Source organism: Crocodylus siamensis, chromosome 4 (genome assembly GCF_052110815.1).
Source record: "Crocodylus siamensis isolate JL-2025a chromosome 4, ASM5211081v1, whole genome shotgun sequence".
NCBI classification, from domain to species: domain Eukaryota; kingdom Metazoa; phylum Chordata; order Crocodylia; family Crocodylidae; genus Crocodylus; species Crocodylus siamensis.
Window position 1 is genome coordinate 143,248,558 of NC_143398.1, and position 71,018 is coordinate 143,319,575.

General features: G+C 48.5%; 2 protein-coding genes, 1 long non-coding RNA gene and 1 pseudogene across 3 annotated transcripts; 1 reads left to right on the plus strand and 3 right to left on the minus strand.

Annotated features, from left to right (window-relative positions):
• Positions 1 to 4,913: 4,913 nt before the first annotated feature.
• LOC149866663 (uncharacterized) lies at positions 4,914 to 6,221 on the minus strand (annotated as a pseudogene).
• Positions 6,222 to 11,410: 5,189 nt separating this feature from the next.
• On the plus strand, positions 11,411 to 25,436 carry LOC149866664 (natural killer cells antigen CD94-like). The gene is made up of 4 exons (XM_090044003.1): positions 11,411 to 11,900; positions 15,724 to 15,914; positions 18,269 to 18,369; positions 18,696 to 25,436. Exons 1-4 carry the CDS (start codon positions 11,426 to 11,428, stop codon positions 18,811 to 18,813), a joined length of 885 nt encoding a protein of 294 aa, XP_089900129.1. The 5' UTR covers positions 11,411 to 11,425; the 3' UTR covers positions 18,814 to 25,436.
• Positions 25,437 to 44,723: 19,287 nt separating this feature from the next.
• On the minus strand, positions 44,724 to 50,635 carry LOC149866665 (uncharacterized). The gene is made up of 2 exons (XM_090041157.1): positions 50,529 to 50,635; positions 44,724 to 48,484 (listed from the first exon to the last, which is right to left on the minus strand). The coding sequence occupies exon 2, from the start codon at positions 48,462 to 48,464 to the stop codon at positions 47,136 to 47,138; it is 1,329 nt and encodes a 442-aa protein (XP_089897283.1). The 5' UTR covers positions 48,465 to 48,484; positions 50,529 to 50,635; the 3' UTR covers positions 44,724 to 47,135.
• A 13,624-nt stretch (positions 50,636 to 64,259) lies between these two features.
• On the minus strand, positions 64,260 to 68,156 carry LOC149866666 (uncharacterized). The gene is made up of 3 exons (XR_016441683.1): positions 68,021 to 68,156; positions 67,690 to 67,848; positions 64,260 to 64,500 (listed from the first exon to the last, which is right to left on the minus strand). It is a non-coding gene; the product is annotated as an uncharacterized LOC149866666 (long non-coding RNA).
• Between the last annotated feature and the right edge of the window lie 2,862 nt (positions 68,157 to 71,018).

Below are 71,018 nucleotides of genomic sequence, written 5' to 3' on the forward strand. Positions count from 1 at the left end.
TAGGAACTCTCTTCTGAGCAAAACCGACACCCGGGTGTCTCTGACCTTAGAAGGAGCTCGTTATGTCTTTTTCCCACCAGGATCCTTAGCAGCCACTCTATCTTTAAGTGTCCTCTATTTTGAAGTCGCTCCCACAGTGTTTTTCAGGCAGGGTCAGTCTCCAGCTGCAATCTCCTTAGCTGATCATGCTGCAAACTCCCTTTACTTTTGTTTCCCCTCTTAATCGCTGCTTGCCACTCTCCCTGGCCTGGTTCCCACAGATGCTGCCAGTACCTTCCGCGGCGGGGGGATGAGTGCTGACCAGGGGTCGGTGACCGGCCTCAGATGCTGGTGGCAGTGTTGGGGGGGTGGGGGGGTTGTTGGCAAGCAGCGTCCTCCCGCAAGCACTGCCGACAGTATCGGCGATGCCTTTTCATAGGGGTGCACCACCATACTCAGGGGGTGCATGTGTACCTGTGTGCATCCCCTACATGTCACCAGTGACCTCAGGGGCTCTGTTTACCTTCTTTTACTCCTTCACACCTGGGTACAAAGTTAACCTTGTTGCCCAGGCACTCTTCCAGCTCCGGGGTTTTATAGAAAGGGGTAAAGGATTAAGTGACCCTGGCCGGCCACTCTGATGGCAAGGTGTGGACAGGTGGCTAGGCCGACATAACAGGTTCTGACCACCCACATCCACCCCAGGGGGTGGCAGCCTGGGGCATGTGGCTGTGCCAAGCAAGCTGAGGCTCCAGGTCCAAGGTCACAACCTGACTCCTAGTGGTTAAGGCATCTGCCCAGATTCTAAGGCCCCTTTCCCAAAGAAGCTCAAAGCTGCGTCTCCCTCTTCCCTGCAAAGTGCTCTCATTATGAGGCCATAGACCAGGCATTGCCTAAAGCACCTTCCAATGCTCCTCTGGAAGCTGATCTGCTAAGCAGCAAGAAGGGGAAGAAATGTGGAGCCAAGAGACAAGCAAGGCAGCCTAGGTGTGGCTCAGTAGGACCAGCTTTGCTCTGGAAAGGCCCTGTGTTCTGGAACCTGCTCCTTCCTCCCCCTCCCCATTCATGGATATGCATTGGATATAGGGGATAGGCAGCCCTGGGGTAGCTTCTGCCCCAGTGAGGCAGGTTTCTGAACTCCAGGCCCCATCTCCTCGAGGCAGGCCTGCTTGCCTTTCTTTGGCGACATATCTTCCACTGCCCAGTGGCTCTGTGTGCATGGTCAGGTGATTCTGTTTCCCTACACAAATGCCTAGCCTGAGGACTGCCCTCTGGTCAGCTGCAGACTGTGTATAAGAGCCCATGACTGTAATTTCAGATGGGCTTGGACACAGGCATGGGTGAACCAGGCAGCCACCTGGGGCCCGGACAGAAAGGGGGCCTGAAAATGGATATGTTTTGTTTATTATTATTATCATTATCTCTGGCGAAGGGGGGGGGTGGAGGGGGGCAATACTAAAAGTTTGCCCGGCGCTGCCATGAATCTAGGTACAGTGCTGATTACAGAGCTACTACATCCATAAGACTTAGGCATGTAAACTGACTAGGATTTGGACTGTATTGTATAACAGAAAACAAATTGCCCTCTTTTTGAATAAGACTTTGAATGTATATTCGTGCTAAATTTTATGAAATAAGAGGCTGTGTCCAGATGAGCGTAGCTGTGTGGTATGTGGTGCCGCAGACACATCTGTGCTGCCACATACTTCACTTTCGCATGTTCTCTGTGCTGCAGGGAAGTAGCACGAGGAGAAAGGCGGTTTGACCCCTGGATATCCATTAAGGGCCTTTTTAATATGTGCTGTGGGGTGCAGACCTGGGCGCTTTAATGAGTAAGCTGCACTAATTAAAAGTTACGTGCCACATGTATCACGTGTATCAGCATGTCATGTGTATCCGCAGCACAGCGAATCCGCATGCTGAAAAAATGGCAGCGAGGCACTTTGAACTAAAGCTCATCGAATGTGTTTTATTTCAAAGAGCCCCGCTGCCAATTTGTCAGCGTGGAGATGCATTGCGCCGCTGATACACGTGACACGGAAGGCTGCTGGAGTGTGTCATTTTCTGTGCTCCAGCTGACTCCATTAATTGATTCTTTTCTGACATGCTGGATTTCCAGTGCATCGGAGCAGGCTCCGGCCACACGTATAGGAGCCCTATCTGACTGGGGATACTTCACTTAAAAAATGGAACTCAGTCAGAACCTCAGACAACAGGAAGTGGCCTTTGCTTGCTTTTCTCTGCTTTCTCCCAGGTCTTTTAAGACAGCAGTGCTGACCGCATGTACCAGAGCTAACACTAACAGAGCCAGCATCCCCTCCTCATATATCTCAGTACAACAAATTTGTCAGTCTGGGGGGGGCCTGAACACTAAGAGGGAATCATGCTCATACAAACTGGTGATGTCTACAGAGACAGAAAACACTGTAGGTATAAATAGGAGAGAATGTACAGGAAGCAAGCCACTGCTTAGAAGAAAATCAATGTAAAGTGGAGAAGACTGCAGTTCTTTGTCCTTTGCATCCCTCGGATTGAATTAGGGGCTGTGGAAGGGAATAAACAGTACAGTACATGCCATTACAGCTATTTGCATTTCTTGGCTTCCTCAGAAGTCATGATCGTACTTCCTTTATGAATGTGCCCTCTCACCCCTCTCTTTCTCAGCAGCACATCTTCACAATCTTCCTCTTTTGAATCACCCTGCAGGCTGAGGCTCTGACCAAGAGACACTTATACAACACTGCCTCCAAACTTCCTGCTGCTATGGACTGCGTAGTTTATCAGCTAATTTCATGATTCTGATTAATCCAGGAAGCTAAGGTGTGAGAATACAGCAAGCACAGGGCTTTTTATTCGGGTACGAACTGCTGATGCAACTAACATAAAAAGCCTCAAGCTCAGCTCTGAATTCTGGTACCCTCAAGCCTGGGACAAGGTTGTGTCTCTAGAAAGATCTGCATGATGGCTGGTGAAAAATTTATCATCTACAAAAAGTCACTCTAAACAAAATAAAAATTCCCTTTTTTTATTAAAGTCTGCCAGGTTTTCATGAAGACAACTCCCTAAAACTCCCAAAAAGATTTTGTTTTGTTTTTGACAGTTGAAAACCAAGCCACTTTGATTTTTCACAAATTTTTTTAAAAAAAGGAAAAAGAAATCTGTTTAGGGTCTTTGATTACAACAACTTCTATAACATATGTTAAGAAAAAATTAAGAAATTTTATTTAAAAAAATTAATGGGAAATTGAAAATATTTCTTGATCAGCTATAGCCCTCAATCTGAATATGGTTAGATAACTCAGAAGAAAAGACACCTGAGTCCAGTCTCTACTCCAGTGTTTACCACTGCTGTCTCTGGTTGTAAAGGTTTAAAGAAATCCACACAAGTTAAACTGCATGCGTGCAGCTAGTTTGGGTAATGTTCTGTTTCTTTTTGGCCATCTAAGTGGCCATTTTTTAGTCCTCTACAATTGCATTTTTGGCAGTGATGCACCCAGAGAAATCCTATTCCTGGATGCTTAGCCCTGCACATGTAGGTGACTCATGTACGCATACAGACTGTACATAGGCAGTAGGCTATGCATTGGCCCCATACATACCTGGGCTCATATGATACCTTTTGTGGACATCCTGAAAATGTGGTAAACCAAAACCCATGACTAGCAAGACAGACTCAGGAACAGAGGAGCATTTTCTCTAATGACTATATTAAACACAAAGGGCAATAGCTCAGTTTCTAAAGGAGTACCACAGTAAGGACTAGATAATGATTGATCTGTGTCACAGAAGTTAGTGTGTTGCACTAGGGAGCCAGGGACACTGAGGTTTAATTCTGCTCTGAGGGACAGGGTGCAAGACATCATGTCTTCTGGCTTGTTGGCAGTTCCTTAGCCACTGAGCTACTAGGGACAAAAAAAAAAAGCACAAGGCTGGGCTTTCCCCCTCCCTCTTAGATTACAGGTTTGTTTTATCTGATGTGAGTGGAGTCAGCTGCAGCTATTCCCAACCTGTGGTATGGGTACCACTACGCAAACAACCTGTCAGCAGTACACATTAACAGATTAATTATAATTGCTTTGTATGACAAAAATGTGCTGGTGGTACTTAAGGTTGTATCATTTTAAATTGGTGATGCACAATCTACCACTGAGTTAGAGGGAGCACAGACACTGCAGTGTACTGGGAGCTCTGTATGGTTCCTGCTGCATCCCTTCTCATTTCTCCAAGTCACTTCTTCTCCAGGATACGAACTGAGGGAACATTGTTCTGTACAGTCCAAATCTAGATAATGCCTTTAAGCAATGGCCTATGTGCAGGGGAGGAGGGCAGAGTCAGGGATACACTGCCTTGGGAGCACCAGGCTGCCTCCATCAGAATTCGTTTCAGAAAGCAATCACCATTAATCAGCTGCAGTCTGAAGCGTGCTCCTTTCCCTTAGCCTTGCAGTTCCAGGGGGTGATGTCATGGGGCTGGGACCGTGGCCTCAAGGTTCACCATGAATACCCACGCTGCCCCCCATTGTGGGAACTAACACACACCTCCAGGGGCTCTGGGGAAGGGTGTTGGCTCTGCTCTGTGAGGGCCCATGTGGCAGACATGCCGAGCCATATATTAGTACAGCCACCCAATCAGACGAAGAGAGAGATTTTTCAACTTAGGTTTGACTGTATAGCAAAAATGATGTTGTGACTTCCCAGGCTCAGCCTTAGGCATATTCTCCCCAGTATATTTGATGGGTAAATTGAGTTAGAGGAGAATTCCTTACTCTCCCTCTCCCCCAAGTACTGTTTGTCCTTAGCAAAGAAAGGACAAGTGTCTAGGGTTAGGAAGAGCTAGACACTCTTCCACCCCCATGCACATAGTGTCCACTTTTCATGGTCCCTATACTCAATGACAGGCCAGATCTTTGTCTCTTTCTATCTCCCCCCTCAGTGCTAAAAACCATTCCAGCACCAGGATCCTTCTCTCACACAATGAGAAACAAACTGGCAGAAACAGGGTCCCTTGTCCCAGTGACCTGGTGTGGTACCTGTCCAAGAGAAGCCGAAATGCCTGTTGGCTACACAACAGACATAATCAGAGGAGAAATAACGCAGGGCTCTGAGGAACATCTCTTCAGCAGAGGGGCTGCTCTCCCCAGAGGTCTTTAAGAGCTCCCTCCTACACCCCTCCAGGGACATGGAGACAAAGTGGAGTTCTATGTGGGACTCACACCCCATCAGCAGGGAGCTCTTTTGCAGCAGGCTGTTGGCCAAGCCGGCAGCTTGGGACATATCCAAGAGTTTCATATTGGGTGAATTTACTTTATATGGTTGATGCAGTTAAAAAGTACAGCAATGGTGGAGAAGAAAACAAGAACTGACACACCCAAGGAACGCCTGGAAGAAATAATCCACATCCAGATTTGGTTCAGAAGGTATGTCAGTCTCAAATAATAATAATTGCTAAGACACCGATCAAAATCAATAGGATGCTGATGATGGGAGAGCAAATGACTGTCCTAGAGGAAACCTCATTAATCATCTGGATGGCTATCTTATATGATTCGGCACTTTCACTCACCACACTTACTGGGTCTGGGACCATTTCAGTGACTATACCACCTGCCCATTTTGGTAGGATCCACTCATTCACTGTACATAGAGTCATAAGGGCCTTCCTGTTGTAAAGGGATGGGGGGTTGTAAGGCACCATGGTGGCATTCTGCATCTGGTGATTGGGAGTGCAGATCACCTTGCTGACTTTGTCAAAGAAGTGCACATCGCTGGCATCGAGGTAGGTCAGGTGGGTGAGGTGGAGTGGGACAGAGCAGGTCTGCAGCATGACGGGGATCACAGGCTTCCTTTCAATGCAGTCTCGGAAGATGGACAGGTTGGCCTCCAGCAGGCACCACCTGCTCTGGACAAAGTCCGGGCTCAGGACTAAGAGGATCTTCTGGCTTCCCTGAATGGACTCAACCATGTTCTCAATTATGGTTTTGCCAAGCATGAAATCCCTCTCATGGAAACAGACCTTTAGCTCAGGAAGGGTGACCTCCAGCTTCTGGATCAATCCCTGGGCCCAGGCTGAGTCTGTGCTGCTATAACTGATGAAAACGTGGTGAGTCTCATGGGCTGTCAGGACTGGCACCTCAAGGGGTGTCTGTGTTTCTTGATACTCTGTGAGCCCTGCCCTAGTGGACTGGGAAGAGCTGGTCTCCTTAGCATTTTGTCTAAAAGAGGTTCAATCTCCTCATCCAGAATCCATCACAGACCTTGGTGAGTTCTCTGCCAATGCAAATCAGAAAGCTCAAAATGAAAATCAGTCTCCCTTTTCTTCCAAACCATCCTGCCCTGAAAAGAATGACACATTTCACTTTCGGTATACCCAACCTCTCTGGATTAGATGTCTCATTCCCCATTCACACCAGCAAATGTAAACTTAACCAAATCACCCCTTCTGCCTGACAGAACTGCTTATGGGATTCAATGTTCACCAGCAACACAAGCAGCAGCGGGGAGGGGCACAATCCAGCCCATGGCTCTTAAAAGACTTTGGCATGATACCAACAGCACAAGAGGAAGCTCTCCTGATGTTAAGAATAGATAGCGCAGCAGGAAACTGGCCTAGTTAACCAGCAAACACTTCAATGAATCGAAACTCAAAAAAGAATCCTACAGAAGTGAAACTTGATCAAATTACTTGGGAAACATAGAAGAGGATCATAGGGACATGCAGGGAGAAGATCAGGAAGGCCAAAGCACAGATTGAGAAGTAACTAGCAAAGGGTGTATTTTTAGTACAGACCCTACCCAGTGAGCACACTGTCTCATTCTCTCCTGGCCACCTGTAACAGGGAGCCCCAGCCCTGTTACTAAGTGACAGCGCGGTCCCTTTAAATCCAGAACCTTCCAGTCACGGGGGACACTGAAGCAGGGGTTCAGGCTCAAGCCCTGCCAGCTGGTCAGGTGACGGGAAGGGGAAGGCCACCATCCTACTCATGGCCAGTGGAGAAGTGCTGCCAGAGGGGCAGCAGCAAGGGGGACTCCCGATGACTGGTGCCAAGGCCACAGCCTCTTTTGGAAGAATGTGCCATGCTGTAAGCCAGAAGTGTGATCATCTAAAGTAAGCAGGCACATTGCCTCTCTTATTTCTTTATTATCATTTTTTTCATTATATGGCCATAGAAGCCTATGTTTTGTGTTGGATGTTAATAACCGGTGGATTGGGCTGAGGCTATTTGGGGAAGGAGGCGGCCTCATTGGGGGGCCTGCTGCAATGTGGGGACCCCAGCACCAGAGAGGGCGCAGGAGCCCGAGTGAGTTTTTGAGAGCTAGAGCCTTGGAGTCAAGCCCTGGTTAGTGGGTTTTTGACTGACAGGCCTAGTTAGAGAGAGAAGGGGTAAGCCCACAGTGGCCGAGACCCGAACATAAAGAGGAATTTATAAATACTATCTGTGAGGCTTGGGCCGCGGTGCAGGGAAGGACCAGAGCCGCAGATAGTACCCCCCGGCATCACGGCATGAAAATGGGCAGCCTCCTAATTAGGAACATTAATTAATAAACAACAAGGTATGCCAAGCAAGAAGGCAGGCAGTTGGCCCAGAACAGGTGGGCAGGAACGTCAGCAGGCAGACCCCGAGCAGGCTCCCTGTTACACCACCTCATCTCTCTCTATTGGTCTTTCACTACCTCTCTGCTTGTCACAGTCAAGTCTTTGGCTTTTGGGGCTGAGGGTTCCTGATCACACCTAAGCACTCAGGCTGTTATAGGAGACAAGAGGCCTAGAGTGTACACTGGTTTCCCTTGCACCACTATTCTGGGAAAACAGTATCCCTATCCCTAATGTCAGGCCTCATTTGGGAGGATAAGGAAAGCATTATGCAGTAGGCCACAGCGTCCCTCCCCTTCTCAACCCAACAGTAAGGGCACCTATACACACGACAGAGCTCTGCTCCAATGCATGCTAATTAGCACAAATCGGAACAAACTCACTTTGCTGTATTCAGCGTCTCCATATATCAAAATGGTGGCGGGGGTGCTTTAACTCACGCTTATCAAACAAGCTTTAGTTAAAGTGCCCCGCCACCATTTTGAAACACAGGATCTAAATACACATTACACTGCAGGCACTTTAATTAGAGTGTGTCTCAGAGCCACTCTAATTAAAGCCCCTCCCCCCCAGGGCATGAGTATAGATGCCCTAAGGTAACCAGGGTCCTAAAGCTCTCCTACCCCTCCTGCTGACATGCTGCAAACCCATAAATGCCTTGTGTTTATAGGCTTCTCCAGGATGTCCTTCCAGAGAAAATGCCAGCACAGGTTACAAATGACATCAGCGCAACCCCCTCTGATGCTCTTTCCCCTGGACTTTCGTCCCAGTTTTGAAGATGTCCTGTTTGCAGCTGCAGACATGGTGCCAGCTGTTGGTAGGATGTTTGTTCATTGTTTGCCAGACAAGCCCTATACCCAGGGCCTGCTGCAGCTTTTCCTGTTTCCCTGTACAGGTCCCAGCTAGGCTGTTGCATCCAATTCTGGGCTCCACAATTCAAGACGGGTGTGGAGAAGCTTGAGAGGGTCCATGAGAGAGCCACGCGCATGATCAGACAACAGAATAGGTCTTATGAAGACAGGCTGCAAGCTATGGGACTCTTCAGCCTGGAGAGCACAGGGTCAGGGGTAATTTGCCCCTTTAAGTACGTCGGGGGTGTGCATCAGGATCTCAGGGAACGCTTGTTCACCAGAGTGTCCCAAGGGATGACAAGGTCTAACAGTAACGAACTCCTCGAAGACCACTTTAGGCTGGACATAAGGAAAAACTTCTTTACTGTCTGAATCCCCAGGGCCTGGAATAGACTCCCTCCAGAGGTGATGCGAGCACCTACTCTGGGCTCTTAAGAAATATTTGGATGCTTACCTTGCTGGGTCCTTTGACCCTAGCGACTTCCTGCCCCTGGGGAAGGGGGCTGGACTTGAGGATCTTCCGAGGTCCCTTCCAGCCCTAATGTCTATGAAACCTATGAAATCTGTGTTAACTGAGATGACATGCACTCCCTCCCCTTTCTTTCAAAGAAAATTGCAAGTCTGAGGAGAAAGGCAAAAGAGGAAGAGTTTGCTTACCACTAAGAGGAACAAATGCAGCAAAGAGTCTCCAGGCAAGCCCCTAAGTTGCAGGGAGATTGGAAGCTTTCACTCCTCTTTTTTGCGGAGAAGGAGTTTCAGTCTTTGGGGACTGGGAAATGGGGAGGTGGGCCGAATATGTCACTTTCTTTAACAAGGCATACTTCCTGCATTCAAGAATCCTCTCATTTTGCTCTCTGTGGCATATAAAAGAAGCTGGCCCCTTGAGGAACAGCATAACAATGGATGAAGGGCACACAGGCTGAACTGCCCAGTACTCTCTTCATACAGGATAGCAGCCCCAAACAGAGCAGCACTGCCAGGAACAATAGGGGGTTTTTTTGAGTCTCTTTCCTGTATAAGGCAGTAAGTATAGTGCTTATTAAGTGGCTTGAAGAGAAACCGCAGGGAAAAGGAAGAGAAGAGGGCATACACAGACAGAGGGTACCCCTTCTCTGCACAGATAAGCAGGGTTTGAATTATGGGGGAATTTGTGGGGGGGAGCTGAGCCCCCCCATGAGATGAGAGCCCCCCTGTAAGATTTGAAAATCATAACCTGGGGGTGGATTTCCAATTTTATTAGGGCATTGTGATGGGTAGCCCAATTTTTTTTGCAGCCCCGCCCTTCCCCCCCAAAAGTCAAAGTGTAATTCAAACCCTAAAGGTAACCCAGGTGATTTGGAACAAGGATTAAACTCGCCTGGATGTGAGCATTCCACCAGCAAAGCCCTACCCACATCACTGTGACTATGGTAGACCCACACCATCTTGTCTGGGAGTTCCCCACACTTGTCTGGGGGTTCACTTGGTGCTTTACTCACTGCATATGTATGGGCAGATTTTGTCACTTAAATTTACCCCAAACCAGGTTTGATTAGGAAGAGGTTGAGATGTGTCATGCATAAATATCTGCTTGAATTGGATTTACTAATGTGGTGCTCTGTCTCTATGCATAGCTGATGTCCATCTACATTCAGTTTTGTCATAATTACGTTTGCATGAACAATGCCATTTGGTAGGAATGTATTTTTATAATGTAACTTTGCGTAGGCAGTGAAACAAATGCTAATTGTCAGAAGTGCCCCTACCAGACGATAGGTATTTACACTCTGACTGACAGAAGAGAAATTAATCTCTGGGAGTTCCCACTTGGGAGGGCTGTGCATATTGACTGGCCAGAAAGGCAGCATAACTCTCACTGTATATTTGGGTAGATATTCCAATCCCAAACAATTGCTGTTTACACTTCACAAGAAATACCTCAGTTGAGAGAAAGATTGGAATATATTTCACAAAAAGGTTTCATACTGAAAGAGACTCTCTCTCGCTCAAATAACTGGGGGCCAAGGAAATATGATGAACAGTTTATTTATCTGGCAGGATGTAAATAATTCTGCAGTTCCCCATTATCTGTCAGTCCAGTTGTTCCATATCTGCAGAGGCTATGTAGTGAATTACCCCAGGCAACTCTGTCCCAATCATCCATTTTGCATGTCCCAGAGAAATATCCCACACATTTCATAAATTACATCTGACCTGGATCCCATGTAATTATATATACATGGTGGTTTTATTTACACCTGTAAATGCAATGGAGAATGCCAACAGACAAGGAAGGTATAAACCAAGCTTTACCTGCTGACCCTGATAAAAGATGGTGCCAGTGAAAACTGGGTAGCTGGCATGCCAAGAGGTTTATAAAATAGGTTATAAAACTTTTTGTATGCAAACTCTGTGCTTGCAAAGAAAAAAATACGGTGGATATTGATTAAAGTATATTCATTCTTCATTTCAGTCAAGACTGTACCTTCTAATGTAAAATATACTTCCAACTTACTTTATCTTACCTGGTTCTCTATTAGAAACAAAGTCTCCTCCAATTTGTTTGGCCATGTACAAACTAGTCAGAGGGGACCAGCAGGCACGGGGGGAGTCCTTGTTCCCCCGAGCACTGCCAGGAGTATTCTTTCCTGCCATGGCAGGGGATTGGACTTGATGATCTGCTCAGTTCCCTTCCGACCCTACTAACTGTGAAACCTTGCCTGTTAAAATCCAGGCACGCTTGGGATATTCTCTGTGCTAGACATAAAAATAACATTTATACCGAGGAGGGGGTGCTAACAGGTAGACAGGAAAGCCAACCATCCAAAGGGATTGCTTTTCTATCAACTGCAATTGTAGTCTTAATTCTTGCTTTAATTTCCCGTTGCCTAAAGGACCAGCCAAACTTCTAGGTCTCGCAGACCGCTCCAGGTCAGAGGAGACAGCTGGCCCGAGTTAGGCTTCTCTGACATAATCCTGAGACACCCACAAGAAGTACAATTAGTCCCGTCTTCCATGCAGGAGGAATGAAAGGACCAGGGCAGTTCCCCTGTTCCAGACACCCAGCTTCTTTCAGCTGCCTCTGCAAACCAGGAGCCTCCGCTAAAGGTAACTGCGCGTGCGCAGCCGACAAACAGTGGGAGGTCCCATCAGCCAACGCGGGAACTAGGAACTCCATCCACGTGGCGGCGGCGGGAAGCAGCGGGGCTGGATGCTGGATGCTGGATCCTGGTGGGGGAGTGGCGCCGCCCGGCGGGGCTCGGCTCGGGGCGGAGCAGTGGCCGGAGCCGGACAGCAGCGCAGGGGCTGGGTGCCTTGAGCCCCCTTCCCATGTGCCCGGCGCTCCCGAGCTGGGCCGGAGGCAGGAGCCGCAGCGGCGCCCGCGCCGGCCCGCTCTGCTCCCGGGGCTGTGCTGCAGCCTGACGCTCTGGAGGGCCCTGAGCGGGGCCCTGGCCCTGGCCGTGGTGGTGCTGCTGGCCGCGTGGCCCCGGCAGCCGGCTGGTGAGTCCCCGCGGGCTCCTGCTCTCTTGTGCTGCCGGTGGGTGGGATGGAGCCATCCCCGGGGCCTGGGACCCTCTTTGCTGCTCTCTGTCGGGCTCCCTGGGGTGTTTGCTGCCCGTGCCCCTTCCTAGGGCCCTGTTGGCTTCCCCTTGGCCCAGCTGCACGGGCTGGAAGGCACTAATGAGGTAAAGCCATCTTTTTCCTTCTCTAAGCAACTCTCTGTTTCTGTTATTACAGCTTCTGAGGATACTGCTGCAGAGGTTTCTGCAGTGGCCCCAGGTTTCAGAAGTTAACTACTCCTGAGGGCTGGTGGCTTCATGGAAAAAACCCTGTTCACTTTCCCTATCAGTATCCACTTTGTGCTGCTGTGACACAGGCCTGTCGGGTGCACTCAGAGACTCGGGCATGAGGATGCTGTGGATGCTGCCTGGGGACACTGCCCAGAGCTATGACTGGATGAGGGATGAAAAGATGGCCCCATGGGTACCAAGGGTGCTCTTGGGCAGAGCCTGCTTCCTGTTTAGATAGATGGCCAGCTTAGGTAGGGCTAAGAAGAGATTCAGCAGGAGGTCCCAGGACTTGGTGGAGCTATGGATAAGGAGTGCATAAACAAAAAGGTGCAGGGAGTAGTGCAGCCAGAGCGTCAGCAAGACCTTCCTGATAAGGCAGTGAAGGGCCTGGTGCACTTGATAGGTGTGCCAGGATCTCCCTCTGCTTACAGAAGGGGTAGGTGTCAGTAGAACAGATGCATGCTTATGGTGATGGCTCCATGGAGGAGCCACACCTGTGTGACACAGGCTTATCTGAATCATAGAATCATAGAAGTCGGGTCGGGAGGGACCTTGTAGATCTTCAAGTCTGCCCCCCGCCTGGGCGGGAGAGAAAAAAAACTGGACTCGGATGACTCCACCCAGGTAGGCATCAAGCCTCTTCTTAAAGATTCCCCGGGTAGGAGCCAGCACCACTTCCCTAGGAAGTTGGTTCCAGCTCCTAGCCGCCCTAACTGTGAAGTAGTTCTTGCGGATCTCTAATCTAAATCTACTCTCCAGCAACTTGTGTCCATTGTTCCTTGTCATGCCAGGGGGCGCCAGGGGAAACAGTGTCTCCCCCAAACCCTTCTGGTCCCCCCTAGTGAATTTATAGACACTCACCAGGTCCCCCCTCAGCCTTCTTTTGTGAAGGCTGAACAGGTTCAGGTCCCGCAGTCTTTCATTGTAGGGTCTGTCCTGTAGTCCGCGGATCATGTGGGTGGCCCTCCTCTGGACCCTCTCAATGTTGTCCACATCCCTCCTGAAATGGGGCGCCCAGAACTGGACACAGTTCTCCAGCTGTGGCCTGACCAGCGTCGCACAGAGGGGGAGGATCACCTCCCTGGCTCTACTTGAGATGCAGCTGTGGATGCACGACAAGGTGCGGTTAGCCCCGCCAACCGTGACCTCGCACTGTTGGCCCATGTTCATCTTGGAGTCAGTAATAACTTCAAGATCCCTTTCTGCCTCCGTGCTCTCAAGAAGGGAGTTTCCCATCTTATAAGTGTGCTGCTGGTTTCTACTGCCTAAGTGCAGCACCCTGCACTTGTCAGTATTGAATCCCATCCTGTTTATGTTAGCCCACTAATGTAACCTATCCAGATCTTGCTGCAATCTTTCCCTCCCTACTAGCGTGCTCACCTCACCCCAAATTTTGGTATCATCAGCGAATTTAAACAGGTTGCATTTCACCCTGTCGTCCAAATCGCCGATAAAGAAATTGAACAGCGCAGGCCCAAGGACCAAGCCCTGGGGGGCTCTGCTGCCCATTTCCCCCCAGGTTGAATATGATCCGTCCACCACCACCCTCTGAGTACGACCCTTGAGCCAATCTGCAATCCATCTGACTTTAGGCATCAATGCCACAGTCGCCTAGTTTTTTTAATGAGGACGGGGTGGGTGACGGTGTCAAAGGCCTTGCTGAAGTCTAGAAAGACTACGTCCATGGCGACACCTGCGTCCATTGCCTTTGTGACCTGATCATAAAAGGCAATCAGGTTGGTCTGACATGACCTGCCCCTAATGAAACTGTGCTGGTTGCCCTTGAGCATTATCCCTGAAGCCGGCCCATCGCAGATATGCTCCTTGGGGATCTTCTCAAAGAGTTTCCCAAGGATAGAGGTAAGACTGACGGGCCTTTAGTTGCCCGGGTCCTCTCTCTTTATCTGCAATGCCATGGGCAAAATGCGGGCTTACGCCCACGAGGAAAAACTAAAAGCCCCCCCCCCAAAAGAGAGAAGCCATTAAAGACACAGTAACTACTTTTGGGGACAAATAGAAAGAAAATAAGGAAGGGGATGAGGGTCACAGGTTAATAAGGGATCCAGAAGGGGATGCCAAACAGGACATACCGCCAGCATACTCACCTGGGTCCCCCCTGGACAGAGTTCCATTCCTGGTCTGGTAGATGGCCACATTCATTAGATCCAGAAAGATGTTGACCAGGAAGTCATAGAACATGGTGTGGCCACGGTCAGGGAGTGCCTAAAAGAAGCTGTGGGCAGAAGTGCATCCAGAAACTCAGCAGGAGGTTCGAGAGGAAGCTTCCACCTGGTACACTCCAGGTAGGCATGTGCCAGGGTCTCCCTCTGTTGGCAGAAGGAGCAGGTGTCAGAGGGTGTCTGTGAATTGCACCAGGTAAACCTCCATGGTGACAGTGGAGGATCTGCCAGTATGGGACAAAGATCTATTTATTGCCTAGCGACCCTGGGCCAGTGCCCACAAGGAAACATTGTAAGCCTCCAGTAGCCTCCCTTTCTAATGGATAGATAGACAACTAAAGACGTAACAGGGACAGGAGTAAGGATCAGATGTTTAAAACTAGTGTGCCAAGGAGTGACACTAAGCAGAGGACACTGGATAGTGCCCACTTGTCCTCAAATGAGTCCAAGGAGCCAGTGGACACTATCCAGTGATACTCTGCCTGGAGGTGGGATTTCATGAGTGAAGGGAAAGTGGCCCCACAGTTCCCAGGGACCTTTATGGCCAGAGCCTCCTTCCTGGTAATGTATACATCCATCTTGACCAGGGCCAGGAGGACGTTGACCAGGAGGTCCTGGAACTTAGTGTGGCCATGGATGGGGAGTGAATAAATAAGCAGGTGAGGGGAATAGTGTAGCCAGAGCTTCCACAAGAGATTTTGGAGGAAGTGGTGCAGGGGCTGCAGCCTAGCACACACCAGGTACACGTGCCCCAGCATCTCCCTCTGCTCACAGAAGTGGCAGGTGTTGAGGGGTGTCTATGAACCGTGCCAGATACATCCCCATGGCGACTGCTGGGCAAGGTAGACCTATGGTTGGACCCACTAAATGGCAGTTCTTTTGTTCTTTTGGTTCATGCTAGGACTTTTAATAGAATAACAGTGTTAGATGCTAAAGTTTCATAGATTTCATAGACATCAGGGCTGGAAGGGACCTCGGGAGATCATTGAGTCCAGCCCCTTGAAGTTCATTCACTTTAGTTGGCCAGAGCAAAATAAGTTATGCCAGTAGGAACACTTTCATACCCATATAACTGCATCCACAGTACAGAGCTTGTCATTTTAACTATGCTGCCAGATTTGAGGTAAAAACCCTCTTGGCGGTAGCCACTGCTAAAATCTTATTACTTGTCTTACCAACTGCATCTGTGAAGGTATTTAAGGAAAGCTGACTATAACTGCCCAAATGGGAGCTGGCCCCACCAGGACTTCAGCTGGCCTCCCTATGGTTGTTGCTCAGAACAGGTTGGAACATTATCTCGAGAGGAAGTAATGGGTCTGATAAAGTAATGGAAGACTGTTTTATGTTTCTCAGGAACATGCTGGGCTCTTGATGGGTCAGAAAAATGTGCGACCTGCCCAGAAGACTGGATCAGATTGGATAGCAACATGATTGGAGGGCGATGTTACTATTTTTCTAGTGAATCTGAGGATTGGGATACCAGCAGGGACATCTGTGGTTCATATAATGCCACTCTGGCTATGATAAAGGAACAGCCAGTCCTGGTAAGAATATGAAACTTCTTATTTCTGAATAATCTTATTTTAATGGTTTTACATGATATTCCTGGAAAGCAGTGAGTCAAAGATATAAAAATTACAGCAATGAGCAGCTTGGTTTTTAACTCTGTACTATAGATAAGAAAATTATTTGGCTTTTTAAATAACTTCTTCATTAAAAAAGCCCCATGAGACACAAAGTATCAGGAATGGATTTTGAAACACAACGCCATACACTAGGTTAGTGGAGCTTGCAGTGATAGAAGGGAGAGGCTGGTACAATGAAACAAGAGCCTGAGATGTACTGACTTCAGGAATTCTCTGAAGTTTCTTCCTGTGAAGCTGTTGCAGTTGCACTGACCTTTGGTGGCACTTTTGTAGAAGTGATTTTAACTCAGGCGTCTGCAAAATGTTCCAGCAGGAGAGGACTGGAATGACTCAGCTCAGACCCGAGGTAGGCAGGCATTAGAACCCAGCTGCCTCCACTGCACCTTCCTGCCGCCTGGCTACAGCTTGGTGCAAGGAAAGTTTTCCCTCTGTCAGGGCCGTGGGCATCTGCCTGTGGTGCGGCACAGGGAGAGCCCCTGCTGCTGTATGTCACCAAACCCCACATTTGTGGGTCAGATCCAAAGGCTCCATACGATCCAATCTGTGGGCCATATGTTGTAAACCCGATTTTAGCTTCTTATGAATTGGATTGGAAATTGGTTCCAGATTGTTAAACGTCTTGTTTTTTGTTCCTCAAACTAGACTGAACTCCGGTTGATTATAAATCAGCATTGCATTTGTCAAGGGACTCGTGGTGGTGTGACTTTCCCCCAGTGGAGAAGTTGCGAGATTGGCATGTCTACCTGTCGCCCTTCAAAGCGGGTTTAAAGAATGGCTGAATGCACCATTGCTCTTCCCACCAGTAGTAGCTAAAACAGCATACATCCAAACATGCCTGATGCTGGACAAGTGTCCATAAGTTCCCCTGACTTTCAGCTCTGAGAAAAGCGCTCATTGATTGTTCAAGTTTTGGATGGGTGACAGAATTTGCGTTGAAGGGATTTTGGTGTGATTTGCTGCACAGCTCAGGCTCCTAAGTGCCTGCCTGAATTTTCACTGCATTTGTGTTGCTACCACTGACTTGGACCTGGAGTTTCCACTGCCATCAGCTGCCATGTATGCATACATGGTTGTCACCTTGCAGACCTTCTAACCTAATGTTGTGAACTTGTGAGGGAGATTGCTTTTTCACTCAATGTCAGCAAATCGTGATGGGCGCCATGACTTCTTTTATCAACGCCAATAACAATGGAGCCATACTTGTGGGAAAAAGCCTCATGTATATCCTCGCTGCCAGTGAATGGAGGATTCATGGCTACATCCAGATTCTAGTCTGACAGCAGCTGCTGCCCTGAAGATGTTTTGGCTGCAGGTCAGCATGTTGTTGTCAGGCTGATGAGGGAGTGACTCCAAACTGCAGAATGACATTTCTGGGCCAGGGGTATAAGCAGCAGCTGGTGCGAATGGATCGTTATGGCCATTTGAGACAACAAGCAGTGGACTTCCACATGTCCAAGGGCACCTTCATGAAGATTTGTGCCTACCTTGTCCTACATATGCAGTAGTGAACCATGGTAATTTGGGTGCCCTTATCCATGGAGAACTGTTAAGAAATAAATTTAGTCTTTAAATGCAGTGCCCTTACATTCTGAAAAGTTTTGGAGCAGTACCTTGAATCTAAAAAACTTTGAGAACCACTGATCTAGTGTGTGACTTGAGAGGGAGTTTCCCTGACTAGCCCATGGCTTATGAGCAGTAACCAGTTACAAATGTTCTGTGTTCATACTACACTACTGTTTTTTGCTAAGTACCACACATGGGTAAAGGTTGTGCTGATGTTCTGTGTGTGGAGGTGTGGGAATTTGTTTCCTCCATAGCTCTAGCTGGTCAGGTCCTATTTTTGATGTTTCTTTGCTGGCATTTGCCATGAGTAGGCATGATGTTGACTTTGAGTTTCAGAAAAAAATGTAACTTTGCTTTACTTTCCCAGCATGGATATTTAATTAGAAGCTTATGGGGTGGTGCAGAGGGTTGAATTGGTTGATTCCATCTCTATAAATGTTGCGTAGACTTGGATTACAATTACATTGTCAGCTGCCTGGAATCCAGTGGTTCTCAACCTGGAATCTAGTTTTGTACAACTCTTGAGCATCTTGTTAGGTTGGCAGTAATAGATAAACTTTTATTCCATTCAATTCATCTGTAAAAGTTATTCCTACTATTCTGGCAGAATAAAGTGCATTAGACAGGAGATTTGGTGGAGGATGTTTCTGGAAGATTAATATTTCTTCAATTTTATTTTTAAATTCCAGGAGCACATCAAACGCTTAAGACAACCAGAGTATTACTACTGGATTGGGCTGAGAAAAGGACCAATGGGACAGCAGTGGGAGGATGGCTCATTGTTCACGGGGTATGTGTGAATTTGTCATTTGTGACTACCGAGTTGGCAGGAGTGTTGGCACATCTGTCTGATTTGAACTGGGAAAGTGATAGAGTTGCTCCAAAGGTAGAGATGAGGGACAAATTGCGCGCAGTTTCCTCTTAATTCATCAAGATGTTTGGCTTCAGGAAAAATCTATTGTTTTCTGATTTCTTCTGTCATACATGTTGTGCAAATTTAAGCCTGGGGTTATGGAGATTACTGGACATCCTACCCTTCTACCACAATGCATTTTGAGAAAGTAACTTGCTAACTCATGTTTTGTTGTGTTTTGTTTTTTCCCCTCCCCCACCCAGAAACTCATTGGAAAATGAAGGCCCAAACCCAGATTGTGTCTACCTAAATGCAGAGAAACTGGTTGCTGTTGAATGTACATCTGTAAGGAATTGGATCTGCGTCAAAGAGCTGTACTGATCCTCTTCCATTTTTTTTGAAGGACTTTGCAAGAAACAATGAATTTCATGAACAAGATTACCTTGCATCCTGCTGCTATAGAAAATGTTGATTTCAGAGACGTGCTGTGAATGGAGTTTTTCTGAGCCACAAAAGCTAACTACTGCATGTGCAGGTTTGTTGCAGGATACCTTTAGTGAACCGAGGCTGATGTACCTTATCTTTTGTGATTTAGCTCTTACAGACCTCCACACATTTTTGTTTCTAGATCAGTGGTTCTCAAACTCATTAAACTCAAAGCACCACCTAGAAAATGCCAGCTCTTGGCTCTTATTTTTTGGTGCATCCCCTTCCCTGCTAAACAAGTTCTTCCAACTCGGGGTGGGCAGCTCCGTCTCCAGCCTATGACCTAGGGCCAAATTTGGATCTGAGCAGCAGCCAGCCTCTAGGCTGGAAGTAGAATTCAAGATGTCTCCCTTAGCCACATGCTTACTCCCTCTTTAAAACTTTAGATGGGTATTCAAAAAGCATTGTTGAGAAACTCAGGGAGCTGAAATGACTTTGTTAGCTTCTTTAATGTACTGTTATTCATAACGGCATTCCTCATCTGCCATTTGGAGTCCCCACATGCACCAGAGAACTTTGTTGCAGAATTTTATTTCCTATCCATTTGGGCCTCTACATTTTAATTGTTTTTCTGGAGCTGCTTATGTTAAATGTTTTATCCTTCCTCTTTCCAGGATTTCATTCTAAACCTCTTCTATAATGTGATGCTGTGTTATAATAGCAGAGCTTCAGAACCCCTCTCGAGCTATAAAGCAGGACTGTCCAACTTCTGACCAACTGTGGGCCTATAAAAGAGCACGACTGGTGGGTGACCCCAGCGTTCAATCCACCACTGCCCCAGGACTTCTGTTTTCATTCGCTTGCCACACCTTGTTTTAAAATAACTTGGAGAGGTCGGCTTATCCCTGAGGGCGTGGTGTGGATGTAGAAGTGTCACCGCCTTTTTCTTAACCACTTGAGAGCATCATTATAGATAAGTCTAGGCCTCCTTCCAGGGCCCTGGCTTTTCTGACTGCAAGATCTCTCCTTGCCCTGACCAATAGTCCTACTTTAGTCCCTTTTGAGTCTCAGATCCAGGGCCCTTAGCTCCACTGGCTGATGGGTTACAGGTCTGCGGCCTCCCTGCCTTTCTGCTCTGGTGGATCCCAGACCCCAAAGCAAGTACTCACAATCCTTTTTAGGATCAGTTATTGCAGAATCCCTTATCTTGGCACTGCTGTACGGCCTCTTCCTCTCCCCTTTAGAGGCATGCTCAGTCCACCATTTATTATAAACAGATTTTAATGGAACTGTCCTTCCACTCAAGGTTGCTTAAAATGTCCAGACCTTATAGCTTTGCATGCCCCTTCTCCCCCCAGGCTGAGATCACCACATCTTGGGTCCATTCCCTACATGCCCTGGAGCCCTGCTGGCCTGGTGCTGAGGTGTTTCCCTTCTGGTCCCATAACAGGGAGTTTCACTTGTTACTGGGGACTCATTGCGGGACCGAGCCGAAGGGCTAAGTCTCTTTAAGACAAGACCATCCAAGCCAGGAGTGAAAAAACAGCAGAGGAGGGTGAAAGAAATGCTGCTGGGATCAAGCTGCATACTCATGCCTCCTAAAACCTGCATGCCTGTAATGAGGACCTCCTGTGCTATCCTGACCAGGCAGGGTGAGGTGACCAGCAAAGGGGAGGACCCAGAGACAGAAGCTGGCTCCAGACAGCAAGCAAAGAGAGAGAAGCCTGGCAGTGGGACCAGGATGGACAAATCATCACTGGGTTGCACAGACTCCCTGGGCCTCCCTCTTTTATGTGGGCTGTGCTACCCTCCCCCCTGGGGTCAGGGGCAGGAAGTAGGAGACAGAGGAAGGGAGGGAGAGCCCAGAGACCCAGGCAGCAGCAGGAGTGGTGGCTGCACTGGAGCCCATGGGCAGCAAGTTAACTATTGCAGGCTGCAAGTTGGACAGCTTTGCTATAAAGAAAAAAAATATATAGTTGTGACTGCTGATATGAGGTTATGGCCCACCTAAAAGGTGCTGGCTTCTTTTGATTTCTGGTCTTTTATCTGGGGTGTTGAATGCCAGTGCCATTGCAAAACATCTTGAAACTGTTTTTATTACCAATGCTTACTCTTTGTTCTCTGCTTACTCAAATTTTTTGTGTTGTTAGACCAGTAGACTCAAAGCACTCTTCAGAAAATGCCAGCTCTTAGCTTTTACTTGTTTTTTTTTATTACAGAAAAACAGCAGAGCAATTATTGTTTCAAAAACCTTAGGAAGACAATGAGCAGTCAGAATGTTTTTCAACACTATGGATTTCTATTTGAAATATCTGGGTTTATCTTGTGAGCCTTATGTAGGTAGGTGTTTGCTCTCCTACCAGCACTCATCGCACAACACCCTAGTTGAGAACCACTTTGTTAGACCATGGGTGACAAAGATGTAGTCCATGAGCTGGATCCAGCATACTGACCTGTATTATCCAGCTCACAGGGTTCCCCACAGGTCTGGAGATTTAGGCACCAGGAGGAGTGGTATAAATTGCCAGAGTTTGTGGAGCTACAGTAGTTAATGCTGCTATTGCTTGTGCTGCTCCCAAATTTATGGACCCATTCCCAGCCCCATGGGCAGATGACCCCACTCGCATGCTGGAATGGCCCATGGGGCTGTATAAATTGAGCACTGCTATATTAGACTGTTTGGCAGAGACACTAGAAGCTGTAACCTCATTGAATGCACAAGTCGGGAAATTGTCCTAAACCTAAAAGCAAGGTACTCTATGTATTGGATTCCCAAACTGCACATTAAGGATGACTGAAAACGCACAAGGTAAAAGGAAGCTGAGTACCCTTCTAAAGAACTTATCCTCTGGTCAGTCCTTTGCACTTTACGTTTAAGCATTTAAATATTTGATGTCTGAATTTTGTGTTGGATAAGTAGATCATGTTCTCTAGGTGCATCTTCAAGAGGCATTTACTGTGTAGCTGCCTAATTAGCTTGGCAGTAAATATCTCTGTGTCTACATGTGCAACCTTGTTAGGTTATGACAGTACTAAACCGTGTGTAAGGTTAGTACTTGTAAATAAAAGTACTATCTTGTGGCAGAGGTTTTTTTAGTGCGCAGCAGTGCAGGTGTAGAGTATGACAGGGCTGGTTGGGGCACAGTGGTGATTCAATGAGGCTGTCTCTGGGCTAATTCTGCACTGAATATTGCGCCCCAGCCAGCCCCTCCGCAGCATTCTGAGTTGTGGGGAACAGACCTAGGTTGGCAGGCTGACCCTTCGGGCCCTCTGCCAGCGTGAGCTGCTCCCACTCAGCTCAATGTGCTGCGTTCCCAGGTGCACGTTCAAACATAGTGTCGGGGAGCAATAAAGTCGGTAAGTGCTGGAGTTTATTGCTGCACATTAATAGCACATGTAGATGTGTCCAATGTCCCCAGTAGTGTGCCTATTTTATTTTTCCAGTACAGAAGAACAGCGATCGCTGGGCAATAGTGATCATCACCTGCTGGATTTTACTGTCCAACGCAGGGTGTTAAGGGCTTACATCAAGGCTAATGCCCTTGACTTCAGAAGGGCCAACTTCAATGAGCTTAGGAGACTAGTGAGGGGGAGGCACCGAGGGCCCAGAAGGTAGAGAAAATGGGACTCCATGGGGGATGGTCGTACCTTAAGCGGGTGATCCTCCAGGCCCAAAGGATAACAGTCCCTGAGAGAAGCAAGGTGGGTAAGGGTGCTCAGAAACCCCCTTGGCTCAGGAAGGGCATTCAGCAATGCCTGAGGACTAAAAGGGGGGCATACAGCCAGTGGAAGGGAGGAGCTATCACCAAGGAGAAGTGCTCCTCAGCCTGTGAGTGTAGGAGGGCTATTAGGAAGGCCAAAGGAGAGATGGAGCTCGGGCTAGTGTCCAGGATTAAGGACAACAAAAAGTCCTTTTTCAAGTACATTGGGAGCAAGAAGAGGGTACCAGGCAATGTAGGGCCCCTGCAAGATGCAAACAGTAATCTTGTGGCTACGCCAGACAAGAAAGCTGATTCATAGATGTTAGGGTCGGAAGGGACCTCTATAGATCATCGAGTCCAACCCCCTGCACAGGCAGGAAAGAGTGCTGGGTTCAGATGACCCCAGTCAGATGCCTATCTAGCCTCCACTTGAAGACCCCCAGGGTAGCGGAAAGCACCACCTCCCTTGGGAGCCCATTCCAGATTTTGGCCACTGTAACTGTGAAGAAGTTCCTCCTAATGTCCAGTCTAAATCTGCTCTCTGCTAGCTTATGGCCATTATTTCTTGTGACCCCCTGGGGTGCCTTGGTAAGTAGAGCCTTACCTATTCCCTTCTGTGCCCCCATGATGAATTTATAGGCAGCCACAAGGTTGCCTCTCAACCTTCTCTTGCAGAGGTTGAAAAGGTCCAGGTGTCCTAGTCTCTCCTCATAGGGCTTGGCCTGCAAGCCCTTAACCATATGAGTGGCCCTTCTCTGGACCCTCTCCAGGTTATCCACATCCCTCTTGAAGCGCGGTGCCCAAAACTGCACGCAGTATTCCAACTGTGGTCTGACCAGTGCCCAATAGAGGGGGAAGTATCACCTCCTTGGTTCTGTTTGGCAGTTGTCAGCTAATATTTTTAACAGTTTCTTTGCCTCTGTTTTCTTGAACAGGGACCGGGACATCCCACCTACCAGAGGTGGGGACAATCTTGGGGATAGATCTGTCAGGCCTTCAGTCAGTGCAGATGTAGTTAGGGATCTTCTGGAAGGGCTAGACATTTTTAAATTTGTGGGTCCGGATGCCCTCCACCCAAGGGTGTTGAAGGAGCTGGCAGGGGTCATCATGGAGCCCTTGGCCCAGCTGTATGAGCATTTGTGGTCATCTGGCCAGGTGCCGGGGGATTGCAAACTGGCTAATGTGGTCCCAATTTTTAAGAAGGGGAGGAAGGAGGACCCAGGTAACTATAGGCCTGTAAGCCTCATCTTGGTACTCGGGAAGATCTTGGGGAGAATCATCAAGGAGCACATCGGAGGTGGGAGGAGACAGCAGGAGAGATCATGTTCAGGGGCAATCAGCATGGGTTCATCAAAGGCAGGTCCTGCCTGACCAACCTGGCTGCCTTTTATGACCAGGTGACAATCCTTGGATGATGGTGTTGCTGTGGATGTAGCCTTTCTAGACTTTAAGAAGGCTTTGACACTTTCTCTCACCCCATCCTCATCAATAAATTAACCGACTGTGGCATTGATGCCTGCACAGTTGGATGGGTAAAAAAATTGTATGATGGGGCGCATCCAGAGTGTAGTGGTGAATGGGTTGTACTCAACCTGGCGAAATGTTAGCAGTGGGGTACCCCGGTCCTCGGGCCCGCACTGTTTAACACCTTCATCAGTGACTTGGATGAGGGGGTGGAAAGCACGCTGTCCAAGTTTGCTAATGACACTAAGGTGTGGGGCGAAGTGGACACTGGAAGGGAGAGAGAGGCTGTAAATAGATTTAGATTACAAAAGTGGGCAGATGAGAACAGAGTGGGGTTTAACGTAGATAAATGCAGGGTGCTGCACCTTGGGAGAAGGAACCCGCAGCATACATATGAGCTGGGGAGTTCCCCTCTTGAAAGCACAGAGGCGGAACAGGATCTTCGAGTCATTATTGATGAACATGAGCCACTAATTTCAGACCGCATGCAGCCAGCAAGGCCAGCCATACCTTGTCATGCATCCAAAGGTGCATCTCAAGCCGGTCCAGAGAGGTGATACTCCCCCCCTATGCAACTTTGGTCAGGCCACAGTTGGAGTACTGCGTCCGGTACTGGGCACTGCACTTCAAGAGGGATGTGACCAGCCTGGAGAGGGTTCAGAGGAGGGCTACCCGCTTGGTGAGAGGGCAGCAGGACAGGCCCTATGAGGAGAAACTGAGGAACCTGAATCTATTCATCCTCAGCAAGAGGAGGCTGAGGGGGGACCTGGTGGCTGCCTACAAACTCATCAGGGGAGATCAACAGCAAATAGGTAGAACCCTTTTCTCCCCAGCACCACCTGGGGTGACAAGGAACAATGGTAATAAGCTGATGGAGAATAGGTTGAGGTTAGAGGTCAGAAGGCAATTTTTTACAGTTAGGTTGGCCAAAATCTGGAACCAACTTCCCAGGGAAGTGGTCCTCGCCCCTACCTTGGGCAAATTCAAGAGGAGGTTGGATGATCACCTATCTGGGGTCTTGTGAATCCAGCATTCATTCCTGCCTGTGGCAGGGGTCAGGCTAGATGATCTGTTCAGGTCCCTCCTAACCCTAGCTACTATGAAACTATAAGAGGTTTTATGATGAGAGAGGGACATATGCAAAAGAAGCAAAAAAGATTAGTGAGATATGAAGTACAGAAGCCCACTATGTTACATCTCTTGAGCCTGAACCCTGTAGTATAGCACTCCATTTAATAAATTGTCTTGTTCAAATGACTTATTTTTCCCATTACAGTGCTAGCTGCTACAGTTGTTGATTTGTATTTGCCTGTATTTTTTTGCTTCACAGAATGAGGATTTGTATTGCATTTCTGTTAGAATTTGATTAAGCGGTAATTCAGCTAGAATTAATTTATTAAATCCAGAGGCCAACCTGTATGACTGCTGTACTTTAAACAAATTTTCTACAATACTGTAACAGAATGCCAACTATATATGGGATAGTAATGCTGGAGCACTAATTAATACACCCACATAGTATTTGGTTGCAACCATTTCCAGTTACAACTGGGCTAGCAAGGGAGATTTCCATGGTGGCTGGCTCCTTCAGATCAGCTTTTGCTAGCTAGTACCCTCTCTTGCTCCATTTTATCCTTCTAGATTTCTCATGTCATATTTTGAGTTCCAGAAACTGATTGGATCTAGACTGAAACTCCCTCACAGAGGTATCTGATTATTCCCAATAGACATAATTTCCTTACTGTTTCCATTTATTCTTTGGGTTTTTTACCACACCTTTCAGAGTCAACCTTTTCCGTCCACTCTATCTTCCACATTAGCATTTTGGTACTCTGTATGTGTCTGCCCCTCAAAACATCGATTCATGGAGTATTGTCTTGCTTTTACCTGATATAACAAAACATCCCATCCAGCTATTGCAGAATTACAGTACACTTCATAATTCCTACAGTCTCCCAGTATTAACTGATTCTAGGAAAGTACTGTATGTAAGAGACCTGAAAAAGAATGTATTGAATTAAAAAGCTTGTTTAAGTTTATCCTAATCATGCAATTGGTCAAATAAAACATATAATGCACAGAAATCCTCACCTTGTGCTGTATTTAGGGTTAATTGCCAGAGAGCTTTAGGCCTTTATTGGCAATTTCGAACCATTGGTAAAAGCCTATCCCCCAACTTAGATATTTTGCAAATCCCATTACAATTATAGTGGCATCCTTAGGAACGAACTTTCAAAAATCTGGCTAAGGGAGCATGTGTTTTAACAACAAACAAAAGTCATGTTTTAACTGAAATATAAAAATTCATGGTTTTTTTATTTTTAATTATGAAAATATGTCCTGAGATAATTATCCAGGTGCATATCTGTGAGGGACCAGCAGGGGAGATTATGCTTAGGGGCAACCAACACGGGTTCATTAGAGGCAGGTCCTGTCAGACCAACCTATAAGTGAATGGGGCTCGCCGAAACATGGTGGGATCCAGTGCATGACTGGGCGGTGAACATCAAGGGCTATAGACTGTATAGGAGGGATAGAGCACCACACTCCCGCCTTTCCTCCTCGTTCTATGTGAAAGAACAATTCACATCCTTAATGAGCAGCACTGGGTCGGAGGAGGGGCATACTGAAGTGCTTTGGGTCAGAATACTAAGGGTTTGGGGGGAAAGGGACTTAACAGTGGGGCTCTACTACAGGCTACCCAACCAGGGAGAAGAGCTAAACTGGGAATTCTCAGGTCAGCTCGTGGAGGCAGATGTGGTCATCATGGGTGACCTAAACTATCCGGACATTTGCTGGGAAGAGCAGTCAGCCAGGTCTGACCGTTCATGTAGGTTCCTAGCCATGTTACAGAACCTCCATCTAACTCGGGAGGTGCACAGTCCCACCAGGGGAAATGCCTTGTTAGACCTGGTCCTGGCCACAAGTGACACTTGGTGAGGGGACTGTGGGTGCTCAATCACCTGGGCGATAGCGATCATTGCCTATTGGAATTCACCATCCAGCACAGGGTGGCAAAGGCCTGCAAAAAGACAGCGGCCCTGGACTTCAGGAGGGCAGATTTCATTGAGCCAAGAAGAATAGCTGGGGAGGCACTGAGGTCCCGGAGAGGAGTTGGGAGTCCAAGAAGAGTAGTTGTTCCTGAAGGAGATGATCCTCCAAGCCCAAAGGGTGGCAATCCCAACATGGATCAAAGGGGGCAAGAGTGCTCAAAAGCCCCCATGGCTCACCAAAAGCATCCAGGAACTTCTCAAAACTAAGGAGGTATACACCCGATGGAAGGGAGGGGCTGTCACCATGGAAGACTATACCTCCGTTGCTTGGGGTTGTAGGGGGCTGTTAGGAAGGCCAAGGCAGAGATGGAACTGGGATTAGCAACCCGAATCAAGGATAACAAGAAATCCTTTTTTAAATACATGAGTAAAAAGAAGTTTCCAGGTAATGTGGGGCCTCTGCAGGACACGCTTGGAAATCTGGTGGTCTCACCAGATGACAAAGCTAACCTATGAACAATTTCTTTGCTTCCATTTTTCTAAGCAGGGACCAGGTCATCCCCCCCACCAGGATCCCTGATGGTCTCAGGGGAGGCACAGCCAGGTCCAGGGTCAGAGAGCACCTAGTCAGGGAACTTCTGGAGGGACTGGATGTGTTCAGATCAGCAGGTCCTGACAATCTCAACCCTAGAATGCTGAGGGAATTAGCTGAGATCATTGCGGGACCCTGACACAGCTTTATGAGCACTCATGATGCTCTGGCGAGGTGCCAGATGACTGGAAAAGAGCCAGTGTGCTCCCCATTTTCAAAAAAAGGGAGGAAGGAGGACCCAGGAAATTATAGGCCTGTTAGTCTTACCTTGGTCCTAAGGAAGTTCTTTGAGAAAATTATCCAGGTACACATCTGCAAGGGTCAAGCAGAGGGATTATGCTTAGGAGCAACCAACATGGGTTCATTAGAGGCAGGTCCTGTCAGACCAACCTAGTGGCCCTGTATGACTAGGTCACAAAATCCTTGGACGCAGGTGTCGCGGTGGATGTAGTCTTTCTGGACTCTAGGGACCTTTGACGTTGTCTGTCACCCCATTCTTGTTAAAAAATTAGGAGATTGTGGTGTCAATGCCTTCTCAGTCAGATGGGTCACCAAATGGCTGGCGGGCGGCACCCAGAGAGTGGTGGTGGATGGGTCATTTTCAGCCTGGAGGGTTGTGGGCAGTGGGGTTCCTCAGGGCTCGGTCCTTGGGCCCGCACTGTTCAACATCTTCATCAATGACTTGGAGGAGGGGGTGAAAAGCACTTTGTTCAAATTTGCAGATGACACTAAGATGTGGGGAGAAGTGGGCACACTAGAAGGGATGGACAGGCTGCAATTGGATCTGGACAGGTAACAGGTATAGGCAGATGAGACTAAGATGGGATTCAGTACTGACAAGTGCAAGGTACTGCACCTGGGGAGGAACAATCAGCACCATACCTACAGGCTGGGGAACTCCCTTCTCATCAGCACAGAAGCAGAAAAGGATCTTGGAGTCACTATAAACTCCAAGATGAACATGAGTTGCCAATGTGGGGATGCTGTCAGGAAGGCTAAACGCACCTTGTCACGCATCCACAGATGCATCATGAGCGGGTCCAAGAAGGTGATCCTCCCCGTCTATGTGACATTGGTCAGGCCACGGTTGAAGTACTGCATCCAGTTGTGGGCGCCACATTTCAGGGGAGATGTGAACAACATGGAGAGGGTCCAGAGGAGGGCCACTCGCATGATCGGGGGCAGCACGGCAGGCCCTATGAGGAGAGGCTACAAGACATGAACCTGTTCAGCCTCCACAAGAGAAGGCTGAGAGGGGATCTAGTGGCTGTGTATAAACTGGCCAAGGGAGACCAGCAGGCAATGAGAGAGTCCTTTTTCCCCAGAGCACTACTGGGAATAACAAAGAATACAGGCCATTAGTTGACAGTGTAGATTCAGGCTAGATATCAGGGAGGCACTACTTCACAGTCAGGGTGGCTAGGATCTGGAACCAACTTCCAAGGGAAGTGGTGCTTGCTCCTACCCTGGGGGTCTTCAGAAGGAGGCTAGATGGACACATTGCTGGGGTCATTTGATTCCAGCATTCTTTCCTGCCCATGGCAGGGGGTTGGACTTGATGATCTGCTCAGGTCCCTTCCGACCCTACGAACTATGAAACTATGAAACCTGGTGGCCTTCTACGACCAGGTCGCAAAAGCCTTAGACACAGGTGACGTGGTGAGCATAATCTTTCTGGAATTTAGGAAGTCCTTTGACACTGTATCTCACCCATTCTCATTAAAAAATTAGGTGACTGTGGTGTCGATGCCTACACGGTCAGATGGGTCACTAATTGCCTGGAGAGCTGCACCCAGAGAGAGTGCTAGCGGACAGGTCATTTTCGACCTGGAGGGATGTAGGCAGTGGAGTTCCCCAAGACTCGGTCCTTGGGCCCGCACTGTTCGACCTTTTCATCAGGGACTTGGAGGAGGGGGTGAAAAGCACCTTGTTCAAATTCGCAGACGACACTAAGATGTGGGGAGAAGTGGGCACACTAGAGGAGAGCAACAGGCAGCAATTGGATCTGGACAGGTTACAGAGCTGAGTGGATGAGAACAGGATGAGTTTCAATACTGACAAATGCAAGGTATTGCACCTGGAGAGGAAGAACCAGCAGCATACCTACAGGCTGGGGAACTCCCTTCTCATCAGCACAGAGGCAAAAAGGGATCTTGGAGTCATAGATTTCATAGATATCAGGGCTGGAAGGGACCTTGGGAGATCATCGAGTCCAGCCCCCTGCCCAAAGGGCAGGAAGTCAGCTGGGGTCATAGGATCCCAGCAAGATAAGCATCCAATTTACTCTTGAAGGTGTTCAATGTAGGTGCTTGAACCACCTCCGCTGGCAGACTGTTCCAGACCTTGGGGGCTCAGACAGTAAAGAAATTCTTCCTTATGTCCAGCCTGAAACAGTCTTGCAGGAGTTTGTGACCGTTTGACCTCGTCATCCCTTGGGGCGCTCTGGTGAACAGACGTTCCCCCAGATCCTGGTGTTCACCCCTGAGAAACTTATAGGTGGCCATCAGATCACCCCTGAGCCTGCACTTTTCCAGGCTAAAGAGTCCCGTGGCTCTCAGCCTGTCATCGTAAGATCTGTTTTCCTGACCTCTGATCATGCGCATGGCTCTCCTCTGGACTCTCTCAAGCTTCTCCACATCCTTTTTGAATTGTGGAGCCCAAAACTGGACGCAGTACTCCAGCTGCGGCCTCACCAAGGCCGAGTACAAGGGCAGAATGATGTCCCGGGATTTGCTCGAGAAGCATCTATGGATGCAAGCCAGCGTTTTGGTCGCTTTAGTAGCCGCAGCATCGCATTGCAGGCTTATGTTCATCTTGTGGTCAAAGATGACCCCCAAGTCTCTTTCTTCTGTAGTGCTATCCAACGTAGCACTGCCGAGCCTATAAGGATGCTGCAGGTTTTTCCTCCCAAGGTGAAGAACCTTGCATTTTTCGGTGTTAAACACCGTCAGGTTCTCGTCATTGACTCCAAGATGAATATGGGCCAACAATGTGGGGACGCAGTCAGGAAGGCTAACTGCACCTTGTCATTCATCCACAGATGCATCACGAGCAGGTCCAAGGAGGTGATCCTCCCCTTCTATGTGACATTCGTCAGTTGGAGTACTGTGGACTATGGCGGGCCAGTATGGGGCGCTCCTGCATTGAGCCACCCACCTCACTGCGCCTGACCACCTTCCAGGCTCCGAGTGCCTCCCTGGGGGCGCCTCACGTCTGGCCGACTCCCTTCCTGGAGCACACCTGCTAGCCTGGGGGTAACACTGCCACCACCCAGAGATGGGGTTGATTGTGGTTCTGTGCACCCTGGGAAACACAGGCCTAGTAGCCCTCGAGGGTACTTGACTCACTTCAAGCACTTGGGGGTGCTTCTCTCAGTTGGAAGCACAAGTAGTTGTCTCTGTTAGTCAGCCGAACCAAGGAGACCCCAAGGCATAATCTGGACCCATTCCCAATAAGTCTCCCACACTAGGTACAAAGGAGAACTTTATTGGTTACAAGAGGTAGGGTTGGAATAGGGTACAGGGTAGAGCAATATCAGAGAAATCCTATAGAGCAAACAATCATAGGCTACCCAGCCATGCCAATGCATCTGTGTTACTGCAAGCTATATATCTAGTTGGATCTCAGGTAGCTTACTCCCAAGTATCATGCAGAGGCAGGTGGAGATTCCCTCTGCAGGCAGGCAGTTTCTTGATCATGAGTTTTGAGAGAGAGAACAAGTTTCAGATGGTTCAGCTCTTTTCTCTCTCTGAGTCTTCCTCATGGCTGCTGCCTCCTTTTCCTGGGCAGGCCTTAACTTATATAGGCCTTATGACCTCATTTACCTGGTCCAATGGAGGCCAGCACCTGTTGGCTCTCAGCCAACCAATTTGAAATGCATCACTAGTTGCTGGGCAGACTGGCAGTTCCTAGCTCCCCAGGGAGTCCAAGCCCCTCACCCAGGTATGTGATACCAGTCACATAGGCAGAGGGAGCAGGTTTCCCCCCTCCCTCAGGAATGTATCCAGCTCAGGTTACTTAAAGAGATAGGGTAAGGTGTGTACCCTCTGCAGGGCCCATCTTAACCAAATTGTCACAGAGCAGAGTTTTTAGGGAGAAACAGAGGTGGCCTTCTGCCACACTTCCCCCCTCTCCTTTAAAAGCTTGGACACATGGCTTTACAGAGCTGTGGGTACAAGTGTTTCATTTGGAAGGGTCACCTTTCACACCTAAAGAGATTACATAACACATAAGACTAGTCATAACAATAATACACATAGAACATGAAAGCACATTAAGGAACTGCCACACCAGAGCTCTCTCAGGCGGGTCTGAGTCCATCCGACCCACTACTCAGAGTCCTTTCATGACAGGGCATCTGCCATCATATTCTGGCTGTCCCTGATGAGTTCGACGGTGAAGTTGAACTCCTGAGGCTGCCAGCCCATCGCTGAAACTTGGCATTGATGTTTTGCATTGTCTGCGACCACTGCAGTGGGGCATGGTCCGTTAGGACGGTGAACTGCTGCCCCCCCAAATAGGGCCTCAGCTTGTTCAGCGCCCAGATGATTGCCAAGCACTCCTCAATAGACGACAGGTTCCGCTCCCGAGGGATTAACTGCCGGCTTAGGTACACCATGGGGTGCCGTGTCTCTTGGTGCTCTTGTAAGAGTACAGCTCCTAGTCCTGAGTCGAAGGCATCTGTGGCTATGTAGAAGGGGTTATCATAGAGCGTTGCTTTCAGAATCGGTTGTTTGATCAGGGCAGCCTTTAGGGTGTCAAATGCTTCTTGGCACCCCTGCTTCCAGACCGCTGGATCAGGGCTGCCTTTCGTCAGCTCATGTAGGGGAGCTGCTGTCACTCCAAATTGAGGGACAAAACGTCTGTAATATCCAGCCAGGCCAAGGAAGGCTCTGACTTGCTTCTTGGTTTGTGGAAGTGACCAGTCTCTAATGGCCTCGATTTTGTCTCACAAGGGAGCAATATGACCTCCACCCACACAATGTCCTAAATATACCACTTCAAATAGTGCCAACTGGCACTGTTTAGCTTTCACAGTAAGACCAGCTTGCTTGATCTTGCCTAACGTGGTTGTCAGATGAATCAGGTGCGATTCAAAGTCCTGACTGAAGATGGCAATGTCATCCATGTACGCCATGGCAAACTGCTCACATCCTTGTAGCAAGTTATTAATCAGTCTTTGAAAAGATGCAGGAGAGTTGCACATACCAAAAGGTAAAACTGTAAACTCATATAGTCCCACAGGTGTGGTAAAGGTGGACTTGGCTATAGCATCCGGATCCAGTGCCATTTGCCAGAATCCTTTGGACAGATCGAGAGTAGAGATAACCTTGGCTGGGCCCAGGCAATCAAGCAAAGTGTCCAACCTGGGCATGGGGTATGCATCAGGGGTGGTGATGGCGTTCAACTTCCGGTAGTCCACACAGAACCCGATGGCCTCATCCTGCTTCCAGACGAGTACCACTGGGCTGGCCCAGGGACTCCCTGAAGGCCAGATTACCCCTAACCCTTCCATCTCTGTGATCTCTTGCGTTATTTCTCGCTTCACTTTCTCATTAACTGGGTAAGGTCTGGAGTGTATAGGGCGATGGCTGCCCATGTCTATAGAGTGTACTGCCTGGTCTGTTTTACCTGGTTTGTTGGAGAGCACTGTCCCAAAGTCTTTGAGTGCTGCGAGCAGCTTGTCCTTGTCCTGGGAGGGCAGATGGTCTGGCAGGTGGAGTTCCTCCATTCCTGCCTCTCCATTCCAGTCACCGTACATGACCAGCTCCTCTGGATCCTCAGGGGATCCTTCTACTGAGGAAATCCAGAATACCGCATCACCTCTATCAAAGTAAGGTTTAAGCATGTTCATATGAACTGTCTTAGGCTTTTTCCCACTCCTGGCCACTACATAGGTCACGTTGTCCAGCTTGTCCAGGATGACATGGGAACCTTCCCAAGCTGCTCGCAGCTCCTCTGTCTTCAGTTGCATGAAAACCATAACCTTATCACCTTATTCAAAGGTATGTAAGTGAGCCTTTTCATCATACTTTGCTTCTCCTGGGCCTGGGCCAGGGAGTCTCGTGCCACCTTCATCATGTCAGTTAGCTTCTGATGAAAGCTGACCACGTATTCTACCATGGAGGTCTTAGTGGAAGAGATTTTCTCTTCCCACTCCTCTCATCAAATCAAGAGGACCCCTAACGTACCTTCTGAAAATTAAAGAGCGAGAACCCAGTGGAATCCTGGGGCACCTCTCGGTAGGCTAACAGCAAATGCAGAAGTTTCTCATCCCAGTCATTGGGGTTAGAGTCAACATAGGCCTTTAACATACCTTTCAAGGTCCCACTGAACTTTCTTCAAGCCCATTTGTCTGAGGGTGGTAGGCTGTGGTCTTGAGGTGTTTCACCCCATAGCACTCCCACAGGCACTTCATCACTTCTGCCAGGAAGTTTCCACCCCAATCAGTCAGGATCTTGGAGGGAAAACCCAGTTGAAAGAAGATCTTGGTGAGGGCATCAGCAACCACAGGTGCCTCGGTGGAGGTCAAGGCAACAGCCTCCAGGTACCGAGTTGCAAAGTCCACTAGAGTCAGGATGTATCTTCCCTCTACGGGTCTTATGCCTCAGAGGGGCCATAGTGTCTATCCCCAGTATTTGGAAGGGTTGATCAATGATAGGGAGGGGCTGTAGGGGAGCCTTTCTCTTGTCCCCACTTTTGCCCGTCCACTGGCATGTCTCGCAAGATTGGCAATAGTCCTTCACAGTCTGGCCAATTCTGGGCCAATAAAAGTTCACCTGCAGCTGCTGGCATGTTCATTCCCTGCCCATGTGACCAGGTAAATCGTGAGCCATGGAAAGCAATTGTTGTCTGTATTTACAAGGTACAGTGATCTGGCGATGGGGTTCCCAGGTCTCGGCATGGTTCTTTGGTACCCACAACCAAAAGAGAAGTCCTTTATCCTAGACCACCTGTTCTCTCTTTTCTGGGGTGAACTCGGTCTCTTGCTCCTGAGCCATCTGCTGGAGGTCCTCCAAGCTGGGGTCCGCTAGAACCTCCTGCTTGAACTCTTCTTGCACAGCTGAGCTATCAGCAGAGTTCTGGTGCTCCTGTAAGAAGTGCACCTGCACCCTCGGGGATGTCCTTTAGCTTCTTCCCAAGAGTCTGTTTCGTCTGCCACTGACTGACCAGACTCCTCCCTGGGACTGTCATTTAACCCAACCTCGAGGTCACTGGTTTCCTCAATGGCCGGGGGCTGGTTACAGTCAGAGGGAGTCTCTCCTTCCTCCCCCTCTGCCTCAGTAGCCAATTGGGCGACCAGGTCCTGGGAAGTTTCCACTCCTCCCACCTTAGCCTTTCTGCTCTGTTGATGAGTCACCACATTAACACGGTAGGGCTCTAGCTCTGGGAGGTGGCCCTCCTCCCTTTGCAGGTATTCTAGCTCCATAACATCATGTCCCACCAGGATGGGGACAGGAGCCCTTTCCAGCACACCCATTTCTATGAACATGGACAGCATCTAGAGGGTCCAGAGTAGGACCACTCGCATGATCAGTGGGCAGCAAAGCAAGCCCTATGAGGGGAGGCTAAGGGACCAGAACCTGTTCAGCCTCCAGAAGAGAAGGCTGAGACGGGATCTGGTGGCCATCTACAGACTGGCCAAGGGAGACCAGCAGGCAATGGGAGAGTCCCTGTTCTCCCAAGCGCTACCGGAAGACTAGACATCAGGAGGTGCTACTTCACGGTCAGGGCAGCCAGGAGCTGGAACCAACTTCCAAGCGAAGTGGTACTCGCTCCTACCCTGGGGGTCTTCAAAAGGAGGCTAGATAGACACCTAGCCAGGGTTGTTTGACCCCAGCATCCTCTCCTGCCCATGGCAGGGGATCAGACTTGATGATCTGCTCAGGTCCCTTCAGACCCTACTAACTATGAAACTATGTGACACAGAAGATGATCAGAATGCTAATAATCCTTTGTGGGGGGGGAGGGAACATTTAGATTTGAAAGGGGGGGGTGTAGTAAAAAGGACAAATATACTGTTGGGCTCCAGGACATGAGTATACATAAGTTTACATGAAATTATATGCTTATTTTTGTCTCGGTTTATGTTTCTGTGGTTTTTAAAAATGCTTTATTATTTCAAGTAATGGAACAAAGATTGGCTTATAACTGTCTTGCCATGACTATAATCTTTTTCCACTAGGTGTTTTCCAGTCAGTTTGTGGGAATTGCTGGACAAAAGGGTGTAGTAGCAACACTCCTGACTTTGTGGGCAAGGCCACAGAACTTCATTCAGCCCAAATGATGCTATTGCCTCTGTAAAGGTGCTCCCAGTAAGGATAGGGGAGCTGCCAGGTGCCTAGCACTCTTGAAAATCAGGCAGATGCTTAAATATGGATGGACCTAATATCAAGACCCTACTGTATCTCTGTATAGGTATAGTCTGGGGTTCAAAATATAACATGACCTCTTCATAAGGGAGTCAAAATATTGAAAATACTGACGTTTGATTATAAGCGTCTACATCAGATTCTGCTGCATGGTCTATAATGTCAAGAGCTCATTGTTATAAGCTAGGGGCTAGAGATCAAGTGTTTTCCCTCAAGCCTGCTGTCTCTGTCCTCATATGGTTTGTATTCTCCTTTAAAGATCTCACCTGGGAGCTGTGCAGACAGCAATTTTATGGATAGTTCAGGACTACCCTTGTGATATGGTTCACACTTAAATCTGAGTTTGGATTCAGGCCTAAATAGCAAATTTTCCCCTTTGCTTTTTATGGCCCGTTAGGGACATAATATTTACGAACCCTGTAAAAGCATATGCATTAAAAAACCCAAAACAAAATGCCTCCCTTCCTTTTTATGGTGGGTCATTTCTGAAATGCTGAAAGTTGCTCCTAACTGGAGTCAGTGAAAGTGAATTGACTCATGAATGGAGTAGGGAATCAAGGAAAACTTAAATCAGTAGTAATAAGCCAACAATACTGAACTTTTAACATCCTACCTACAAACTGAAGCCTTTTCAGTCCCTTTTGCCCTAGAAGACTAAGAACAACTTCATGATCCTGAACCTGGAGCCTCACCTTGCCTGGCATAGCCATACAACCCCATCTGTCATCTGCTCAGCTGAGTATTGGGGTGAATATGGATGGTCAGATGTGGGCCTAACTACCTGGCCAGCCAGGTTCAGTCAAGCCTTTACCCCTTCCTATAAAACTCCAGAGCTGGAAGAGGAAGTATCTGGGCAACAATGTTAACTTTGTACTCAGGCTGCCTCACCCTTGGATTGTGCCTCTACTGGCTTTTTGATGATTTCATAGATTTTATAGATTCATAGACAGTAGAGGCTGGAAGGGACCTCATGAGATCATCGAGTCCAGCTCCCCCACCATAGGCAGGAAGTCAGCTAAGTTCAAGTGATCCCAGCAAGAAAAAATATCCATTTTTTTTAAAGAGTCCAGAGTAGGTGCTTGCACCACCTCTGGGGGGAGCCTGTTCCAGACCCTGGACACAGCCAGAGGTGAATTCTCTGGCTACCCAACTTGGTTTGCCCATGGAACCTGGATTTGGCCTGACCCTTTGTCTCCCAAACCTGACTTTCGTTTGATCCCCTGGAGACCTGACCCAGCTGGCCTCCTGATCCCGTGCTCTTCCCAATCCTTTGGTTTTCTTACTAAGTTCCCTAGTTGGATTGTATGGCTTCCTGACTGCCCTACACTCAGAGTCTGCACACTCCTCTTGGATCTTTGTTACTTCTTCTGACCCTAGGTGACCCCCAGACCTTGTCACCCACAGCCCAGCATGACACTAGGCTCTTAGCTTAAATCGCAGGACCCCTCCTTCTCCAGGGTTAAACAGTTCTAATGTTTTCTTTTCTGTAACACTTCAGGGACTTACAGATTTTACATACCTCCTGAAAAGAGTATAAGTGGCTGGAGTGGGGCTCCTGACCATGCTCAGAGAGGGCAAGGTTAGTAGGGGAAGTAGGACCTGCATACTGCATAAACTGCTCAAAATGTCACTTACCACAAGAAGTTGGCTAGTTAGTCACTGTGAGGAGAGTTGCATCTGGGTCCTATTCACCATTCACTTAGACCAAATATTTCCACGGCACATGAGTTGTTGCCCTTGTTGGTTTTGTGAGGATCTGACAAGCAGCAGATAGAGCCAGACAGGTGTACAATACTGCCATTTGACTATTTAACTGGGCATTTTGTGCCTGATCCTATTCCATCTGTCAGGTGCCTAAGTATGATCGTAGTCCATCCTAGTTGAGTCCTTGAAAAACAGGTGACACAAAAGATAGGGAAGTCCTTGTGCTCCTCCTCACTGTTTTTTTGTGACTTAGACTTAAGGCTAAAAGGATGACAAGTTACTCAAGTGACAGAGTTGACACTTTTTTCAGGCAATTAAGCAGGATGGAATATGGTCACATGCCCAATCCACTTAGGGGCTGCATCGGTACACTAGAATCTGTGCCATGACCTCAAAAAACAGCTAGATAATACAGCTATAGTTTCAATTCTTCTTGCACTAGTGAGGCACTTATACTACATGAGGTGAATGGCTTAGTCATTTAGGATCATGCACATAAGATGGCACACTAACTCAGCTAAGAATACTGCTCAGCCTTTCAGTTCTTCAGTGGGCCCAGAGGAGCACATATCAGGGGAGGCAGCACCTCAGGCATAAAGTATGCTGCCTGTATCTAGTCACAACAGCATCCTGAGAGCGATCTTGTGCCTAGCGCCGAGTGCAGGAGTTGAAGGGTATCAAACATATCGCCTGCGGGCTGGATCTGGCCTGCAGAGCCCCATAATCCAGTCCCTGGTACAGCCCCTTTTGTTGCAATGGGCCGTCCTTATACTTGATGCCCGGGACATACTCCGCCTGCAGTACTTGGCAGGGCTAGGTCCTGGGCTGCAGCACCCCTGCACATGGTCGGGACAGCATTCCACGCTGGCCCAGAACAATGTTGCCTGTGCTGAATCAGGGAAGTTGGGGACATGGATGACCCCTGAGACAGGGGGAGCACTTGCCTCCCCAATGGTGAGTCAGCACCCGGGGGGGAGGGGGTCCCCCCGTGGCTGATCAGGCCAACAATGGGAGGATCGCGGGCATCACTTCTCCTGGCATCCCCAGTCCCCGACTGGCACTCTTAGGGCAGGAACCAGCACTCTTGCCTGTCCCCCTGCCTGTGCTTAAACAGGGAACACTGCTGTTGGGGGGTGCACGTGTACTCCCATGCACCCCTTAGCATCGCCACTGCTTGGGAAGGTTGGGGACGGGAGATGACTGTGATCCGGCCTGCAGACTGGACTCCTGCTGCTCATCCAAGCCGAAGGACCACATGAATTTGACATGCTTGCCTAGCACAACGATGGGTTGGCATGCAGAGTATGATGCTCAGATGCTGGCATGGAGCTAGCAGAGTACACCGCCTTCCACACCATGCACTTTCCAGGCTTCAGGTCCTTCTCCTGTTTTGGCAGCAGGGAGGGCAGAGTAGCAGCAGTTGTACATGGTGTCAGAGTAACACTTGGAGGGTTTGCTGCTGTAAAGGGAAATTTTGCTTCTTTTGTTTTGGCTGTTGAAAATTTTGGTTTAAATGGCTTTCCAAATATGTGGGTTGGCAGAAAAAACACAAAACAAATTGAACTCCGCTCCCCCGCCACAATGAACCTCTCACCACTGCTCCTGCCCAGTACTAAGTACTATCTAGTTATGACTTGGTCAGAGTATGTAAGAGGTTTAAAACTTGGTTACTATATCCCACACTTATAGCACATGTATGAAAGGATCCAGTGCTAGGAGAAAAAGTGCTATAACAAAAAATCAATACATCGTACATGAAAACCATAAGAAGCAGCTCCTATTCCACCTATTGGGCTAAATGCACTTATGTGCGGAAGCACAAGTCAATTCCATGTGCCTCAGCTTCCTGAACTCCTTTTATAATACATCATGATCATCTCAACCTTAAAAGCAAGTCATAAAAAGCAGTCAGGAGAAGGAGGACCCATTCACCTTTTGCATTAACAGTTCTTCAGAAAATCCAGGAGGGTGGGACAGAATCACACTTAGGCACTGAAGTCTTCTTACATGCACAAGAGGTGAAAAGCAGCATGGGTCTTGGGGTGCCTATGGACTGATGGCATATGTTGAGAAGCAAACTTGGAAAGGCTTCCTCAGTACCTAATTCCACCCCAATTCAGTTTGGATCCAACTCTGTCCAACTGAAGCATAATCTTCTGCATACATCCTGAGTTCCACAGAGGGAGACAGAATAAACCTAGTGACTGAGAGATGCTTGAAGTGGCACAAGGAGCTCCACGAGGGAGGGCGCAGGGTGTGCCCATTTTTGGCCCACCATTCATAGATTCATAGATGTAGGGTCGGAAGGGACCTTGTAGATCTTCTAGTCCGACCCCCTGCCGTGGGCAGGAGAGAAAACTGGGCTCAAATGACCCCAGCCAGGTAAATGTCAAGCCTCCTCTTAAAGACCCCCAGGGTAGGAGCCATCACCACTTCCCGTGGAAGTTGGTTCCAGATCCTAGCCGCCCTGACTGTGAAGTAGTGTCTTCTAATGTCTAGTCTAAACCTACTCTCTAGCAACTTACAGCCGTTAGTCCTTGTTAATCTGGGAGGCGCTCAGGGGAACAAGGTCTCTCCCAAACCCTACTGGTCCCCCCTAGTAAGTTTATAGATAGCCATCAGATCCCCCCTCAACCTTCTCTTGTGAAGGCTGAACAGGTTCAGGTCCTGTAGCCTCTACTCGTAGGGTCTGCCCTGCTGTCCCGGATCATGTCAGTGGCCCTCCTTTGGACCCTCTCCATGCTGTCCACATCTCTCCTGCAGTGCGGCACCCAGAACTGGACACAGTACTCCAGCTGTGGCCTGACCAGTGTCACAAAGAGGGGGAGGATCACCTCCTTGGCCCTGCTTGTGATGCATCTGTGGTTAGCCCTACTGACCATGTCCTCGCATTGTTGGCCCACGTTCATCTTGGAATCAATAATGACTCCAAGATCTCTTTCTGCCACCATGCTTTCGAGAAGGTGGTTCCCCAGCCTAGAGTATGCTGCTGGTTCCTACTGCCCAAGTGCAGCACCCACTTGTCAGTATTGAATCCCATTTTATTTTCATTTGCCCACCCTGTAACCTGTCCAGGTCCAGCTGTAATCTGTCCTTCCATTCTAGCGTGCCCACCTTACCCCAAATCTTGGTGTCATCTGCAAATTTAAATAGGCTGCTCTTCACCCCATTGTCCAAGTCGCTAATAAAGAAATTGAACAGTGCGGGCCCAAGGACTGAGCCCTGGAGGACTCCACAGCCACTTCCCCCCAGGTCGAATATGACCCGTCTACCACCACCCTCTGAGTGTGACCCCTCCGCCAATATGCTATCCATCTGACTGTGTAGACATTAATGCCACAGTTGCCTAGCTTTTTAATGAGAATGGGGTGGGAGACAGTGTCAAAGGCCTTCCTGAAGTCCAGAAAGACTACATGCACGGCGACACCTGCATCCAATGATTTTGTGATCTGATCGTAGAAGGCAATCAGGTTGGTCTGACAGGACCTGCCCTTAATGAAACCATGCTGGTTGCCCTTGAGCATCATCCCTGCTGCTGATCCATCACGGACGTGCTCCTTGATAATCCCCTCAGAGAGCTTCCCCCCAGGATTGAAGTAAGATTAACGGGCCTATAGTTGCCTGGGTCCTCCCTTTTCCCTTTTTTTAAAGATGGGGACCACATTGGCCCTCTTCCAGGAGTCCAGCACCTGGCCAGAGCACCACAAGTGCTCATAAAGCCATCCCAGGGGCCCTGCAATAACACCTGCCAATTCCCTCAACAACCTGGGATGGAGAGCATTTGGACCTGCTGATTTGAACACGTCCAGCCCCTCCAGAAGTTCTCTAACCTGGTCCTCCCTGACTTTAGGCCTGGCAGAGTTTCTCCCGAGTCTGTCCTGAATCTCAGTAGGGGAGTCCCAGTGCCTGCACAAGAAAATAAAGGCAAAGAATTTGTTAAAGAGGTCTGCTTTCTCCTGTGATGCAACTACCAGATTGCCAAGCATATCCTGCATGGGCCCAACATTACCCGGGGCCTTCTTCATTCTCCCTATGTATTTAAAAAGGATTTTTTGTTATCCTTGCTCCTTGATGCTTGCCCTAGTTCCATATCTGCCTTAGATTTCCTAACAACCCCCCTACAGACCCAAACAATGGAGGTATACTCCTATTTGGTCATAGACCCTCCCTTCCACTGGGTGTACACCTCCTTTTTGGCAATCAGGCATTCATGAATGCCCTTGGTGAGCCAGGGGGTCTTTTGGGCACTCTTGCCCCCTTTGATTCTTGTTGGGATTGTCACCCCTTGGGCTCTATCATCTCCTTAAGGAACAACCACTCATCTTGGTCACTCAGTTCCCCTACTCTCCAAGACCCTAGTGCCTCCCCCACTAATCGTCTCAGCTCATTGAAGTTGGCACTCTTAAAGTCGAAGGCTACTGCCTTGCTGCAGGCCCTTGACACCCTGCGCTGGATGGTGAATTCCAGTAGGCAATGATCGCTGTCGCCCAGGTGGTCAAGGACCTGGAGTCCCCTCAACAGATCATTGCCTGTGGCCAGGACCAGGTCCAGCAGGGCATTTCCCCTGGTGGGACTGTGCACCTCCTAGGTTAAGTGGAGATCCTGTATCTCACCAAGGAACTGTCGTGAGCAGTCTGACTTGGCTGACTGTTCCTCCCAGCAGATGTCTGAGTAATTTAGATCACCCGTGACAACTACATGCCTTGCCTTAAGTGCCCCTGCAAGCTGACCCGAGAATTCGCGGTCCAGCTCTTCCCCTTGGTTGGGAGGTCTGTAGTAGACCCCAACCATTAAGTCCCTTTCCCCACGACCCCACTGTATTCTGACCCAGAGCACTTCAGCCTGCCCTTCCTCTGACTCCATCCTGCTACTTGAGGATGTGTATTGCTCTTTGACATAGAGCACCACACCCCCGCCTTTCCTCCCTGCTCTATCCCACCTGTATTTCCTATAGCCCTTAATATTAACTGCCCAGTACTGGGATGAATCCCACCAGGTTTCTGTGAGCCGTACTATGTCTGGGTTTGAACTATCTATCTGGAGGGCAGGTTCCTCCTGCTTATTCCCCATACTATGAGCATTGGTATAGAGGCATTGCAGGCCTTGAATTGGTGCGTATGCCATCCCCCGATTCTCAGAACTATCTGGGCCCCTGCTGCTTATCTGGTTACTCCTTGTGTATGTCACCTGTCTTGGTTGGGAGGTGTCCTCACATCTTCCTGTGGCCCCATCCCCTGGCGAAGCTAGTTTAAAGTGCACTGCATAAGCTCAGCCAACCTGGAAGAGAACACACTCTAGCCTTTAAGAGAGAGGTGTAGCCCATCCCACCCAAGCAAGTCCCCTGCACAAAAGTGTGGGTCGTTATCCAGGAATCCGAGGCCTGCCTGGCGGCACCAGCTCCGTAACCACCAGTTGACCTTGCCAATGCAAGGTCTGTATTGGTCAGAGCACTTACCCAGGAAGTGAGAGGCCTGAGTTCTGGTCCTATCCCAGGCTGAGAGTGTTTGAGCCCACATCACCCACCAGGAATGAGAAAATGTAACATCTTTTCTGTGACCCAAAATCCACAGTGTGTTTTTAGGGGGTGGACCTTGGCGGGCGGGGAGGGCTGGGCAGTGGGAAACATTACACTTTCAAGCATCTATTTTCATTCACACTTTGAGGGAGGCCAGAAGCTGGCTGGCCCCATAGATGTGTTTGTTCAAGGGGAGATCTGAAGGGAAAGTGGACAGGTGTCAATCAGAAAAAGGTGGCCCATGTCAGTTCATATTTATATAAGTACGGTCTGCACAGAATGAAGTAGCAGGGAACCACAGAAATCTGTGCATGCTGTAGAGCAGTGTTTCTTAACCCATGGTACCCGTACTCATGGGTGTATGTGAGACATGGGCAGGGGGTACACGGATGCCGGGTTTTGAGTTTGGTCCGCTTCCCCACCTGACAGGTTGAAGGCATCTTTGCCTGTTCATCTTGCCAGGCCCAGCTTTTTGTCAGGAAGCCTGGCAATGAGCCCATTTCACAACTGCCTGGAAAACCTGAACACAATTGTGTTCTGATACAATTTAACAAGGGCTTTTAAAATTGCCATTAGCCTTTCTTACTCTCATGTCAGAGATGACCCAGGAGAGGAGTATGAAGAAAAGGAGCCAGCTTTTGAAACAGACAAGTTAATTGAGATACAATCAGAGCCGCATAGTGACTACGGGCAGTATTACAAATGCTCTGAGGGAGGGTCAGGGGCCACACTTTAATTAGAGTGGGTCTGAAACTGTTCTAATTAAAGCACCTCAGTGTTTTGGGTATCAGCAGCCTCATACTCGAAAATGGTGGTAGGGGCGCTTGACTTACAGCTTATACAGGCTGTCCTCTGCTTACAGTGTTTCGAGTTACAACATTTCGCACTTAAGTTTACAAATTGACACCCTGTTTCAACTTTCTGATGTCAGTTTTGACTTTACAACACGTGATCTGATGCCAAGCCATACCAGTGAACAAGATTGCTGCATCACCCATCTCCCTGGAGAACATCTGTCCAATCTGCCTTGGACACTTTCTTTAAGAAAGCAGACAGGACTCCAGAAAAACCTGCAGCCAAGACTCCTGAGAAGACTCCAACCAAGAACCTGTCAAAACATCCAGCAAAGTCTCCTCAAAGAAGTCCTTCCAAATCAATGTGATTGCTATTTACAATATAAATACATTAATGTAGCTATATTACTCATCTATAATTGATTGAATGTAAAATTCTTGGTTATTTTTGGTGAAAATAGAGTATCGGGCCTTGGTTCAGGAACCAATCCCCCATTTATAACATTTTTTCCTATGGGAAAACCGGTTCTGAGTTACAACGATTTGACTTAAGCAATGGTTTCCAGGAACCGATTGTGTCGTAAGTCTGAGGACTGCCTGTACTGCACAGTCAGTACATCATGTAGATACAGCCACTGTTTCCTAGTTTGGGTGGTTTGGGGTGGGGGAGGGGGGGAGTGTTGTTATTTTATGGACAGCTCAAGGTGGGTTTTTTTGGACAATTGTTTTTAGCCTTTTTTTTTTCCTACAGACTGCTGGTAAATTTATAGACAGCTTATAACTCTAAGCCATGTGCTGGTTTGGAAGCACAAATGCTATGAAGATACAAACTGGATTACTAGGATCCTGTTCAGCAAAGAGGACAGCATTTGCCTAAGAAATAAATAATATGTGGTCTTCCACTACCAATAATTTAGTACTGGTAGCTCAGGTAGTTGTGACTGGTATATGAGGATCTCCCTCCCTTCCCTAAGTAGTTTCTGTCTTATGGTTGTACCCCAGGAACAATACCAGCCTACTTGTTTCCCATTCAAAAGCATATGCCAAAAAACTAGTACCCAAGTATCTTTTCTCTTCAGGGGTCTTGCTGGAAAGATGCAGGCGTGGGAGGAGAGGTGAGAATGCATGAGTACTTCCCCCTGTCCCCACAAGTGAATGTCAAACCTGGTCATTTACTCCTTCCCCACTATATAGATTTTTATTTATCTGATGTGAATAGACAGTGAACACCTTTAGATGGATGCAGCGTGGAGTGTGCCCCAACCCCTTGTCCTTGGTGGCTCCAGTGGCTGATGCTATGAGGCTGGGGTCATGGTTGCTAACCTTCACCTGTTCCTGGAATGCCCACCCACATAAGGACTAATCCTTGTACTGAGGGGCTTTGGAGAGAGGAAGCCGCACCTCACCATATATTAGCATAATCTGACTATTTCACCTTTATAGAAATAGGGCTATAGCCCATTTATGGCTAGGACCCCTATACAAGCTCAGGGACAGAATTAAGGAGTGGTTTCAATTCCCATAATGCTTATCTTTCTTAAATATAAGATTCAGGTAGTTTCACTTCTGTTAATTATTATCTTTCCCGATGGTTCCCTCAGCCCCTTTCAGCAGATAGGTTGTTACTACCACACAAGTTATCAAAAAGACAAAAGAGACAGGTTTACAGCCCAACCTTTTTATTCTTTACACCCAAAAGCACAAGAATAAATATTATCACAGTTGTGCCTAGCTACGTACAAGAGCACAATACAAATTCTCACCTGTACCATCTGGGGAGACTCAGGAGGGGAGGTTCAGGATAGGAGTTAGCCTGGCAGGTTGTCCTGAATTTTTGGAATCCTTCTCTTTCCCTGGACTCTATGCCATATATTTATGTATGGCTTATTCTGATTAAATAGTCTCTAATTGGATTATTCCAATGTCTTTGTTTAACTGAAACTTGAGGAACCGAATAGAATCAAGGGGTTGTGGCGGGGAGCATTAATATAGACTAGTCGTTGTCAAGGAGTTGAGATTTATGTCCTTGTGAAAATTACACTGCTGTTCTTCACTATCCTGCAATGCTGCTTGTCCCTGTTTTGTTTTGATTTCACCTTGGTTCATGATTTTCACTAAGAAAATCTGATTGGGTTGGGGAGGTAGCCACTTCGCCTGAACACCGGCGGTGGGACCACTGCCCCGCTAAGGGCCCTCCCTGACGCGACCGCAGGCACCACATTGATCAGGAGAGAGAAAGGCTGCTTTGATTTTGTACCTTATTCGAAAAACTTAACTCAAATATATTCATTATAGCAAAACTACATGTTACATAGTTGATAACTTCAGTTATTACTGTCAATAATTTCAAGCTAACGCTATGATAAACTATATTTGGATTATTATGAAAGCAGTTATAATATGCCTCCCTTCAGGACTTTTGCTCTAAGTTGACCTTTGCAGACCAGATTAGCTGTCAGGTCCACAAATGTTCAACCTTCAGTCATTCAGGAAAAAAGACCTGAGGTCCTCCACTTCAGTCACACTACCGTTGAAAAATGGTCAAGGCTGGCAATAGGGACTTACATATTTCCTCTTTACCATAACCACTCAACCAGAACACACTATCATCTTAATAGAATTCTAGCTGGCTACATATCATTCTTATCAAAAGTTTACACAAGTTACTGCAATTGTTGCATTTAACTACTATTAGCACTTTACCAAAAAGCTATTATCCGCATATGGTCTAGTCTAATATAGGTGGCCTTGACCTGCAAATTTTGTTCTAATTTCTCAGGCTACCACATATTGATTATATTTTCAGCATTCAGCCCATACAACTGTAGGCATATATCTATAATTTACACTTAAAGCTGCCTCCAGAATCTGCACCTTCTTGTTCTTGTGGTGTTTCAGTTAGACAAATCGAAAACCCACACTGACACCTGAAGATATAGCAGGAAGGTTGTCTGGGGTTCTGGGGCTTGACCTCAGGCATATTCTTCCCTTGGTGTGCAAAGAGGAGATTTTCTTCCTCTTCCATTTCATCCTTAACAAATAAGGGATAGGTCTTTAAGAAACCGGGACCAGAACACAATTCCTGTTCTGTGTCTACATCTCTGTATTGAATCAAATCCTAGCTCTCTCTCACTCTTTTTCCTCAGTGGTAAGAAGCATTCCAGCACCAGGACCCTTCCCTCACACAGTGAGAAACAAACTGGCAGAAACACGGCCCTTTATCCCAGTGCCCTGGCATGGCCTCTGCCCAGGAGAAGGGGAAATACTTCTTGGCTACACAGCAGGCATAATCAGAGGAGAAATAATGCAGGGCTCTTTGAAACATCTTTTCAGCAGAGGGGCTGCTTTCCCCAAAGGTCTCGGAGAACTCCCTCCTACACCCCTCCAGGGACATGTAGACAAAGTGGAGTTCCACGCGGGACTCACACCCCATCAGTAGGGAGTTCTTCTGAAGCAAGCAGTTGGCCAAGCCAGCAGCTTGGGACATCTCCAGAAGTTTCACATTAGGTAATTTAACTGTGTAGTGGTAAATGCAGCTTCCAAGTGCAACAGTTGTCACTAGGAGCAGGGCGAGCAACATAAACCCAGTGAACTCATACACCCAGATAAACAATTCCTTTTCTGAACCCGAATGTTCTAGGGCCAAGAAATAAGTATATATTAAGGTTGCAAACAGACAGGTCCAAAAGACAAAAAAACAGATGGCAGGAGAACAAGGGACTGTCCTAGAGGAAACCTCATTAATCATCTGGATGGCTGTCCTGTACAACTCAGGATCATCACTCACCATGGTCAGCTGATCAGGGGCCACGTCACTGAATATACCCCCTGACCGTTTCAATAGGAGATGCTCATTTACTGCACGTAAGGTCAACAGGGCTTTCCCGTTGTACAGGGATGGGGGGTTGTAAGGCACCATGGTGGCATTCTGCATCTGGTGATTGGGAGTGCAGATCACCTTGCTGACTTTGTCAAAGAAGTGCACATCACTGGCATCGAGGTAGGTCAGGTGGGTGAGGTGGAATGGGACAGAGCAGGTCTGCAGCACGACGGGGATCACAGGCTTCCTTTCAATGCAGTCTCGGAAGATGGACAGGTTGGCCTCCAGCAAGCACCACCTGCTCTGGACAAAGTCCGGGCTTAGGACTAAGAGGATCTTCTGGCTTCTCTGGATGGACTCAACCATGTTCTCACTTATGGTTTTGGTAGGCATGAAATCCCTCTCATGGAAACACACCTTCAGCTCAGGAAGGGTGACCTCCAGATTCTGGATCAGTCCCAGGGCCCAGGCTGAGTCTGTGCTGCTATAACTGATGAAAACGTGGTGAGTCTCGTGGGCTGTCAGGGCTGGCACCTCAAGGGGTGTCTGTGTTTCTTGATACTCTGTGAGCCCTGCCCTGGTGGACTGGGAAGAGCTGGCCTCCCTAGCATCTCTGTCTAGAAGGGGTTCAGTCTCCTTCTCCAGATCCATCACAGACCTTGGTGAGTTCTCTGCAAATGCAAAACAGAAAGCTCAGTGAGGAAATATGTGGAAAATAAACATGCAACATCAGGCCTCCTCTTTCACACCATCCTGTCCTGCTAAGGATGGCACCTCTCACTCCCAGTGTGCCAAAACTCTCTGGGCTACAATGCCAATCACTGCTCACCCCAGTCAGCATGCACTCATTAGGCTTGTGCAACTAGGCAGCTATTCGATCTGGGTTCAGATCAGGCTGCTTTGGATGCCAGCCTAAAGAAGCCAGCACTTCAATCCAGACATGCTGCTTTGGATGCAAAGTGTCCGAAGCGTCTCCGGATCACAAGCACAGTCCGAAGCCTTGCACAGCCCTAGCGCTCATGCAAGTACTCCTATGGACTGACAGGAGAGCTCATGGAACTAAGTGCTTACCAGCACCATTTTGAGGACAAAATCTAGCCAATATATAGTGACCCTGGAGTGCCTCGGGCAGTCTGACACCCCCTGGTACCCTGCTCTGGTCTGCTTACCTCTCTGGGCATGTGGTGCACTCTTCCAGCTTTCCTGCCATGCCTGATGTTACAAGTTATAAATGCAGGAGACTGCTCTTGATTAAGTAGGTTGCTAGCTGGGAACTCTGAATCTGCTTAAGAGATCTCTCTTCCTCTTTCTCTCCCTCTGTCTTCCCTGGCCATGATCCCGAAAGAGGTTGTGGCCCCAGCCCCACCCTTGTTGCAGTCTGCTGCACGCCTTGGCCTCTCAGCACAGCCTGGTTATGGCCTCTGCAGAGTCCAGGCTGCTCTTCCTTGCAGTCTGCAGTCCTCAGAAGGCAAATCAGCAAAGCTTCAGTACCTGTTCTAGGTGCTCACTGTGGCTGCTTTCTGCCCTTCCAGCTACTCCCATGCCTCATGGCTTTTAAACAGGAATATAAACAAATCATGCAACACAAAACTCTTATCTTCAGTCTCAAAATCCCTGTATAGCTCCTTCCCTGAGCCTGGCAGGAACCAATCCCAGGCCCCCTCCACAGGTCTAGGCTTATAAGGCCCCTGGCCACTCTTTTTCCAGACACCTTTACCTGCTTTTGTCCCAGTAGGCTACTGTGGTTCTCATTATCAGAGGCTTATGTCAACTGGGGCCAGCAGGGACTTAGGTCAGTTTCCAAAGCTGTTGCAAATGTATAGTCCCAAGCAAGCATATCCCCAGATGTGCTCCACATCAGCAGAAGCCAGTGGCAAGCTTTACCTGGCTAGAGCATACCAAAGTGCAGGCATGCCCCCCCACACCACCACTCCAATCATGGCTCTACAGTGGTGACAAGGCCCTGGGCAAAGGTATATCAGGACCACACACCCAGCCACCTTTCTGGCTGCCTGTGCACTGGCCTAGCAGAGCAGTCTGATGGCAATGCAAGAAGAATATGTGATTCTTTCTGTAGGGACAAGATGCACATTGTCATGGGCTCTAAGGAGTTGGGGAAGGGGCATGATCTCAGCTGGAATTCCCCCTAAAGCCCTGCAGCTCCACCTTGGCTCCAGCACACACCCACGTGTCCGTGGTAGAGTCAGGTGTCGTGTCTCGTCTTCCTCAGACTTGCCTAAAATATTCTAACCTTGGCAGAGACCTGGCCTGCAGTATGTCAGGCCTTCTAGTTCTGGAAGACACTGAGGAGTCAAAGGTGTCAAAACTGTTTTTTTTTTCAATAATTAGTAAACACTACAATAAACACACTTCTAGCACAGTTCAGAAAATGCCACTAAGGATTACAAATGGCATTCGGCAGCTCCCTCTCTGCCTCTGCCCTACACTCATCCCCTCAGTTTAGTCCCAGTTTTGAGAATGACCTGTCTCTGCAGGTCCAAAACTACTGCCAGCTGTCAGCAGGACCACTGGCCATCATTTGCTGGACAAGCCCTGTGCCCAGGGCATGTTGCACCATCTCCTGTTTTCATGTACAAGTAGTGACTAGGTTTTACAGGCTTTTTAGTAACTAAAACCACATTAATCCCCACCCCCATCTTTTACAGAAGAATTATACATCTGAGCAGAAATCCAAAGTAAGAAGTGTTTGCTCACCATGAACAGAAACAGATCCAACAAGACAAGTCCACACAAGTTTCCAAACTTTCAGTGCTCTCTTAAATGTCTCCAGGGGTAACAGGTCAGGGAAGACAGAAACTGAGTTCAGCAGACATGACCAGTTCCTTATTTGAATGTATTTTAAACTTCCTTGTAAATGAGTCTGTTCCTGTTAGAGGGCTTTGGGGGTGTGGGTGGAGGCAAGTGGGGTGAGTCTTATAGAGGAAAAAAGACTAATTTTACATCTTGCTGGCCAGATAGCTCAACCCCTTCCTTTCATGCAGAGAAGGTGGCTTTGATGCAGTATGATGGCCAGAAGACAGCCCTGGGTGCTTTGTTGGGAGCAGTTTGCCTACATTTGTGTTGCAGTAAAACTCAGAGGAATGACTTGTGGCTATAGGGATGGGTAGAAGGCCACATAGGGGTGCCTGAGAAGTGCTTAAGTTTTGAACCCTGAGCCAAAGCTGAGAGAACTGAAGCCCTAGCCAGTGAAGTTGGAACCTAAGAGGGGATGAAATAAGAAAGGACCTAGAGATCCAGGGGTTGGCCAATGATAAGCACGCCAGAGCTTGAACCCTAAAAATGAGACAGAGGGGGGGTAAAGCTGAGAAGGCCAGAGGCTGACTCTGGAGAGTGAGGCAGGGATAGGCTGTGACTGAGAGGACCAAGAGGCCTGAGTCCCCAAGACAGAGAAGCTGAGGCTGAGATAGCAGGCCAGAGCATGTGGGCCCAGGTTAGAGACCTACAGACAGAGAAAGTAGTGGACTAAGGCCAAGAACACTGAAGCCTGTACAGGAAGGTGGACAACAACCGAGTGGCACGGGCATGGCTATGAGGGAGCTGGACACAATGGTTAATGCACCTAAGACAATTTGGTACCTAAGGGGCATGACTGGTGTCTACCACGTACAAAAAACTGTGAAAAGGTGAACTGAGGTTCATGTCAAAACCCTTAGACAGCCTTCCTGAGGATTACGATATTCATCAAGGTGTGGCAGGTGAGACAAAGAAGGAAAGGTACCTTGAGGAGCCAAAACAAGGGGCTGTCCTTGGCTAGGACATGCTACACACTGTAAGAAATAAATCAGTCCTTAAATAGGGTACCACTAATTCTGGAGTCTAAAAAAGGTTGAGGACTACTGGTATAGAGAGATTTCACCATTTCTTTTTCCCTTTCTCTCTGCCCATCCCATCATTTCCAGAAATCCTAGGTGTTACTTTTGGATACATGCATTTATGGCCTCAATGGGTAAAATGAGTGGGGTGGGTAGGGGCAGGGCAGGGCAGGGCAGGGCAGATGGGGAGGTTGTGGAGAGGGAGTGAGAGAGCACCTAATTATTTTAAGGATTGAAAAAAACCCAATAAAAGAATGTAGCTTTTATGTCTTGTTCATTTTATGTACTTCCTGTGTTTCTAAATGAAAGCAAAATGACCAAAGAATGAAGGAGGTTTTACAGATTCAGGACTTCCTCCCCCACTCCCTACCCTTTTTTTTTTCAAAACAAGTAGACACAAAACAACAGTCAGGAACCTCATGGTGCTTTTAGCAGGCAGCTGATGACTCTTGGTGGGATGAATGAGGTGGAGACCCACCAGCCTTGGGGAAGAATACACATTTTAGGTACACATTGCTTTTGCCTTAGAAAAAATGGTCAAACAGAAGAGGACAAACCAGCTAAGAGGCAAGGATGGCACTATGCCCTATTTTTTTAGGACATTTATAGTAAAAGTCCATGACTGACGTTAAAAAGATCCTATTAAAGGTGCTGATGATGGGAGTTAGAAGTAGAATTAAACCAGAAATTGCAAAAGTTCAATGTGGTTTTGTTGAAGATTGAGGTACTATAAATGCTGTCTTTATGGTACAGTATGGTACATGCTTTTGGAGACGACAACAGAAATGAAAAAAGACCTTTTCTTGTGTTTTATTGATTGTACCAAAGCTTTTGATAGAGTCAAGTATGAGAAGTTAATGAAAATGCTGGAAGAACTGGATATTGGTGGTAAATACTTGGGAATTTTAAGAAACCTTTATTGGGAATGTACCCAGTCAGGGCAGTGTAGCAGATGGCATAACAGTCGTGACTACCCTGTGTAAGCTTAACACTCAGCTTACACTCCTCTCTGGGAACCAGGAGCATTTTCCTCAAGGGAGATCCCTCTCTGCTTGCCTTCCATGTGTTGATTGAAAAGAAGAAAGAAATAGGGAGACTCCAAAAAAAATAGACGGCACCCTTCCCTCATGTAGGCTCTCCTTTGTGTGTGTGTGTTTTCCTTGGGGCTCCTTCTCCGTTACACACCAACCAGATTTTATCAATAGAACGGTGTATGATAGAACTGGTACATGCAACCTTCATCTGCAGAATTTTGGCCCACGTAATAGGGCGAGCTTGACTGGACAGGAATGTCATCGAGTGTGGCCTCCGCTACTCTCTGGAGGGGTTAATTCATTTCAGTACAACTTGTAAGATCAATTCATAAGTCCTGTATGCACTGAGAATTAGTTCTTAACTCAAATAGTTCTGGATTTAGTTCTTCAGTTATGGAGCTTATCTTATAGTCCCACAAGAAACACTCTGTATATGTCAACTGACCCTGGGCCTTTAACTCTGTCAGCTGCAATTACAATCAATTAAACATGTACAGATAAAATTTATTCCAGTAATCCCTCTTTGAGACTAGTGTTAGTATCCCATATCAATCTATACTTTCAAATCAATTTTCCATAGGCAGATATCAAATACAATTAGCTCCTCTGCTGGAGGGCTGCTATATATATACCCCTCACAACGCCTCTCCTAGCATTGCCATGAACTGTCCTGGTCTTTGGGAGGGGATGGCATCTGACAAAAGAAAAAAAACAAAAGAAGATGCAGCCTCTCCAGCACTTTCAGTCCTGCACAAAGTGGGGTATCAAACTCATGTGGCCCCTGTTACTGCCCAGTCTGGATGTGGGGTCCACCAATCACCATGGTCTTCTTCAACCAAGGCATCCAAGGGTGAGAACCCCTCCATGTTCTCTGTCTGCAGGCTCTGACGCTCTTTTCCCCTGTCCCGGGTTCTCCAGTTTACTAGAGCTGGAGGGCTCTCTGTACTGCCTCCATCTGCCTTGGATTCTCCTCCACTCTGATGCTCCGGATGCAGCTTCATTATGTTACTCTCTGCACGTCTCCCTACATGCAGACAGCATGTACTCTTAAAATGCAGCTGTGACTATGTATGCTTCTCCATCTCCAAGGATCCAGCACCTATGGGTAAGTTGTGCCTATCACCAGCCCTTAATGGGCTAGTTTTCCCCATGGGCTGAGGCCTCTCGGTGCAGGCTTCGTCCCTCCCGTGGAACAATCGGCCCCCTCACTGCATTCCAAGGCAACAGGGACTGAACTGCAGCAGTGAAGATCGAAAATGAACTTAGTGATTTCATTCAAATTAAGAGAGGCAAGGCTGTGTCTTTTCATCTGACTTGGTCAACTTGGATAGTGAGAAAATACCGAGGGAGATTGAGGATTTACCAAGGCTGAGCATTGGCAGACAGAATTTGAACAACCTGTGTTATGCTGATGACAGTCTTAATAGCTGATTCAGAAGAGAAGCTGAAAGAAATTGAGATAAAACTGTTAGTAAAAGCAAGAAGAAGGGTCTAAGCATCAAATGTAGAAACCAGAATGCATAGTAATTGCCAGGGATCCTGGTTTGCCCTGATAAAAAACTCACAAATTCTCTAAAAAAAATTGCAACTTCTCTGATAAAAAACCCCCAAATCCATGATTAAAATGAAAGGCCTGCTACAGTCCCCTGCTCCTGCCCCCCCCCCCCCCCCCCCCCGCCTAGCTCCGCTGGTGCTCCTTACTCCCCTGCCAGAGCCCCCTGGCCTTACTCGTGCCAGTCACTCCTCCGCCACAACTTCCCTGGCCCTGCTTATGCCCTTCAATCCCCACCACAGCTCCCTGACTCTGCTTGTACCCTTCACTCCCTCCCCAGAGCCCTCTGGCCTTGCTGGTGCCCCTCACTCAGCCCCACAGCCCCTTGGCCCTGCTCATGCCCCTCACACCCCATAGCTCCTGCCTCTCCAGCCTTGCTGGAGGGGGGCCCCATTATAGTGCCAGGGACCCAGGTCCACAGCCCCCTACTCCCAAAAGAAGGCAGCAACTGCTATGGCAGAGCAACTGCTACCTGCTCCCTGTAGGCTTGGGTGGGGTAAGGCCAGCTCCCTACCACAGCACATATTCCTGGGAGATAGACAGCACATGTGCCCCCCAGATCTGTGTGCAGGGCGGGGGTGGATGCATGCTGCAGGCTTGGGCTTCTGCCATGGTGCCCTCTCCCTGGGCATCTGCAGCCCAGCAGGTGCGACCTGGCATGGCAGGACTGCACAGGAAAGCTGCTTGCCGTGCAAGCTCTGTGGTGCCCTGGCGATGCATACCCTGTGAACACAGCTGCAGTGAGGAGCACAACCCTGTGCCACCATCCCCATTGCAGTCATGCAGGCAGGGGACACATTGCCAAGGCAGCACAGAGCTCACAGCAGCAAACAGCTTTCCTGTGAGGCCCTGCTGTACCCTGATGCACTAGGTTTCACCTGCTGGGCTGCGGAGGCCCCAGAAGAGGGCAGCAGGGTGGGATCCCCACCCTGCACAGAGATCTGGGGGCACAGGTCCCCCTGGGAGTGCGTCTAGTGGGGGGGAGCTGGGCCCTCTCCCTGCCCCTGGACAAGCTGCTTGCAGCCCTGTCCTGCTCCCTGCCAGGGCCCTGTGGCTGTGCATTGCAGGCCTGGGCCCCAAGCTCCATGCACCGCCCAGCTGAGAAGCAGTCTCACCCCTGCCTGGCTCCCTCCCTATGGAGGTCTCAATCCCCCACCACTTACCTGTGGCAGGTGCTCTCCAGGCTGCCTTATGGCCATGTGCATATTCATGCACATGGCACCCCTGCCTGACTGCCCTCCTCCCGCTTCCTCAGCTCCCTGCAGGCTGGAATTCTGTCAGTCTGCCGCGAGGTCTTTACAAAAGTGCAAAATCCATGGGTTTCTCTGCTAAAATGAGAAATCCATGTTTTACTCTGGTAAGGAGGCAAATCCACATTTTACTGTGTTTTTCCATGGGAAACAGGAATCCCAGATCCCTGGTAGTTACAAAGAAGATCATCTCTGTATGCAGTATCAAAGTAGATAAGAAACTGATAAGGCAGGTAAATAAATGTAAGGACTCGAGAAGCTGTATAACATCAGCTGGTAAATGTGATCATGAAATAAAATGGAGAATAGGGATGGCAAAAGATGCATTACTTAAAATGAAAAAGGTATTGACAAATAGTAAAATTTCTTTGGGGACAAAGCTAAGATTTTTGGATTGCTATGTTATACCAGTTCATGTATGCATCAGAATGCTGGACAATATCAGTAAGTATGGAAAAGAAAATTGAAGCAACTGAGATGTCGTTCTTAAGGCATATCTTGAAGGTATGTTGGACAAGTCACACCTCAAATGAAGATTGTTTGTCAAGAGCAGGCTGCAGGAGGAAGCTGCTGATTAACACCAGAAAGAGACAATTGGAGTTTCTCCGACACATTATGAGGAAAGAGGAAATTGAAATTCTGGCCATAACTGGAAAGACTGAAGGAAGGCAAGATATGGAAGACAGAGGTTGACTTATACCAGGAGTCTGTGTAAATGGATGAATCTATCAACACTGGAAATTGTGTGCATCTCAAAGAGGAGAGATCTGTGGAAGATCATGGTAACCAACATCCTGTTTCGATAAGGTACCAAGAGAGAGAGTAAAAAGCATTCCTCCATTGTCTTTAGGGCCAGTCATTCAATAAATGTGAAAGATGTGTAATGGCTTACCCCAGTAATCTCAGTGTCATCATACAATTTTGGAGGGTTTAGAGAAAGATCTTAGAAGGTGAGACACTTCTTTTGTAAATTAAATGTGGCTTGAATCACATACCATTACAGCTATAGAGTACAAACTGCTGAAGGGGGTCTTAATTGCAATGGAGACTACCAAGATGATAATGGAGTTGGCGACCTGGCCTCAAATAGGGGCATTAACAATGGACAGGAGAATTTAGGTGCCAGTAAGACCCAGGTCGTTAGAATATAAGAAGGCTTATAAAATAGCTTATAAGCCTTTGTATATGGCCAAGTCTCTCCCTGCAAAGTGTCAAGCAGGGGATTAATTAGCATGTATTTATCCTTCATTTCAGATAAGACTATTTTCTAATGTAAAATGTGAGAGTTTGTGCCTATGTGATCTAAAATTATTCTCTGGTAAAAACAACCAATTCTCCTCATGTTTTCTTACATACACTTAAATCATACAGTCATGTGGGATAAGAAACTATAAGACTTCTACCTACAATTCTTTTCTCTCCCAGAAAAGTGGGAAGTTAAAACCCCATTTTTACAGACTACTAAAATGTGTGAAATGGCTCTGAACACAAAGCATGCTGCAGCCTGGTTTATTAATCAGATGGTTACACCCTGCACAAATCAAGAAGCAGTAAGATGAAAAGAAATAAAAGAATGAGATGAAAAGAGAATAAAAGAAGGCAACTGTTTCTGATGGGATTGAACATTGACAGGTGGATTTGAGTAATATGGCCTGGACAACATTACCCTCTTTGCACACTGAGCATGTGGAAAACAGTGTATGGGACAGTTTAACACTTAGAGTTTCTGCAATATCCTTTAAGAGAAAGATATTCCATCAGGTATTCATGTCAAAAGGAACATTTGGAAAGGGATTTCAGCAGAACTTTAACCATCTAATACCTATTGTATCTGAGGCTCCAAGAGATAAAACCTCTGTTCACATTAAAAGATTATGCAGAAAATAAAGGTTTAGGAGTTTTCTCTCCTCAGGAATGGCAAGAAGCTCTATTACTGCACTGAAAAGCAGAAGTGGAGCAAAGGCAGGAGAGGAACAAACACTATGTGTAGCCTCAGGATTTGTGCCTCTCCTGGATTTGTGTGCAGGCTGGAGGCAAGCTACCCAGTGTAGACTTACTAGCATAATGCTTCTGTGCTGTTGGGTTGTATTCCTGGCCATGTGCATGCTGTGCCTGCATGCATCCATGTGAAACTTAGGTGTGACAGTTTTGGCCAAAAAAAGCCGTTTGCCGATAATATTAATTTTCCTGTTATCTGTGCCAATCTGATATGCGACAAATATATCAGTGCACCTCTAATACTAAGCAAAATTTTAGTCAAGCATCCAGGATTAACGGATGAATAATAATTCTATTAACAGCAATGTCAAGAAACCAGATATTTGCATCATCTCTAGTTCAGTGTTAGCATACACTGCTATTGGGCCATACTCTGATCCACAAAGCAACAAACATATAACTATTATATCGATTAAACTGCAATATAAACAGATAAGAATAAGCAAGCTTCATTTTGTTTCAGTGGGGGTACCACTCAGACTCAGCTACTCTCAGGGAGGGCAGAAGATACAAGGAGTCTGTTTCACATAGGAACTATGCAAGGCCCAAGCTGCATTGCCAGGCTACAAGAGATGACCTTTAGGGCTGTGCAAAGCTTTGGACCGCGTTTTGAATTCAGAAAAGATTTGGGTGATTCAGATGCTGAATCAGCATGTCCGAATTGAAGCGCTGGCTGCTTTAGGCTTTCTGAATTGATTTGGAAGCTCCGAATCGATTTGGAAAAGATTCAGCAATTCGGAGCTTCAGAGGGCTGTCTGTATGGGGAAACAGAAACTTAGAAGAGGGAGGGGGAGCAGGGTGGGGAGGGGGAGCAGTGGGGAAAAGACTGACATGTCTAGGTGACCAGTGAGCATGATTTCTCTCTGGCTGCCTTGCCAATTACAGTGTCTGTGGGGAGGGACATAGAAATAGTATTAAAGCCTTTGTTTTCAGGCATGCTGTGCCTTTTGTAAACTGGTTCTGTCTGGGGAACAGCAAGAGAAAGGTACTGTGTGGCAGGGCTGCCTGGCTTGCTTTAGACAGCTGTTCAATTTGCCTGCTCCTTTTTGTTGTTAGAAAGGATTGGGTAGAATTTAGCTTAGCTTAGCTTAGCATCCCTTACTACTCAATTCATTTACTTCAATTTATATTTGCTCTTTTTTTTTTTTGCAAACTTTGAAAAAAGAAAGCTGTGTTTTCCCTGCCAGCATGATCCATCAACGTCCAGGGAGGTGCATGCGCGCACACACATACACACGCATGCGTGTGTGCACACACACACACTTATACATACACACATAGAAGAAAAATCAGATATTCATAGGAGAAGAAGAGCCAGATTATATATAGTAGTTATTAGTTATTAATATTATAGTTAGTTTACATAGAGACTGAAGACAACAGAGAAGTCAGATTCAGATTGAGACTAACACAGAACTCAGGGTCTTGGAAGAAGGAGATACATCATTTTAGGTACACATTACAACACAGAAGAAGAATAAGAAGTACAGTAGTAGTAACACATTCATATTAATAGAACATCACAGAAGAAGACACCATATATAGTTATTAATAATCAAAGAAGAGTCTAGTGCATGCATGCAACACAAAGGCAATAACACAGAGGGAATAAAACACACAACAGAGTCACACTTCACATTCATAATTTATACTAAATAAACACATCACAGCAGAGAAGAAGACATACAGACAGCACACATTTTTACATAGCTCTTAACACTTATTATTATTGAATCAAACAATCAAAAGAAGAGTCCAGTGCACACACACAACACAGAAGGAATAAAACACACAACACAAAAGGACTGACACACACACACAGACCTTTTTCAGCACAGGAAAGATTAATATGAAGCGTGCTGGAAAGGCAGGTGCCAGGTCTTCTGGCAGGGGTGGGAGAGCAGGTAGGGGGAGAGCTAGAGCTGCAAGCCCCCCATCCCAAACACAGATGCTTTCTATTCCCAAGCCGCCATGACATCAGTGCTGCCAGTGGAAACAAGGAGGTGGGAGCAGTGTCTGCGCCTGACGTCCCTGCACCTGCACCACCTCCGCTCAGTCCAGAAGTGGGCACCAGCAGTGGAATCACTGCCTCTTCCACCCCAATTTCAGGTCTCAGCGTGAGCCTCCCACTGCCAGAGGAGGAGCTGGAGCTGGAACCAGGGATGCTGAGCACCCTGGCTCAAGCAGTTCTGGGGACTGCGGGGGAATCAGAGTTAGTGCTCCACACCCCTCACGTTTCCCCTAGACCCAGATCTCCTCCGGAAAGCAGCGCCTTGGAGGAGGCTGAGGTTGTGGAGGCAAGTGGCTCAGTTGAAGCAGCTCCTCCTGCTGTTCAGCCTCAGCCTGCTGAAGGGTGGGATACAGCAGGATCCTCAGCCTCAACCCAGAAGCGGGGGAGTAGTGTAGTGAGGGAGCATTTTGAGCTGGCACATGATCCCAGGTTTGCCATCTGCCAGCACTGCCAAAGGCACATGAGCCGTGGCAAGGATGTGAGATACTTTTCCACCACAGCGATGCTGCTGCATCTGAGGAGGCAGCAACCCCTTGCCCTTCTTCCTGCTCAGCCTGGCACCAGTGTGAGTGTGCCAAAAGGGAAGCCCCTCACTCGCTCCAAAGTCCCCTTCCCCCCAAAGCAGAGGCAGGCCACCCTGGACCAGTTGGAGAAAGGTGGATAGAAAGGGGTGTGGGTTCCCAAGGCATGCAAGATCACCCACAGCATTGGGGAGATGCTTGCTCTGGATAGCCAGCCCTTCTCCCTAGTTGAGCAGCCAGGGTTCAGGCGGCTTGTAGCACTTCTGGCCCCATCTTACAAAGTGCCCACATGCACCACCTTTAGCAGGATGGTGGTACCCTCCCTGTATGAGGCATGCAGGGAGTACTTGAGGGAGGAGCTGCGTAAGGCAGGGCTGCAGGTAGCCTTGCACTTCACCTCTGACATCTGGAGCAGCTGTGGTGGTGATCATACCTACTCTCCCTCACGGGGCACTGGTGCAATCAGTCAGGCCGTCAGTGGGCTCTACTGCAAGCCAAGGTGCTGGATGAGTCCCACACAGCAATGGAGATCACAGGGACCATGAACTGCATGGTGCGGGGGTGGTTCGTTGGGCAGGCTGGGCTCACCCACGGATTAATGGTCACTGACAACGGGGCCAATATGGTGAAGGCTGTCCGTGATGCCAACTTTGTCTGCACCTCATAGTGAGGGATACCTTGGAGGGGGACAAGGCTGCCAGTGATGGCGCCAGCACCACTACTGCTACAAGCCAAGTGATTTTGAAATGTAGGAAGGTGGCAGGCTACTTCTACCACAGCATGAAGGGGGGAAAGATGTTGCAGTAGAAACAGGCAGAGCTGAGCATCCCACAGCACAAAATGATGCAGGATGTGGAGACTCGGTGGTACTCCACATACCTGATGCTTGAAAGGTTGGTGGAGCAACAGAAGGCCATCCATGAGATGGCCTTGCTTGGGGAGATCAGGATCAGTGGCCCCATCCTGTTCCTCACCCCCTGACGCCTCCATTTCCATTTTGACTGACTGGCTTTCTTGCCTGCATTGTGTGCCAGGCCAGCCTCTGGCTTCTTTACTATTCCTTCCAACTAGGGCCAACCGCAGGTACTTCCTCAGCCTGGCAAAGGGGTTTTCAACCCTAAAGCTTCCTAAGATATATTTTAAGTACTCCTTTTTTTCATAATAAACATATAGACATAAAAACACAAGATAAACCATCACACACAGTAACATCATATATCCAACACAACACAACACAACACAATACAATACAACATCTTTTCTTCTTGCTGTCAATTCCTTTATAAAAAGAAATGCTCTGTGACAGTGCCACGTGGGTACCTTTGATGCTCCCGCTAAATGCTACTGGTGTTGAGCCAGCTAAGTTATTTTACCTGTTGTCACATAAAGCAGAGGACTGGGATTGAGGCTGTAGGGGAGGAGGAGGCCTCACTGGGGCACACTGTCGTGTTGTGCAGAGGCCTTATCTTTTCTTTACATGATCTCTGGCAAACCCTGTCCCCACTCTGAGGCCTTTCTACATGATTTATAGTGGTAACAGAAGCAAACAGATTAAGCTCAGTCATGCCCTCATGCAGAGATCCCACCTTGAAGAATATCTGCCTTCAGGAAAAGGATGAGTGTGACAGATTTGAGCCCCAGGGGAGGCTATAATGTTCCCTGGTGGCCAGGTGGCTCCTTCCCTGCTCTGGCACCTTGGGTATTTTCCCTTTTTCTCTCCTACTTGCCATGCCTTGCTGGCATTACTAGATTGGAAAAAAGGGTCTTAGAGCGATCCCCAGCCTATTATCTGTCATTGGGTCCCTCCTGGACCCAGCCAATCCCTGTCCTGCCCCTCAGGCAGTAAGTTTGGCCCTCCCAGTCTGTTCATGCTGTAGTGCACTAATAGCCTGACGGGCTAATGTCATGGCCTCTTATCTGCCCTGTATAAACACCCATGCCTCACAGATGTTACCAGACATCACTTTGGTGGGATACTTGCACCCAAGCCAGTGTCAGGCCACCTCAGGCTTTTACATTCTTGTCAGGACCTCAGCCTTTCCAGCCTCCACCCCTTTTCTCTCTAGCTGGTCCCTTAGCCTAGGCCAACTGCACCAGACCTTGGCTTACAGGCTCCAGACCCTATCTCGCCTTTTCAGGATCCGAGCCCCTGGCTCTGATTCCACCTCTCTCAGGCTCTGGCCCTAGCCTTCCCAGCTGCAGCCCACCTCTCTCACCTTTCTGGCTCTGGCCATGGCCCTCTTGGCCTCTGCCTGACTGTGTTGTAAGCACAGCCTCTGGCAGGGTACAAAATACCTAGTGCACTTTGGGTACCACTGTGGTTTGCATCCTTGCCCCTGGCAGGCTCAAGCCCTCATCATGTGCCCTCTGGCAGCCCCCATGGCCTCCAGAGGTGCTTGTACACATCACAACTTTTGCCTTTTCTTGCATTTCAGCAGCATTACTGTTTGCACATACATGTTTTCTTGACACTTTAAAAGTCTTTATAGTGCACTAAAGTAAAACTCATTTGGAACTAGTTTACTTTGGGTCACCATGAATTAAAGCATTTCATCCATAGATTAGTCAAGTGCAAGCGCAAATGCACTTGAAGACTTGTAATGAGCCCCTCTGTCCACCAGATGGAGCTCCAGCTGTTTTGTAGTTCACCCCTTTGATCAGCAGATGTCACTTCGAATTGCACACACAAGGATGAGGTTAGCTGCCCTATTTTGATAATTGGGTGTAATGTCTTTCTTTGGATGCCAGGGGTTATGCACACCAGATGCTGTGGTGCACTTAACCCAAAACATGTTTATTGTACCTATGTTCATTTATGTACCTGTACCCCCCACCACTAACTCCCCCGGATATGCCCTCTCCCGGCCACCCTGCCCCTGCCCCTGCCTCTGCTCCTACAAGAATGTTGCTTTTTTTCCTTCCTCACTGTAGGACTCAGGACCCTGATCCATCCTGCTGGCCCTAACTTGCGACTGGGGCACCCCTCACCTCTCCCAACCTGCAGTACTCTTCCACCCCTGTGTCTCTTGTGTATGTACTGTTTCTTTTTTAGTCTGGTAAGTTAGGAAACCCTTCCTGATATTCCAAAAAAGTGTTCATTTGGCACAAAGGCTGGAACCATAGCCTGATGATCTCCTGCTGGTGATCACCCACACTGAAAGAAAAGAAGGCAGACACATGTATTTACATCATTAGCTTTTACAGGTTTAGTAGCCATAATGTAAAGGAATAACTAACTGTTTCTGATTCTTTAAAGTAAGCATTAGCAAGAAGCAGGCAATATGCAACGTGTTTCATTATATTAGAAGACCTTTTCTACAAGCACAGGGGATGACCAGTAATTATAAGCAACTATGACCACATAAGCAACACTGCCTTTCTATGTTGGATAACCCTTCTGTCTCCCTTTCTGATGAAGCCTATTAAGTTTCAAGGAGATAGGTGCAGGGGGTTCAGGGAAACTGCACCCCAAAATCTTGAAGGTAAAATTTGTGTCACATGTATGTGTTATGCCACAGTGGGGTCAAAACTGCAGGCATGCTAGCCCCTGCTACAGCCACAAAGCCTGCCATGTTTTAAGGAGATAGGTGCAGAATTTTGGGGAAAACTGTACCTCAAGCTGTGGCATGCAAAACTTGTGACACTGTGCGTGTAAAAGTGCAGCAGGGTAAAAGCTGGAGGGATGGAAGACCCTGCTGAGGCCATGAAGCCTACCACCTGTCAAGGAGATAGGTGCAGGGGATTCTGGGTTCTGGGGCCCTGCATCTCTACCTGCTGGCAGGCAAAACTTGTGTCAAGAGTACTTGTGCAACTGTGTCTGTCTTGGGACAGAGGGGAGTGAAAACTGCAGGCCTGCTAGGCTTTGCTGCAGCCATGAAGCCTTCCATCTGTTAAGGAGATAGGTGCAGGGGGGTTTGGGGGCTGTGTACCCCTGGCTGCTGACAGGTAAAACTCATGACATGGGTGCTTGTGCAACTGACTCTGTCTGTTTTGGGGCAGAGGGGGGTGAAAACTGCAGGCCTGCTAGCCCCTGCTGCAGCCATGTGTTGGTTACAAAGGACCAAATCACAGGATCATCATAAAATTTTAGTTTATTAGATGGATGCAAAAGTCAGATCATAAACCTTGGGGGTGAGCCCCTCAAACACACACACACACACACACACACACACACACACACACACACACACACACACAGTAGTTAGGTATGAATACTAAGCACCAATGTCAAGATATACCTATCCCCAAGCGCTGGAGTTCTGCTGTCAACGGCCAGTCGAAGCTTCTTTCAGTGTGATGTTGCTTTAGACAGGGGTAGCTAGGTGGTCCTTCTTGCTGGATCGGCAGGGTGCTGGTCAAGTCAGAGGGCACCATTGGGGTCAATCTCCACTGCCTTTTATCCCTCTGTGAAAGACTTCGGTGACTCCCCAGTTATCGGGCTTATCCAATCCAGGGGTTGTTGACCTTGTGGGACATCCTCCTTGGTGGCTGTTGGATGGCAGCTGTCAGCCCCAGGGGTCACAATTGCAAGTATGTGCAGTCTTATAGATTCATAGATTCATAGATGCTAGGGTCAGAAGGGACCTCAATAGATCATCGAGTCCGACCCCCTGCATAAGCAGGAAAGAGTGCTGGGCCTACATTACCCCAGCTAGATACACATCCAACCTTCTCTTGAATACCCCCAGGGTAGGGGAGAGCACCACCTCCCTTGGGAGCCCGTTCCAGACCTTGGCCACTCGAACTGTGAAGAAGTTCCTCCTAATATCCAATCTAAATCTGCTCTCTTCTAGCTTGTGGCCATTATTTCTTGTAACCCCCGGGGGGGCCTTGGTGAATAAATACTCACCAATTCCCTTCTGTGCCCCCCTGATGAACTTATAGGCAGCCACCAGGTCGCCTCTCAACCTTCTCTTGCGGAGGCTGAAAAGGTCCAGTTTCTCTAGTCTCTCCTCGTAGGGCTTGGCTTGCAGGCCCTTAACCATACAAGTGGCCCTTCTCTGGACCCTCTCCAGGTTATCCGCATCCTTCGTGAAGTGCGGCGCCCAGAATTGCACGCAGTACTCCAGCTGCGGTCTGACCAGCGCCCGATAGAGGGGAAGTATCACCTCCTTGGACCTATTTGTCATGCATCTGCTGATGCACGATAAAGTGCCATTGGCTTTTCTGATGGTTTCGTCACACTGCCGACTCATGTTCATCTTGGAGTCCACTAGGACTCCAAGATCCCTTTCCACTTCCGTGCCACCCAGCAGGTCATTTCCTAGGCTGTAGGTGTGCTGGACATTTTTCCTCCCTAGATGCAACACTTGGCATTTCTCCTTGTTGAACTGCATTCTGTTGTTTTTTGCCCACTTGTCTAACCTGTCCAGGTCTGCTTGCAGCTGTTCCCTGCCCTCCGGTGTGTCCACTTCGCCCCATAGCTTAGTGTCATCTGCAAACTTGGACAGAGTACATTTCACTCCCTCGTCCAAGTCGCTGATGAAGACATTAAAGAGTATCGGTCCAAGGACTGAGCCCTGCGGGACCCCACTGCCCACACTCTTCCAGGTCGAAACCGACCCATCCACCACGACTCTCTGGGTGCGACCCTCCAGCCAATTCTCCACCCACCGGACTGTGCAGTCATCCAAGTCACAGCCCCTTAACTTGTTCACCAGTATGGGGTGGGATACCGTATCAAAGGCCTTCCTGAAGTCCAAGTATACGACATCCACCCCTCCTCCTGCGTCGAGGCATTTTGTGACCTGGTCATAAAAAGAGACTAGATTGGTCAGGCACGATCTGCCTGCCACGAACCCATGCTGGTTTCCCCTCAGCATAATTTGTCCTGCTGGGCTCTCACAAATGTGAGCCTTGATAATTTTTTCAAAGACTTTGCCAAGGATGGAGGTGAGACTAACTGGCCTATAGTTGCCCGAGTCCTCCTTCCTCCCCTTCTTGAAAATGGGAACCACATTGGCCCTTTTCCAGTCCTCCGGGACTTGACCCGTGCGCCACGAGCGTTCAAATATTCCCGCCAGTGGCTCTGCAATGATGTCGGCCAGTGCCTTCAGTACCCTCGGATGGAGCTCATCCGGGCCTGCCGACTTAAAGGCATCCAGTTCTTCCAAGTGACCCTGCACCACCTCAGGGTCCACGCATGGAAGTCTGGTGCCTTGCTGCTGCCTCCCTACACTCCCAGGGAGAGACTTGTCATGCCTCTCGCTTAGGAACACTGAGGCGAAGAACTCGTTGAGGAGTTCAGCCTTGTCCCCTCTGTCCGTCACCAATTGTTTCTGCCCATTTAGCAGAGGTCCTATTCCTCCCTGGGCCTTCCTTTTACTCCCTATATATCTAAAAAACAATTTCTTATTGTCTTTTACTTGGGTTGCCATCCTCAGCTCCATGGTAGCTTTGGCCTGTCTAACTGTCTCCCTACAAGCACGAGCAGAAGAGGTATATTTCTCTTTGGTGATCTCTCCCTGTTTCCACTTTTTATGTGCTCCCCTTTTGGCCCTTAGTCTGCCCTGGATTTCTCTGGTCAGCCAGGGAAGCCTCCTGGCCCCTTTCCCTCTTTTACCTCGCATGGGGATCGTCTCGCTTTGTGCTTGAAGGATAGCTTCCTTAAGGCACAGCCACCCTTCTTGGGCTCCCATCATTTCAAAACTACTACTCTGCAGTGTGTCCTTCACTAATTGCCTGAGTTCACTGAAATCAGCTTTCCTAAAGTCCAGCACGTTCACCCTACTAGTTACCTTACCCACTCGATGCCTTATGTTGAATTGTATTTTTAGGTGATCACTGTCCCCCAGATGGCTACCGATCTGTAGGTCCCCTACTATGTCATCCCCCGTTGCCAATACCAGATCCAGTAAGGCATTCCCCCTAGTGGGACCATGTACCTCCTGCGTCAGGTGGAGGTCCTGTACACAGGTTAGAAACCTGCGTGAGCGGTGGGACTTTGCTGTCTGTGTCTCCCAACAGATGTCCGGGTAGTTTAGGTCCCCCATGACCACCGCCTCTTTAGCTTTTATGGTCTCCGAGAGTTGCCTCAGGAGCCCCAAATCTACTTCTTCCCCTTGATGTGGGGGTCTGTAGCAGACCCCTACCACCAAATCCTTTTCTCCTTGCCCCCCATGTAGCCTAACCCGCAGTTCTTCTACTTCCTCATCCTTTGATTCTGTCTTGATGAGGGTTGATGTATATTGCTCCTTAACATAGAGCGCAACCCCTCCCCCCTTTTTCCCCACCCTGTCCTTTCTGTACAATCTATAGCCCTCGATATGTACCGCCCAGTCATGGGATGAATCCCACCAGGTTTCCGTCAGCCCCACTAAGTCATAGGCGTTTAGTGCAACCAGGAGCGCTAGTTCATCCTGCTTGTTCCCCATGCTCCTAGCATTAGTATATAGGCACTTGAGCCCTGCGACTGGTGCCTGTGCTGCCCCCCCGCTCCAAGTCCCAAAGGGCTCTTTGTCTCTTACCTTCTCGTTCCTTACCTGTGCCGTATTGCTGTCCACCCCCTGTCTTTCATGTTCCCAAAGCTCTCTTTCTTCAGTCTGGGCTGTCCTTGTTGGTGCCACCTGGTTTGGTGGTCCACAGCTTCCCCCGCCCTCATCTTCCCCTCCCCCCGACGAGCCTAGTTTAAAGCCCGCCGGAGGAGATCCACCAACCTGTAAGGAAACACACGCTTACCTTTGGGGGACAGGTGAAGCCCATCCCAGCTGAGCATGTCCCTCGTTGTAATGTGTGGGTCATTGTCCAGGAAGCCGAAGCCTGCCTCGAGACACCACTGCCGAAGCCGCCAGTTGGTCTCTCGGATGCAGTTCTCATGCCATCTTCCGCGTCCGTTCACTGGTAGGATGGAAGAGAATACCACCTGTGCACCAAATTCCCTCAGCACGCCGCCCAGAGCCTGGTAGTCTGCCATCAGGTGATCGGGGGTTCTCCTGGCCGCATCATTAGTACCCACATGGACAAGGACCATGGGGTAGTAATCGGTGGGCTTGATCCTGGCCTGGATTACCTCTGTCACATCCCGAATCTTAGCTCCAGGCAGGCAGTAGACCTCTCGTGCTGAAGGGTCCTGGCGACAAATGGGCCTTTCCGCACATCTCAGGATGGAATCGCCTATGACGAGCACGCGTCTCCTCCTCTTCTGGGTCCTCTTGGATCTCTTGATCTGTTTGGAGTGTGAAGAATGTGGCGTTTCTTCCTGCCCAAGGGTTTCCTCCTCCCTTTCCACCTCCTGCAGAGTCGCCAAGGCCTCGTACCTGTTCTCCAGTCAGACTGGAGAAGCTGGTACCTGCTCGCTGCGAGCTGCTCCGGTCCTGGCTGTGACCGTCTGCCACTCTGCTGTGGAGGTCCTTCCCTGGGCTGCTTCTTCCTTGGGTGCCTGGTCCTGCAGGGAAAGGAAATAACTGTCAATTTCCTCCTCCGCCTCCCTGATCCCCCTCAGCCTGCTAACCTCCTCCCGGAGCTCCCTCACCTGTGCCTCCAGAGCCCTAAGCCGGGCACCTGCCGGACAGGTGTGGGGGCTCCCAATCTCTGCCCCCCCCGGCCCTGCTGGGGATCCCCCGCAGGCCAGGAGGTAGGGGGACATCAGCTCCCCCATGGGCTCAGTCTGGGTGGAGGCCTCAGACCAGCCCCGGTTAGCCTTGTCCCCCTGGGCAGAGGCCCTAGCAGCACTCCTCGTATACATCCTTCTAAGCTGCTATTTGTAGACCTGTGTGGTGTCTACGTCCTACCCGTACAGGAGTCCCACTCCTGGCCCTCCCGGCCCACCCGCCGGCGCGAACGCCTGCGCAAACGCCGGCGCGCTCTTACACAGCGTGCCTGTTTGCGCGCTCTGTTTGCGCTGCGCGGCTTGGGAGCGCGGCTCCCTACCGGCTCAGCTATATGGGACCCGGGGGGCTTCCCCTCCGGATCCGGCTCAGCTGTGCCGAGGCCCTCCGCCCCACTTACCTTCGGGGGATCAGCTGCTGCTGCCCCCGCTGCCGATTCCTCTGCTGCTGCTGCCGCCGCCGCTGCCTCCAGTCAGAAGTTAGTTATGGGGCACACGTGCGTGCGGGACACACTTGTGCCTGACTCCTCTCCTTCCCGCTGCTGCTTCCCGAGTGCATTGATGAATTTTGATTAATTCACTGCTGTGATGAATAGGGCTTTGGGAGCAGTTGGTCAGGGGATATTGAGTCCCAAGCATCAGTCTCCAGCATTCATTAGTTCAAACTGGGGCTTCTGTACCTTTAACAGTGAAGTTTCAAAGAGTTCCCGGCTCTGTATTGATTCTTCCCTCCCATTAGTCTATGGTTTGGTAGTGTTAATCCTTGCTCATTACCTCATTATCGTAGCTCACTACTGTGTTACGCAATCAGTCATAATTCACTCAGGGACCAGCTCAATACACAGTAGTGTAGAAGTGGGGGATCTGTTGTTCCATGCTAGCATGCCATCCACCAGCCAGTCTCCCCCTCCACCACAGGGACTGCCAATGTGGGCCAAGGGTATTCCTTCCATAGTGGGGTCCAGAGGCACCAGACCCCACCATCAGACAGGCAGCACTCAGGCCTTGATGGCTGCCTATCTCGCTGAGGATGTGGAGCTGCTTCTGTGTGACCCCTTGGCCTACTGGGCAAGCTGCAGCCAGGTGTGGCCGGATTTGGCCACAGTTGCCCAGGAACACCTGTCCTGTCCACCGACCAGTATTCTGCGTGAGAGGTGTTCAGCATTGCTGGGGATGTAGTGATACCTCACTGGCAGGGAGAGTTGTCTGGCAGCTGCTGGAGAAGAAGCTCCTGCAGGAGAGGGAAGAAATTCTCTGTTACAATTTGGCTGTCTGTGATGATGCTGATGCTACTGTGCTAGTGGCCTCACTAACTTATTTTAGTACCTGCTGTCATTTAAAGTGGTGGACCAGACTGAGGCTGTAGGGGAGGAGGAGACCTCATTGGAATACACTAGCGTGTCATGTAGATGCCCCAGAGCCAGTGAGGTCGCAGCTTAACACACAAACAGTGTCATGAGTTTTGCTTGTCAGCAGCCTGAGGTATATTTTCCCAGAAATGGCTGCACCTGTTTCCTTGAAAGCTGGCAGGCTCCATGGCCTCAGCAGGGGCTAGCATGCCTGCAGTGTTCACCCTGCTGTGTTTTAATGCACACACAGTGTCACCCATGCCACGAGTTTTGCTTGTCAGCAGCCTACAGTGCATTTTCCCAGAAAGCTAGCTCTTTGAAAACTAGCAGTCTTCCTGGCCTCATCAGGGTCTAGCATGCCTGCAGTTTTCATCCTGCTGTGCTTTAACATACACATGTGACATGAGTTTTCGTTGTCAGCAGCTTGAGGTGCAGTTTCCCATAAACCCCTGAACCCATCTCCTTGAAAATTGGCAAGATTTGTGGCCTCAGCAGGTGCTACCATGCCTGAAGTTCTCACCCCTCTGTACCTTCAGACACAAGTGACACAAGTTTTGCTTTAAAGATTTTGAGGTGCATTTTCCCAGAAACCCCTCCACCTATTGCCTTGAAACACGGCAGGCTCAATGGCCTCTGAAAGGGCTACTGTCCCTGTAAATTCCATCTGAATCAGGAATGAAATGACAAAGTTATTGGCAGTTTCATGCTTCTCCATTATAGCCTATGGACGAAACATCAAAACAGCGAAACAGTTTCGACAAAATGAAATGGAACAGTCATTTGGAATTGAAACAAAACTTGAAATACAACACTGTTCCACTGAAATGTTGAAATGGAAGTCAAAATGGTCTGTTTCAAACATTTCTAATTGTCACACTCCTAGCTAGTTCTGTGAATTGTTGAGAAGAGGCAAACCTCCTGAGTGAGGCCCTCTCCCCAACTTTCCTGCCATGCCTTCATATTAAATTAAAGGAGGGGTTAAATGAGATCTCATACAGCCTCCCATCCAGGTTCTACTCACGGTACCGCTGAGGCTGACATGGGGCTCCACCTCTCTTACACCTTATCCACACACCAACCACTGGAGATTTTGGGTTAGGACACTTGGCTGC

Bases quoted from the DNA above. Each gene is read 5' to 3' on its own strand.
- LOC149866665 (XM_090041157.1), bottom strand. From the start codon at position 48,464: ATGGATCTGGAGAAGGAGACTGAACCCCTTCTAGACAGAGATGCTAGG.
- LOC149866664 (XM_090044003.1), top strand. From the start codon at position 11,426: ATGAAAGGACCAGGGCAGTTCCCCTGTTCCAGACACCCAGCTTCTTTC. The intron at 15,915-18,268 runs GTAAGAATATGA...TTTAAATTCCAG, and splicing joins TAAAGGAACAGCCAGTCCTG to GAGCACATCAAACGCTTAAG. The intron at 18,370-18,695 runs GTATGTGTGAAT...TCCCCCACCCAG, and splicing joins GATGGCTCATTGTTCACGGG to AAACTCATTGGAAAATGAAG.